Source organism: Anabrus simplex, chromosome 1, assembly GCF_040414725.1.
Source record: "Anabrus simplex isolate iqAnaSimp1 chromosome 1, ASM4041472v1, whole genome shotgun sequence".
Lineage (NCBI taxonomy): Eukaryota > Metazoa > Arthropoda > Insecta > Orthoptera > Tettigoniidae > Anabrus > Anabrus simplex.
In genome coordinates, this window is record NC_090265.1 from 800,142,957 (window position 1) to 800,215,045 (window position 72,089).

At 41.5% G+C, this 72,089-nt stretch overlaps 1 protein-coding gene across 1 annotated transcript; it reads left to right on the forward strand.

Moving 5' to 3' along the window:
• The first annotated feature begins 18,495 nt into the window (after nucleotides 1–18,495).
• On the forward strand, nucleotides 18,496–28,833 carry LOC136857551 (hexamerin). Its single transcript, XM_067136307.2, has 8 exons — nucleotides 18,496–18,645; nucleotides 21,145–21,908; nucleotides 23,977–24,135; nucleotides 24,227–24,400; nucleotides 24,520–24,648; nucleotides 26,149–26,464; nucleotides 28,146–28,282; nucleotides 28,367–28,833. The coding sequence occupies exons 1-8, from the start codon at nucleotides 18,561–18,563 to the stop codon at nucleotides 28,661–28,663; spliced, it is 2,061 nt and encodes a 686-aa protein (XP_066992408.2). The 5' UTR covers nucleotides 18,496–18,560; the 3' UTR covers nucleotides 28,664–28,833.
• Nucleotides 28,834–72,089: the final 43,256 nt, after the last annotated feature.

Consider the following 72,089-nt stretch of genomic DNA (forward strand, 5'->3'; position numbering starts at 1 on the left):
CGTTACCAACCTTACGTTTTTTGGTTCGTTTTGGCCTACTAGGGACCACGGGGCTCGTCTTAACTCTTCCTTTTCTTGGCCCAGTATGGTTTCATTTTCTGTCTGGTGGTCCCTGTACTCTTTTTGCTTGCGAGGGACAGTGGGAAGACTCCCTGTAGGATGGCCTGTCGGTACTGAGATTGGCTCTCTATGGTCTCTAAAGGGATTTGTAGTTCCTCTAGTTCTGATTTTACATCCCATTAATGGAATAGCTTGCGGGCACAAAATATTTGGGAAGATACTAGCTCGTTTCAGGCTTGTCCTTTTCACTCGTCTTCCACCCGTCCTACCAACCTAGTTCTGCTCAAGTTGTCATACAGAACGTTATCTCTACTATAGTGTTGACGTTTTAGTATATTTCCGTTCATTAATCGTTTTTCTGCTATTATGGAATTTATCGAGACGGGGAACGGTAAGCCGTGTGCTTCATTGCATAGTTATAGTTGCAGACAATTTAGAATTAGTATAAATGGCGTTACCACATGGATTTGTTTGAAGGAGAATACGAAGAAATGAAAGGAAAATTATTTACTAAAGAAGAAAAGGACACGCAGTCCGGTTGGCGCTAACAGTGAACCTTTACGCACTTTCACCAGCAATAAAACTACAATATAGGTGATTTATTTCATGAAGGCTTACCTGTAGGATCTGTAATTGAGTCACATCGAGAGTTTTATGGGGTGTCCACAATCGATACTGTCGGGAATAAAAACGAAGCCGAAAGCAGAAAACCTTAGAACGAGCTGGCACTCTTCCCAAACATTTTGTGTCCGCAATCGACACTGTCCGCAATCGAGACTGTTCGCAATGGCGACGACATCGGGTCATGTGCCCGTAGAAGGTCAGTCGTCTTTTCCTCATACACGTGACTATCTTCCTGATGTTCGTAGAGCTCGTTGTTACTAACCTTATATTATTAAAATAATATTTATTTAATAATCTAACTTTTTAGAATGCTCCTTGGTGGCACTAATCTCAATGTAGGTACAATTTCCAGCACTTTCTCCTGAATAGCTATAGGTTACTTATATCACTAATTTCGGCCGGAACAGAATTCTAAGAACGTATGGTCCCCGGTACAAATGAGACGTTGAACCTATTGTTTTGCTGTTTGTGTAATGAGGCAGATGATCATCTAGAAAAACAACAACAACAACAACGAGTGGGCTTATTCCTGAGTGCGTTCTGGTGATCTGGATCACCAGGCAATGGAGGCAGGGACACCCTCGCTGTTAACAACTGAGTCTCCTTGACCCCGACGATTCCTTTCTGAATGTCAAGGCGCATATACGTAAACCGATAAGTCTGTGATAGTATAGAAAAGAGTTACTCCCTGACCTTTATGTCGTGCAGTGCCAAGTATGTGGATTACAGAGAGTTCACTCACATCCCCGTTATCAGTGGGCCGACCTCTGACTCTATAGTGCCATGGTGGAGAGGTCTGTTCGGTCTGTTACTGTGCTATTCTAGTATCAATGCAAATGTTGTCTGTCTCGCTCAGGGTTGTCAGGTACCTGAAATAAAAATACGGGACAGATGTGCGATCAAGGAAATCAACGGTCTCGTATTCTGCAAGTTATAAACTTAGTTTCAAAATGATACGCAGCCAGTAGCCAGTATCCAGTATTCGGGAGATAGTAGGTTCGAACCCCATGTCGGCAGCCCTGCCGTGGTTTCCCATTTTCACACCAGGCAAATGCTGGGGCTGTACCTTAATTAAGGCCACGGCCGCTTCCTGCCCACTCCTAGCTCTTTCCTCTCCCATCGTCGCCATAAGACCTATCTGTGTCGGTGCGACCTAAAACAACTAGCCAAAAAAAAAAAAAATGATACGCTTGTTATTATGTTGACGTCATAATGCATTCCTGAACATTTATACACACCGAGCTCGATAGCTGCAGTCGATTAAGTGTGGCCAGTATCCGGTATTCGGGAGATAGTGGGTTCGAACCTCACTGTCGGCACCCCTGAAGATGGTTTTCCGTGGTTTCCCATTTTCACACCAGACAAATGCTGGGGCTGTACCTTAATTAAGCCACGGACGCTTTCTTCCCATTCCTAGCCCTCTCCTGTCCCATCGAAGCCGTAAGACGTATCTGTGTCGGTGTGACGTAAAGCAACTTGAAAAATAAATAAATAAATAAATAAATAAATAAATAAATAAATAAATAAATAAATAAATAAATAAATAAATAAATAAATAAATAAATAAATAAATAAATAAATAAATAAATAAATAAATTATACACAGACCGAAACTTATTGTACCGCTGTACCGAGCAAGCCGGCCGGGCTGTTTGGGTCATGTAGCTATGCAGTTGTATTCGGGAGACGATGGGTTCGAAGCCGACTGTCGACAGCCCTAAAGATGGTTGTACGTTGTTTCCCATTTTACACCGGTCAAATGCTGGGGCTGTAGCGTGTCTTAAGTCCACGGTCGATTCCATTCTTAGCCCTTTTCTGTCCTATCGTCACCGTAAGACATGCCTCTGTCGGTGCGACGTAAAACAAATAGGAAAAAACTTAGTTTATTTAATTATTCATGCCAGTTCTTCCAATTTCAATATATTTTCACTTCTCTGAAGTGCTGCTAACAGTTTTTTAAAAATTCTTAGCAATTTCATAAAAATCTCTGCATGATATTGAAGAAATATTTACAGAAATGAACAGCTCAGACCTAATCAAGTCAACAGAACATAATATTTCTCGCAGCTGACAATTTCACACGAACATGCGGTGGACTCGGACTACCTCAGGTAACCGTACGCTATGACGAGTCTCATTGGCCAGGATGGAAAACCCGAGCACGTCAAGGAAAAAAAATCAAAAACCTACGAACTCACACCAGATAAATAAATAAGGAGTGAAGAAATCTATCCTCTTTGATAGAAAGAAGAATAGCTCTCGGTGTTTATCAGAGGTGGAAACACTGGTGTATTTCTCTCGAGACTTAAAATACGGGACAATTGCCGGTACATTTAAGACAAATACGGTACTGTCCCGTAAAATCTGGGACATCTGGAAACCCTGGCCTGGCTAGATACTCAAAATAGCACCACCAAAGGAAAACCACACAAACCGATGACGGCACCGTTAGCCGAGTTCGGAAGTAACTGAGAAAAAGTAACCGAATTACTTGTAACGAATACTTTTTCAGTAACTGTTACTTGTAATCGTTCCTTTTCAAAAATGTCAATTTATTCTTCGAAATAAAATTGAATCGGTTATTTCTGAAACTCCGTAAGTCAAGAATTATAAATTTGTGGGAAAGTAATAAAACTGAATAATTAATTACGTAGATAACTTTTAGATGCTTTTATTGCTTCTAAAAATTAAACCTTGATTCAGTATGCCATGATGATACGTCCCCCGTCTGGAAAACTAACGAATGTGCAAATTGTCAAAAAATAGGAGAGCTGGAAGAAGTTGTGATTACTCATGTCAAATCAGTTTTTATATTTAATGACTGGTTTTATGTGTTAGCCATACAAGCGAGCTGTAGATGTGACTTTGTCAGAGGGTAGAAATTATATAAATAATAAAATCTAGACCAAAACTTTAGAGCCACAGGTTCCCTAGTTCGTCACTTCCGCTAGTTGCCATAGTGGGGACGATCATGTACGAGGGCAATTCAATAAGTATCTGCAATTTTGGTGTAATTGTCTGTAGATTGGCTCTGTGGCGTTGTGTGCTCACCAGCCGCTAAAGGCACCGTTGTGTACATCTATGGTAGGTTACAGCGTTATCAGATCAATACAGTTGGCGCTGTTGCGACGTAAACATGGCCGCGCCACTCTCTGTTTGCACCAAGGAAGAACAGCAGAACCATGGTTAGTGTGCATATGGTTTGCCACGTCATCAACAGTCACTCGTCTGTTATTCAGGATCATGTCTCGCACTTGTTCAATATTAGCATCAGTTACGGCTGCAGATGGACACCCGAATCTCTCCTCATCCTTCACGCTCGTGCAGCCGCTTTTGAACTGTTCAATCCACTGGTAAACACTTTGCTGTGGCAAAACATTGTTCCTGTATTGTGCTGAAAGTCGTCTATGAATTTACGCTCCTGGTAAACCCTCAGACCACGAAAAGCGGATTACGGAACGCTGTTTCGTTTCGCTGTTTCCCAAATTCGTACGTTCCTCACCACCAGATGTTCCATTCCTGGCTTCTGTCAGTGTCATATTTTCATAATGTGTGCACGTACACTTCTTATGTGATCCCCTCCCAGACTGACTCTGATGGTGTTCGCTTCGAATGCTAGAGCTGTACCACCTACGGTGAGCCATCTGGTGATGAATGAATTACCACTTACACTTCTATTACTAACGTGTAAATTAAAACTTTCATTCTTGGAGAAGTCTTCCTCGTGAAAAATCGAGATTTTCTTTTGAAAACGCAGAGCAAATTTATCTGCGTAACGTAAAGAATTTCACCGTATTTTCTGGACACGGCATAAGCCCAAAAAAGCCTATACCATGTCTATAAGTTAATATCTGTTTACAGATTATCTAAAAACCTGTTCTGCTGACCAAACTCCTGTCCAGTCTTTGATGTTGTCCAGCCGCGATATTCTCCTTCTTGCAGGTGTACAGCGACCACCCACCCGACCCTGGAGTATGATTCGCAGCAACGGGCATTTTTACGCAGCATATTTTGTTCTTAACATTTTTACGCCTTGTATTAGCTTTATTAATTGGAATCTTGTCAGCCCAGGATATTCAATTCTTCTGTACACCTACGTTTCAAATGGCTGTAGCCGACTAATTGTGTCAGACGTGACTGCCTATATTTCTACTCCATATAAAACCACGTGTAGTGATTAACCTTTCTACAGCGCAGCTTGAAGTTGAGGTTGTCATAAAAAGAAGTGACCTCATTTATAGAATGCAGACCAGACTATTTCAACTGTAATGGTGTTGACCAGATTCTTAAACTTGTTCACTCGTTCTGTTTCCCTCTCATGAACTTTTGGGGAGACATTGTCATGTTTCTGACAGCTGAAGACCATTCATCTGGGTTTTACTGCTGCTGATGCTGAGATCCACGACTGCTCCACTTGCGGAAACTTTATTCAAAAGCATGAGAGTCTATCTTAATATTGCCCGTTAATACGAGGGAGAATAAAAAATTAAGTTACACTAGCTCGCCGTGGTCAATGCGGAGCAAGCTACAATAACTGATGACAGGTCCGATAGGAAGTTTGGTGTGGTATCTCCTCGTGTTGTGTGTGCAGAGCGGGCTAGGCTGTGGTCACGGCTAGGCTCAATGCTGCGTAGACTGGATGTTCACTCCAAATTGTAGGTGCCTGCAACGATCAGATTTCCATGGGCTAAACGGCCCAATTGCACGGACATTCATCGCAAAATCACTGCTGTATATGGTGAGCATGACAGTTCTCGCCCAGGTATTGTAGGATGGTTTAAGCAATTTGACGCCGAAGCACGGATCTCACGGACGTATATCGCGAAGGCAGACCCGCAACGTCCAATACCGCTGCAAATGTTGACCGTGTGGATGGGATCATTAGAGAGAATCGGAGCATAACTCTGCAGGAAATTGCTAGCAAGCTGAACATTTCGGATGGCAGTCTGTTCTCGAGCCGTTGTCCACAAGGGGCAACGTTTCTAATCGTCACTAACATTTTTGCACGGTATTCTGTGGAGGCCAACGAGTTGTTGCGGCGAATCATCATAGGGGATGAAACGTGGGTCCACAACTTCATCCCCGAAACAAAGAGAACATCGATGGAATGGGTACACACCACATTACCTCCACGAAAGAAGGACAAGGTCCAATCTACAGCAGGAAAGGTAATGGCGACATTGTTCTTTGACATGGAGGGTGTGGTGCGCGTGGAATTTATGCCGAAAGGAACGACAATCAACTCGGTTGCGTAAGGCAATTAAAGAAAAGCGGTGGGGAAAATAGTGCGCCGGTGTGATTTTGTTGCACGATAACGCAATAACTCACACTACCCGCCAAACGTCCCAACTGCTTGCAGCGATTCAAGTGGGAGGTGTGACAACAACCTCCATATAGCCCAGACTTAGTGCCATGCGATTTTCATGTGTTCGGTAAGCTGAAAAAGGATATCAGTGGACGACTATTCTGGAACGATGAGGAGGTGAAAGCAGCTGTCTCCAGGTGGTTACATAGCGCTGGAGGTGATTTCTACGCATCCGGAATCGAAAAGTTGGTCGAGCGTTCCGAGAAATGTTTACATTCTCTTGGGGACTGTGTGGAAAAGTGAACTTACATTGTACTATATGTTGTCATAACTGTGTTGCCTATGTGTAGGTGGTTTCATAAATGGCCATAACTTGGAAATGTAACTTACTTTCTGATTCGCCCTCATAGATTGGTGAGAATAAAGGTTAAGACGTAGTTGGGAAAGAATACGGATTTCCCTCTGGGCTTCATTATACAAGGATATTAGTCTTCGAAATCGAATTTATTTGTTTAGTCTCCAGTAGAGGTTCCTGATTTTCCACGTCCTTACGGTCATTACTACTTGCCTGAGTTATATCAAACATTGTATTGTGTCTTATACAGCCAAATGCTTCCTTGCAATCTATAAAACATGTAAAACCATCTTTATGTATGTTATAGCGTTTCTGTAATAGAAAGTTTATACCAAAGAGGGCTTCCCGTGTCTCAAAACCTTTTCAGATTTATTGTTGCCTATAATTTTTATACGTCTACTTCTGATCCGTACTCTTATGTAGAGCCCTGAGCGGATGTACAAAATATTATCAGCAACCGCACTTCCTTCATCCAGACCTGCATCCGCATCCGCCAATGGTTATCCGCGGATATTGCAAATATTTGACTATATTACACCCAACATAGTGAGACGGATTGATCTGTTAACATAATACAATAGGCCTGATACCTCGCAACAGCCTCCTACAGTGACACGTTCTTACGACAACTACCGGTTCTTTTTCGGAACATTTGGTCTTTCTTTTCACTAATTGTGGGTAGAAGCTAGTTAGGCTTAAGCCAGATTTACGGTTTTATGGTCTCAAAGCTCTTTATATATATGACCATTTTCCCATACCATTATCAAGGGTCGCCTCACCACAAGCAAAAGTAACTACATGAAATGTATGAAAAACTAACTTTTCCAAATTTCTAGAGTACACCTGAGTGAAAATCAATAAACATAAATAAATAACAACTATTATATAAGTTACCAGCAAAATTATCCAAACTTCCATACAGTTTGCATCCGCGAAAGACACTAACTTCCGTGCAGAGCTCTACTTATATTATCTGCAAGAAGTATCTGAGAATGTGGCTCATGATACGTCTTCTTCGTAGCATTTTACCGATTACTTGCTGTCGTCACTATGTCTGGATTAAGCAAAGTTTTACGGAAGGATGTTTTTCCTGACATCAACCCTATGCGGAAGGATTTTATCAGTATTGCGTGTTTCTGTGGTGGATCGTAGAGTAGAATGTTGTAAGTAGGTGTTCATTCAGATGAACACAAACACCTAGCCCTGAGCTACAGAAAAATATTCAGACAAATTGAAAATCTCCGTCCTGGCCGGGAATCGAACACCGGGCCCTTTGAACCGATGGCCAGTAAGCTGATCATTCAGCTAAGGATATTCATCGTGCTAGCTCGTGATACTTCTAAGGTGAAAATTGCTGCACGCTTTCGGAGACTACGTATTTGGAATTGGAATGATGTATTTAAATCTATCTAAAGAATATCTACTGACGAATGTGTGTTTTGACAGCTTGATGATGAAGTCAACGCTTTCTTTCCTAATGAGTTCAAGTACTATATTTGGAATACCATCAGAGCCAGTAGTCTTTCCGTCAACTGGTACTGAGAATTCATGCATTATTTCAGGCTGAAGTCTAGGGTCCCTCAAGATCATTCTCATCTCTCATTTCGTCACTTCCTAAGTCACTTCTTCTTATTCTTCTTCTTCTTCTTAAGACGTCGTTTCCAAACGGAGGTGGACGATCCACACGGCTAGCTCCAATCTTGACGTTGCAGCCATGCCATGTGGATTTATTGGAATATCTCTCAGGATCTTTAATGCAGTGATTTCCCGTTGCCTTCTGCATCCTAATGCCGTTGACCAAACTGGTTCCTCCGCCTTTGGGAACAATTTCTTGTCCCCAGGATAGTAGAGTGCCCTTACCCATACCTGCTCATCCACTCTCAAAGAGACTGTTGTCACTTGGTATAGGGGACCTCTTTATACCGGGAGATAATCGGTCCCTTCATTCATTAGCCGCCTGCATATAAAATATTATTTTCATGTGGAGTCGTTGCGCCCTCTCTACCGCGGGGAGGTGATTGTCAGGATTTTACCGTCATCGAAACAAGGACCAAATGGCATTTCTTTGTTTATCTGGTTCTTTAGAGAGGTCCGAAGTCACTAAAGAGCTGTTATATATGGAATTCCCACGCTATCTTTAAATCTCGATTGTCAGTTAGAAATTTACTTGAGGAGTCTTGCATGGTCACAGGAACCTGTCTTTTGTGAATCCCTACTAGGCTACTCCTTTTACTTTTTTATGGACATTGAAGTGATAACGCCTCGCAGTTATTCGCACCCTTCATCATCTACAGTTTCTTGGCTCATCTGATTTTTTTAAAACTTCTTTAGTAACTCTCATGAAATTACTTACGGCTTTAAGAAAATGTTCTCTCTTTTCTTTCTTAATCCATTTACCGTCCAGGGTTGGTTTTTCCCTCGGACTCAGCGAGTGATCCCGCCTCTATCGCCTCAAGGACAGTGTCCTGGAGCGTGAAACTTTGGGTCGGGGATACAACTGGAGAGGAGGACCGGTATCTCGCCAAGGCGGCCTCACCAGCTAAGCTGAACAGGGGCCTTGCGGGGGATGCGAAGATTCAAAGAGATAGACAAGGAAGAGAGAAAGAAGTGGCCGTGGCCTTAAGCAAGGTACAGCACCACAATTTGCCTATTGTGAACCACGGAAAACCATATTCAGGGCTGCCGACAGTGGGGTTTGAACCCTCTATCTCCCGACTACAAACTCATAGTTGTATTCCTGTAAGCGCGCGGCCAACTTTCTCGGTGGATTATATTTAAATCGTAAGTTATAACAATAAATTATTTTTAATAGATGAACTCATTCGTAAAAAGCCTCCGCGGCTCAGGCGGCAGAGCTTCGGCCTCTGACGGTTGGGTTCCATGGTTCAAATCCCGGTCATTCCTTGTGAGATTTGTGCTGGACAAAGCGGAGGCGGGACAAGTTTTTCTCCGGGTACTCCGGTTTTCCCTGTCATCTTTCATTCCAGCAACACTCTCCACTATCATTTCATTTCATCTGTCAGTCATTAATCATTGTCCCAGAGGAGTACGACAGGCCTCGGCAGCCGGCACGATTCCTCTCCTCGCCGCAAGATGGAGGCTTCATTCCTTCCATTCCTGACCCGGTCACTGACTGGAAAACAGGTTGTATTCTTTTGGTATTCTTCCCTGTTTAACACACTCGTTGAATAGGCTGGTAAGGGGTTGAATGAGGAGGGGAGCCAAACTCTTCAAATGTTCATTATAAATCATGTCTGGCTCACAGGCTTTGTTATTTTTCAAATTTAAGAGTACCTCCTGTATCTCCTGCGCGCTGAACATATCTAGTGGTCCGTCATTTTCGGTGGTATCGTTGATTATGCGTGGTCTCGTGTCCTTAAATATCAAAACATGTGTGTAATGAGCCGTCCATGTACTCAGGGGAATATTCCGAGGAAATGTTGGTCGTTTCGGCTTGATAACCTCGTAAGGATTGTTTTCTGCCTCTTCTATCTGTCTTAGTGCTGTCTCTTCATAGTATTTCGCTTTAGTTTCCCTTATTAGCTTTTTGTACGCCCTTCTTTTCCAGGCGTACATTCTTTTTCTAACGTGTCTGAATCAATATGGAGGAGTTTGAATGTTTCATATCTGGCCCGGTAACATAACCTGTTGAACCATGGTTTTACTCTTCTATCGGCTTGACTATATTTTATAGCGGAATTTAGGATAATGTTTTGCAGTTTCGATACTGCACTATTAATACCACCATCTTGGACATGTAGGAACACCACATCTATTAGTGCATTAGACTCTGCTATTACCCGCAAGTTCATTTTCCTTGATACATCTGTAGTTTTAGTGACGACTCTGTTGTTGCCACTGGTAAGTGTTTCCTGGTTGCTGTGTGTAGAACTGTCTGGGAAATCATTTCGACGTCCTTCATATTGGAAAATAATAAATCTATAGTGCTACTTCCATTATAACATATATATGTCTTTTCACTTGGTTCGTTAATCAGACTTAACTCTTCTGTCTTGAGATATTCCAGAAGTACCTCTGCTTTAGAGTTGCGAATATCTATCCTGCAATTCAGGTCTCCCGTGAGTATTACAAGATCCTGTGGCTGTATTTTATTAAGCCCAGCGGTAATAATATCTACAATGTCTTCTGCCTTGTATCGTGGTGGAGGTATACGCCTATCAATGTGCATCGTTTTGTTTCGACTAATATCATCTCCGGTACTTTGTACAGCAATTTAAAGGGGGCCATTTTGGGTTTGAGAAGGCATAAGATTTCTTCCACTGGTCTACCAATTTGTTCTTGGGTGGTAAAAACATGCATCGTATAAAAAGTAGGGATATTCCACTCTTGAGTTAGAAATGTTTCTGTTAAAATCAAAGTCCACTATATCATCGTTTGATAACATATCGAATGCATTTACTGCACCTTCAGCGTTCCATGTTATCACTTTCAATTTACTTTTGTTTTTTCCTCAGTATCGACCATAAATTAAATAAATCACGGTCTTAATGTTAAATTTAGAAATCGCACACGTAAGCTGGTTAAACACATTACACTCATTCAACAGAAGACAGGTTCGCACTGATATAAAGACTAAAATACATGCGCATCACATAAACAGACGACTTCTCTGTAACAGTGATAAGCTGTCAACATTCGCATAGTAACGGATTACGCGTTACATGTACCAAAGCGATACAGAAGGAAAATGAAGGAATACAACGAAACGATGGCACTTCACGCCATTGTGTTTCCTCCCTGCGAATGTATTTGTAAAATAGAAAAGATTCAGTAGTTATTTTAATAACGCAGGTGCAAAAAATGCCTTATCCTTTTTTCTTTTATAATACAATATAAAGTACATTATAATATTCCTTAATCACGAGGTATTATGGGTGGTTCCTTGTAGGTCCAGAAGAGCAGTACCGTTTTCTTAACATGGAATGATCTATAGACTCCAAAACGCGTTGTGGAGTAAAACATTTAATAAAAATTGTGACTGGTGACAGTTTTAATTGTTCGTAATGAATTAGTTCACAGTCACGGACAAAGCCTACAAAACAACATGGTTATGTTGAAGGTTGAATCTATTTAGTTATGCTTTGTCACTTCGGCAAACCCGGTCTTTCAGATCAGATAAAGGATAAAAACCTGTGGGGAATACATTGACAAAGAATATACATACATCATTATTATCAGCTGTTATATCATGCAATGATCAGTCTGCACACCTTTGGTTTTGAGTTTTAAGGGGCAACACTGACAATGCCCGTGAAAGTATCGCTTATTTTTTCCACATGGTAAATATTAAATCTCAGAAGTGTTTTAATTTAATGTAATTAATTGTAATTTCCCCGTGGTGTAGGGGTAGCGTGCCTGCCTCTTACACGGAGGCGCGAGGGCTGAGCAGCGGTCGCTTGGTAGGCCAAGGCCCTTTAGGGCTGTAGTGCCATGGGATTAGGTTAGTTAGACTATTGTAATTTAGGTTGATTGATGATCATCACGATCAAACTGCGGAACAATTTCGCAGCATGTTTGAATAAGTGCACTGTATCTCTAGCGATGGATCCAGTAAACGTGAAGACATTGCTGTGATTGACAAGAACAAGTCCTCACACATTGGAGGAACTGAAGGAAAACATTACGAATGAAATCAGAAATATTACAGTGGCCGAACTCACTCGCGTCAGACAGAATGTGGTTACCAGATACAATACCTGTATAACCCAGGAAGGACGACACTTTCATAAGATAAGATTTCATATAAGATTGTATACACGCTTAAAGCAGGGCGGCCACGCGCGACATAAGTTCGGCTGAGGCAGCTGCTGTAGCGCAGAGCACAAACGCCGTGCGCTCGGTCTGAGTTTATAAGAGAGACCTTGCATATATATTTGTTAGAATCTGCTTTAAGTCGCACGGCCACAGATTGGTATTATGACGACGATGGGATAGGAAAGGGCTAGGAGTGGGAAGGAAGCGACTGTAGCATTAAGTAAGGTACAGCCCCAGAATCTGCCTGGTGTAGGAATGAGAAACGACTGAAAACTCCTTTCAGGGCTGCCGACAGTGTGGTTCGAATCCAGTATCTTCCGAATGCAAGCTCACAGCTGCTCGAAACTAAGCGCACGACCAATTCGCTCGATCATCAAGAGACTAGGCGGCACATAAGGTGATGTGGAAAAGGAGACTCGTAATCATACATAATCCGACTAATTCTCTTAGCATCATGGCCGAGTCGATTACTTTACTATTTAACCTATTCTCCTCCATTCGTCTCACATAACCCTACTTACGCGGCCGACTCATACGTCTAAGTTTACCCACCAAGTTCATTCATAATTTGATCATTTCGAGTGCCATCCTACCATTGTTACCCATGTTTGTACTAGCATTCATTCTCGTTACTTTTATAAGCATTACTTTCCACTTATGAATAAAATATCCTGAGTCAATACCGTTCAGCATAGACGATTTGAAAACAGAGCTATGTAAATATAATTCCGTCCGAGGCCTCCCAGGATACGGGTGATCGGAGCTGGGAGCTCACTTCATTAGCTTAACTGCATCTTAATGCGATTTCATTTATAATACCCTCATCCTGGGAGAACACACGCCCCAAGTACTTAACATTATCAACTTTTTCTAGTTTTATACTCCCTATCTAATATATGAACTTTTATATTCCTTTCCCACTTGCAATCATTATGGTAACTTTCATATCATTCCTTTTTAAGCTCCTAAACCTTAAACTGCAAGCGTTCGGCACAGTCTCACAGCAGAACCATGACGAATAGGATACAAAATGTGATCACTCCGCTCTCTTCACATTGTCGTTGGTGGCCCCGCCGGAGTGTGGCGCTGCAGTCGCAAAGCACCAGCTACAACACGTGCACCAAATTGTCGACAAAGGTAATAGCGAGCGTGCGTGAAGTCATGGTAACAGTTTTAACGCCTATCGACGGAATTTGTTTGCTTTGATATTTTCCGAAAATCTGTATAAATATCTGTTCAGTGCTTTGTGTGTCCAATCAAGTGGTTGTCTATTATTTCTGTTTCGTTCCTGGTTGTGGATCAGGTTACGGAAGGAAGCCCGATGGTAGACTATATTTTACACCACCAAAAGAAAACAATCTGTTTGCGAAGTGGACGAGAGTTATTCCGCGGAAATATAAGCAATTGTCGGCCAAAAGTAGAACATGTGACTTGCATTTTTCGGCATATTTAATTATAAAGGTGGACTGTTTATTTGTGAATGGTGTAAGCGCTGAACTTTCTCGTGTGAGGTTGAAAGTCAAACCAAGAGAGATGCCTCATATTTTCCCAAATTTACCGAAATACCTATCCAGTGAGGTAAAATCGCGAAAGGCACCAAGTAGGAAAAGGAATAAAGGACAGTATCAAAAAGATAAGGAATAAGAATGCGAGTGAAGCAGTGGTAGCAACAGTAAGTGGTGAAGATCAAGATCAGCCCAGTTGTCAAATTCGCGGCCATGAACTACTGATGCCCAAAAGCTAATAGTGTCTCTCATTGCGACTAAAGGATGCAAGTCGTACTTTAATGCCAGCTAAATGTCTCTTCCCACAGCCAAAGCCAGGATTAATTTCCTACATAGAATGTTCAATGTTTTATGTGCTGTGTTTAAGTCATTTTTAAGCATGTAAAGCACAATATTGCTTTCGCTTTTCGTCGTGACCCATTTTATATCGTGTGTTCTCTTATTAAAGTCCAAATATATTTCTTCGTGGGGACTGAGAATATTATTGACAACTCCCTGACAGTATTATTCATTAGTTGAAACAATTGGGTAATGTATTTGGTTGTTTGCGTATCAGTGTAACCTACACTAAAACAGCTGACCGTGTAGCGTTGGTGATTGGTTCCACTAGCGCCGTTCTGCGGGAGCGCGCTTGAACTCAGTGAATAATCTCACTAGGTACCGTATTCTATTTGTCATGGTAGACCAAGTCTCAGCATAGACCAAACTGCTTTGTATATTTCCACCCAACCTAATCTCTCACTGCCATTACATATCTTTCTATAAGTACTCCATGTGAAATACGGCAGTAAAAATATAAATGTGTAAATGATGTAATTAAGAAGGTGGTGTGTAGGAAGGTTGTCTCAAGATGAATATCGAGGCTTTCAGAGTATGTATGTATGCCCCAGCTCACAATAGTCTCATAGATTCATGGCAATTATTTTAGGAGATTCGTTTTTATGTATTTGAGATGTTGTAAATATGTATATATTAACGTTTCTAGATTTATTTTATACTTGGTAATTGTTTTAGGAAATTAACTTCGCTTGTTTAGTTATCCATCTAACGATAAGGGTGAAAGTGTTTGTGGACATAATTTAAAAAAAATACACACATACATGCATCTTCGTTATAGAAAGAAAAAGAGGATATATTCATCAACCATTCCATTTTACTTTAAAGTTAAAAACTTCATGATTGTTCCGTATTGAATAGAGAAATAAGAAGATGTACAATATTATAAGGAAGGATCCACCTTTCAATACTCCGTAGTAAGTTGAACTAAAAAGTAGTTACAACTTGTTTATTGGGACCGGTTTCAACACATTTCAAGTGTCATCATCAGCCAATTAGCGAAGATCTTAAAACAACTAATACAGGGCCTCTCAGGGTGCATGCGCGTGGTGCATGCACTGTGCACGGTGCAAAAGACGACTTGGCTTGGTTGACCAGAGTGCAGACCCCCACTCCTCGATTTGGAGCAATAGCGCTGTCTGTCTCTTTCCCCACGCCTGTCTCGCTCGCTCCGCCTGTCTCCCTCTCCCCCACTTGCGCCGTTGCGCTCCAAATCCTGGCTGAGTTGAGCCGAGTATAGCCGAGTAGAGCCGAGCATAGCCGAGTAGCCCAGAGACGAAGCGTTGATCCGAGCCATACCGAGCGGCACCGAGCGGCACCGATGCACAGTGCACGCAGCTCTTGCGCCTCGCTCTGCACGCGTGAGATTTTGGGCGTTTGAGAGGCCCTGAACTAATACATTGAACACAGGCAAAAAATTAACATTGTATCATATCGTAGCAATGTTAATTTTTTTGCCTGTGTTAAATGTATTAGTTGTTTTAAGATCTTCGCTAATTGGCTGATGATGACACTTGAAATGTGTTGAAACCGGTCCCAATAAACAGGTTGTAACTACTTTTTAGTTCAACTTACTACGGAGTATTGAAAGGTGGATCCTTCCCTATAATATTGTACATCTTCTCATTCCATTTTACCTCAATAAGTACAACCTTGAGGACATCGAGGTCACTTACGACGCTCTGGGTTACCGAATGAGACTATTGTGAGCTGGGGCATACATACATACTCTGAAAGCCTCGATATTCATCTTGAGACAACCTTCTTAATTACATCATTGGAAAGTATTTTTCTTTATATTTTATCTCTTTCTTCTTTATACGTTTGTCACTAAGGACTGTTTTCTCTACATTATCATTACATATTTTTGTTTCCACTTATCGGCGTTGAAGTCTAAACGGTCTGACACCGTGGTTAGCCGGTTCGATTCCCGTTGGTCGAAAAACTTTCAACATCAGAATGTCGGTCGGCAGGATATGGGAGGTGGTGGTATACAATTTCTACTCACTGGATTGCGCGCCAAAGCTGGATTAAATTCTAAACCTCTCCGCAGTGTTCATGACGCTGTTGATGGTGATTTGTCCGTCGGATGGGGACGTTAAACCTTGAGCAGACACCTTGGTGCTATTCGACAGGAGTAGGCTGTATGCCGGCACCGAGTTTCACCCTCTCCCTTCCTACTATCATGTATCACGTCATTCATTTCATCTCATTAACTCCTCTGATGAGGTTGACGTCAGAAAGGGCAGCCGGTCATAAAAACCCACCACGACAGATTCATCTCACCTCATACCCGACCCCGTAGAGAAACAGGACAAGGGTTGGACAAACAAACAAACAATCAAACATCATTAGCTATTATTGTTTATCTTTTACTCTAAATTTTAATTAGATCACTGAATTTGTATTGTGTGATATTCTCTGTCACTTTGGTAATCTCAATTGTTTGAGGAAGAATATATACATGTATATAATAAGAGTTTTGTCTGTGTATTGCTCAGAATTAAGAATGGCATTTCTATATCGGCCATGTCTACAGTAACAAGGAAATGCACTTTTTAATTTTCCGTCATGTCTGTCTGTCTGTATGTATGTACGCGCATCACGAATTAATGGTTGAAGAGAAGTGAATGAAAATCGGTATGTAAAGTCGGGGAATAAGGCAATAAGGCACTACAATCTAGGCTATAAATAATTGTATTCACGCTGACTGAAATGGTAGTTTAGCGGAAGAGCCTATGACCTTAGATGTTAGGCCCCTTTAAACAACAAGCATCATCATCAGGTTAGGGGAAGGCCTAAAATACAATTATTAAAAATCTATGTTATCAGTTTTCCTATCGATAAATACTACATAACTAAAGTCATATAGAATTAAATATCCGATCATGTATGTCTTATAAATTTTTACCGTATCAGGTATGATAATGTAATTTTTAAGTATTTATGTTGTTACGCATTTTAATTATGTCTTACCGGGCGAGTTGGCCATGCGGTTAGAGGCGCGCGGCTGTGAGCTTGCATGCGGGAGATAGTGGGTTATAATCTCACTGTCGGCAGCCCTGAAGATGGTTTTCCGTGGTTTCCCATTTTAACACAAGGCAAATGCTGGGACTGTACCTTAATTAAGGCCACGGCCGTTTCCTTCCAATTCCTAGGCCTTTCGTAGCCCATCGTTTTTTAACGAATTTCTCGAATAGATACGGTTTACAGGACCCCAGAATCAATCTCTTGGTAATCGCCACTTTACGTGGATTATTGTCAATTTTAAAATCACATCTGTATTTCCAGTAGTTCCATTTATATTTCCTAATAACCAATTCATTGTTCTTTAATATTTTTTTTTAATTTCCAAATATTGATGCTGTACGCTGTGTTATTAATCGTTCAAATTTAATTTTGATGCTTTTTCGAAGACTAAATTGATATCAGTAGGTAAGAACATCAACAGAATTGAATGTCAGATTGGTGATAACAAGTTGGAACAGGTAGATAATTTCAAGTGTTTAGGATGCGTTTTCTCCCACGATGGCAATATAGTAAGTGAGATTGAATTGAGGCGCAGTAAAGCTAATGCAGTGAGCTCGCAGTTACGATCAACAGTATTCTGTAAGAAGGAAGTCAGCTCCCAGACGAAACAATCTTAACATCGGTCTGTTTTCAGACCAACTTTGCTTTACGGGAGCGAAAGCTGGGTGGACTCAGGATATCTTATTCATAAGTTAGAAGTAACAGACATGAAATCAGCGAGAATGATTGCTGGTACAAACAGGTACTCGAAATGAGGAGATAAAGGCTAAGTTAGGAATAAACTCGATGGATGAAGCTGTACGCATAAACCGGCTTCAGTGGTGGGGTCACGTGAGGCGAATGGAGGAGGATAGGTTACCTAGGAGAATAATGGGCTCTGTTATGGAGGGTAAGAGAAATAGAGAGACCAAGACGACGATGGTTAGACTCGGTTTCTAACAATTTAAATATAAGAGGTATAAAACTAAATGAGGCCATAGCACTAGTTGCAAATCGAGGATTGTGGCGACGTTTAGTAAATTCAGAGAGGTTTGTAGACTTAACGTTGAAAGGCATAACGGTCTATAATGATGTATGTATGTATGTATGTATGTATGTATGTATGTATGTATGTATGTATGTATGTATGTATGTATGTATGTTTCATGTACTTAAACTTCATCCTTGAAGCAATTCAGAATGTCTGAAATATTGTTGAGTTTCTCAATAAGTACATAGGATTAGACTAATTAGATTAGATTAAAGTCAGGTTAGGGCCTAGGTAATATCAAGTAATAATTATTTGTAATTTCCCTTTGTATCTCAAAGAATGCTGCTGCAATTGGGATGAAAATCCTGTAGGAAGCAATAAATTAAATTAAATTAGAAAACAAATTTCTTTACATCAGTTTCTGTAAGCCATTTGTTTGCTAAACCAGCGTGCTAAAATCGCTGCTGTTAATCTCCCTAATGCAGCTGCAGATTGCAACCAGTTTTAGCTGGTGATTATCAGAGAACCTTTGAACATCTCAAACGGGTATATAAACCGCGGCCAGCACCGTTCAGTCTGTTCTTGTCGACAGACACAACCATGAGGACGGCAACCATTGTAGTACTGGCTCTTGTGGCAGCCCTAGCAGCAGGCTCCGTGATCCCACCCAGGGAGCGGAAAGTCGGTAAGTTGGTTACTCTTTCCTCAACCTCTTCAGAATTACAACTTTTCTAAGTTCGTATCATTTATTTAGTATTCTCATTAGCGGCCACGGCATTTGACTCTCATTTATAATATCCCACATTCATTGACCATTAAAAGGGCCGTGGTAGCCGAGTGACATCATCACTGCGTTCTCACTAAGGTGTCCGTGGTTTGAATCTCGGCAATGCATGTGGAATTTTTGAAATTAAAAGTGAATCGGATTGCACGTAAAATGGAAGTCACGATACCTTACTTACTCAGCATCTACTCTTCATTCTGAATCTCTTTAATCCAACATTCTCCCACTCCTATTCTGTCTAGCATTCTTTTCGCCTTGTTTTTCCAGTTATATCCATGTTTCATCCGATGTCGATACGCTAAATGAAATATTATTTCCCTCCGGTTTTCCCTCTTTAAGCTTAGCCAATATTACTTTCTTTTTAGCTATGCATAATTATATCTGCAGAGTTCTAATTCAAGCGTTAGCTGTGGATTCTAGTTACCATACTATTATTATTGTTATTAATATTAATATTATTATTAGACATAAATATGTCTTAGAACTGGAGGTCATCCAAAAATTTTTATAACGAAATAGTGTCACGTAACAGCACGTGTGATGGAAGCGTAAGCAAGCAACCGAGAAGGCTGTGATGTAAGGTATGGATGGATGGCCTGACATTATTACCTACCAACCGTACAGGCTGTGTCTTGTAGTTGGCAGTCATTTGAAATTAGCAAGCGTTGATGGACGGCCATCACCGAGAGACATGACATATTATTTTATTTATTTGTCTTTAGTAGTGGCGAAGTTAGGACTCATGGCCCTTTCTTACATTTAAATGAATTTATTTCTCCCATTGGGAAATCTGACAGCAATTTTTTGCAGAACTAGTTGATTATTACATGCAACTCTACTGCTTTCTTCAATGCTCAAAATTTCTTCCTCATACAGTGCTAGGAATTTTACTGTTTTCTACTTTACTGTAGCAGTTTATTTCTACATTTACGTAAGAAAACAAGCTCGCTCTGCTTTTCTCTGGCAGTTGTTGGTTTTGCTGTAGAAATGTTCCTTAACATGGGACGTAACATTGCCATCCTTTGCTTTAAGAATGGTGTTTGTTTCTCTTTCCAGGACGATACGAGGTCGATTCTTTCGATAAAAGATTTTGACTTTATCTAATGTTCGGCACTAGAGTCTGGTAGACATCTAGTAGTAAGTCCAATAGTAGTGCTAAGCACAGGAATAGAGATTTGAGATAAGGAACCGTTCCAATATTTTCCGTCAATGTCAGATGCCACTTAGACCAATTTCGAAATTCTCTCTCTCGGTCACAGGTCGTGCCACTGTTGTTCATTATAGTAGCGCTCCTAGTTGTCAGAATGAGGACTTTAATTACGTGAATTAGAATGGTGAGTTAATTTAGTCACTTGAACTCTTAGGGTTGATTAATACTATGGGTATGATCATGGTACGCTCTCATCACGGTGTATTCTTAAGTGTGGTTTTACCAAGTCGACATGAAAAACATCTTTTGCTATGGACATTCACATCTTGAAAATTCTGTCGACTGATCTGAGTGCGAATCGAACCCATGATCTGCGGTAAAAACCAACCACCTGACTACTGGCACCGTCGGTAATTTTCCTGAGTCAGTGTGGAACTATAAGCGGAACAACACACTGAGGAAAGCTCAAGGAGAGTCCGATAGGAGTTGGAAGAACGTTATAGTACATTTATTATAATAACGTTAGATTTAGGTATCACCTGAGTATTTAATACATGTAATTACTCTTTGAATTCTATTGGTATACTCACAAATATCCATTTGACATCTATAATAATAATAATAATAATAATAATAATAATAATAATAATAATAATAATAATAATAATAATAATAATAATAATAATAATAATGGCACACTGTCGACTGTGGATGAACACGATGAACTGGAGGAGGTTCGTAAACACCCATACTCAACTTGCTTGAGCAGAGAATTGATGATGATGTTGATGATGATGATGATGCCTACAATAAATACTTAAAAATGTGTCCCAAAACATATTTCATATTAAAATGCGCGTTCAAAAAGAAATAATCCTTTCCTTCAAAATAATTTAGTCAAAATACATCAGTTTTGGAAGTCTTACTTGTAGCTTTTAGGCAATTAAAGAAGTATACTGGGTTTGATTCATTTAGCTGTCAAGGTTCCTGATGAAAGTGTGTCTGAAGATTAAAATAAGTTACATTCGGAAGTGTATTGTTAGTTGCATCTTAAATATACGCACTTTTATTTCAGGAAGACACACATGTTATACATTTCTGGATTCAGTAAAAACTAAAATGTGAATTTTTGATTGTTTTTCATGTCCATGTACCCTTAAACTGAGGAATAAATCCCTAACTTCTTGAAATGCCCGTAACTTTGATTATTTTATTCTTAAAACTTACAGTATATCATTTTCTGTTTTCAGCTGATAAGGATTTTCTGACTAGACAGAAGAACATTATTCAACTTCTGATCCGCCCAAACCAACGTAATCTGTTCACGGAACAGGTTGAGATTGGAAATGCCTACGATTTGGAAGCCAACCTCAACAACTACCGAGATGCCCAGGAGGTGAAACGTTTCTTGAATCTTTACAAGCATCACGAACTGGTAGCCCGTGATGAGGTGTTCTCTATAGTGTACAGGGAACACATCTGGCAGGTGGAACGTCTGTTCAACATCTTCTTCCTGGCCAAGGACTACGACACCTTCTACAAGACTGCCTGCTGGGCCCGTGATCGTGTCAATGGGGCCATGTTCGTGTATGCTTTATCGGTAGCTGTGTTGCACCGTCCAGACACCCACGACATCATCCTCCCACCCCCCTATGAGGTGTACCCCGAGCTGTTCGTGGACACCACAGTCATCCAGAAAGCCTACGAAGCCCGTATGTCCCACCAATCAGGTTCCTACGTGATCCCCTACAACTACTCCAGCCACATCCACAACTACCTGGACCGCCTCAACTACTTCACTGAGGACGTCGGTCTAGGTACCTACCTCACCTACCTTAACTACGAGTACCCTGGTTGGCTGAACACCCGCAAGTACGGTCTGAAGTCACAGCACCGCGGAGAAGTCTTCTACTACACTCGCCAGCAGCTGTTGGCCCGCTACCAGCTGGAGCGTCTGTCCCGTGGATTCCCAGGCGTCGAGACCTTCGAAACCGACATCTACCACCCTGTGCAGGTATTTACATATTTCAGTGAATATTTTAGACCAAAGCTTTCGTGGATACGATTGTAGTATCAGACAAAATGGTCTTTTGGATTTATGCTCTGGAGCTGGTGCAAAACATAACGTGGGCTACTAAAAGACACGATGTGTTTTTCTCTTAAGATGCGAATTAACGTTCCTATACGATACGATTAAGGTATGTTATTTTGTGTGCTATCTTAAGACATCAAATCACAAATATTGTTAAGACTAGTTCGAATTGCCTCACGTAATCTAAAAGAAGTAATCTCCGTACAGGCAATGAAGACCTTTGGAGGGATGGAAGGTAAAGGCTTCCACTCTCCGTAACCTCGGCACTTGATGGGGTATAGAGATTAGTTCTACGCCCAGCTGCCTTTGCCGTCAGGAATTAACCTGGTACTCACTTTTGGTGCAGGCTGCGTGTACCTCAGGTCCATGTGCACTTCCGGAAGTGGAAATCTCGTTTCTTAAATCTTGCGACTTTGTGACGAGGATTCGAACTCACGTCCTTCCTGGCGAACCAAGCACACCTTTACCGTCTCGGCCAGGCACCCTCTAATAAAAAAAAAGCCAGTCACAAACAGAGTCTTCGACGTACACGACTCAACATTTTTAGTTCTGTATTGATATTGATGGCCGGCCCCGTGGTGTAGGGGTAGCATGCCTGCCTCTTACCCGAAGGCCCCGGGTTCGATTCCCGGCCAGGTCAGGGACTTTTACCTGGACCTGAGGGCTGGTTCGAGGTCCACTCAGCCTACGTGATTAGAATTGAGGAGCTATCTGACGATGAGATAGCGGCCCCGGTCCAGAAAGCCAAGAATAACGGCCGAGAGGATTCGTCGTGCAGACCACATGACACCTCGTAATCTGCAGGCCTTCGGGCTGAGCAGCGGTTGCTTGGTAGGCCAAGGCCCTTCAAGGGCTGTAGTGCCATGGGGTTTGGTTTTTTATTGATATTGGTGCAGTCCAGAATAAAGCTCCGAATGTACAAGTAAATCCTATGGTTATATGCTAATTATAAAACAAGTTCGTGGAGATAGGACAAATTTTGGCAATAGCTAGAATCTCTTTGACCAAACTTAGCAAAACAATGGAAGATTCTGAGTTCACTAACAACACTAACATCTAAGTAATAGCGAGCCTGACTTTTCCGGTAGTAACCTAAGCTGTTGAGACGTAGACTTCCAAGAAAGGAAGTAGACTTTTTAGAAACGTCATGGATCTTACAGCAGCTACGCGCATCGGATATTCGGTACGTTTTGATTAAGACTTTTTATAAAGTATCTGAACAGTCACATACTACGCGAATGAAGGATATAGAACGATATATCCCTATACTTCTTGGAAAGATAAATGGCCAAGAGGGCAGGAACCTACAGACTGGTAGTATCAAATAGGTCACTAGGAGTCTTGGCATATATAAAGCTGAGGACAAAAGGTCTCGACTAAAAAATTGATGCTGAGGCAGTGATAAAACACTGTACTCTTTCGAATGTGAATAGGATACACTTTTATTTATATTTTCTGTTAGTTTAACTTGTGGGTTTGATACTTTTAATACGAGAAATTTCAGGAGGAGGACTATTAGCTCCAAGAAATGTAGCCATGTATAATATTTGTCTGGAACTATATGATATTCAGAATGAATTATAACGAGAGTCATATTTTAAAGGATTCTTCAGTGGGATGTGTTTTAATTGGGTGTAAAGTCTGAAACGACTGGTGAAGAACTCCTGATGTAACTTAGTATAATTTAAGAAAACATTGCACTTCAGCAGAATATGTGTTACAATCTGATATATCGGGCTGTGTAGCACGTCATAAGAAGAAATATTAATCACTTTTACACCATTTTTAAAACCTGGAACCTTTTATCGAATATTTATATGTCCCTGAACTATTGAATAAGAGTGGTTTACTTTAGACGTTTTGTTTAAAGTGAGGCAAGGTTCGTACTCCGACAACGTAATACTAAACGTATTACCTTTTGTTGTGTGTAAGGTGAAGTGTATTTATTGGGGAATATTTCTGAAAGATATCCACTGCTTTATTTTGTCAGGTTGGTTTCAACCCCCACCTCCACTACCCCAATGGACAGCCAATTCCTGCTCGTCCTGACGGCATCAGGGTGCACGACAATGATCTCGTCGATGTCGACTACGTGAAGAACATTGAATGGAGAATCAGGGATGCCATTGACAGCCACACCTTCATCGCTGTAAGTTGAGGATGACCTGTTATGGTTTGTTTACTTTGAGAGCGAAACGGGAAAAGCAGGGCGCAAAATAACGTGCTATTTTCCTTTCCAGAACGACGCTGATGGTTACAGGAGGTTTTTCATCAATGAAACTGATGGCATTGAAGTTCTTGGAAACATCATCCAGGGTAACGCCGATTCCGTCAACAGACGGTACTTCAAGTCTTACTTCGGAATGCTGCTTTCCCTGTACGGACACAGCGTGGATCCCGAGCACAAACTAGGAGTAAGTGTTCCAATAGTTCAAACTGATCGTCGAGATTTTAAAGGAAGAAATTAGCTAATTATTGTGATTATTATACTTATTTTCTGGTAACGAGAAATGAGGTTATGATTTCTGTGCAGGTTGCTCCCTCTGCTTTGGAACATACTGAGACTGCCCTCAGGGATCCCCTATACTACAACATTCTGAAGAAGACCGTCGATCTGTTCCGGCAATACCAGAACCAGTTCCCCAGCTACACTCGTGACGAGGTGAGATCTCATCCATAACCTTATGAAATACGGTATACCTATTTCACCCTCCAAATGATTATGACATAAGAGCAGGAAATAAGGATTATTAAAACTTTTGGATAACAGTAAGCAGTTGAGAAATTAGTTTAAATATTGATAGGAAAAGTTTGGATAAGGATTAGAAATTGAATTAGAAATCGATTGCAAAATTGCACTAATGCTTAGCTCGAATGTAGATTATCTACAACTATATATTAAAAGGGTTTATTAAAACAGCTTTGGCAAATCCGTCCATCAGTTCTACAGGACCGATTTGCTTCATTTCTGTTTTAATCTCTCCGGAATTACCTGCCAGTGAATCATGAGACATTGATATGTCTCTAAATTCAGCCAAATTTGAGTAATCATAAAATCAAATCATTAAATGAAAACTCCAATAATTCCAGGCGAAGGCTTACTCTAACCCGCAATACATTCTGTACTTAGCAGGTTGCTAAGCGACAAACACTTTCATTTATATTCTGATACCTGTGATTTTTATCCTTAGTAATGTCAATGCATGCAGCCATGTTCGATTGCTACCTGTCAAGCTAGAGAGTATACACTTCCTCTGATCACAGAAGAATACTCTTCCCTGCTAAATACACTTTGATTCTCTATCTTTTCCCAGCTTTCAAATATATTCAACAGATGACAGAGTGTTCCTTATGACGTATATGCAGATAGAGAAAAAGTCTACGTACAAACAGAACCCATTAGAACATACTCCTTAGATATTATCTGGGAGCACCTATCTTTTTTTTTTTTACAACTTGCTTTACGTCGCACCGAGACAGATAGGTCTTATGGCGACGATAGGATAGGAAAGGCCTAGGAGCGGGAAGGAATCGGTCGTGGCATAATTATGGTACTGCCCCAGCATTTGCCTGGTGTGAAATGGGAAACCACCAAAAACCATCTCTAGGGCTGTCGACAGTGGAGCTCGAACCCACTATATCCCGTATGCAAGCTCACAGCTGCGCGCCCCTAACCGCATGACCAACTCACTCGGTAAGGAACACCTATCAAAGGATAACCTACCTACACTAGAAAGAGTAAAGGCCATGTACCTTAAAAAAAAAATTATCTGCCTGGAAAAAAACAAAAACAAAAAAATAACCGCTCCTTCGAGACTAACCTGTGAGCTCACAAGACAATCGTCCTGTATAGAAGAACTGTGATTAAAGATACCGTTGTCTTCTACGACACAAAATAAGCTTTACTTCAAAAACTGGAGGAAAAAAAGAAAAGCGAATATATGGATAGATTTTTACCATACACACGGAATGATGACGTCAAAATGGAAGAATTCTTACAACGAAGTGCGGCTTCTTATTAAATGTTCATAAAACCATTGAAAAGGGTATGGAAAACAATACGAGAGGCATGTCAAGACGAGTGACCTATGTATAACGAATGTTGCTGAGCAGCACGGGTCCTCTAGATTACTGTTATTTACTGACTCTTCTATTGTTATAGCTTACTGTTCCTGGAGTGAAGATCGAGTCAGTCGATGTGGACAAGCTCATCACCTACTACGATGACTTCTTCTTCAACCTCAACAACGCCGTAGAGATCGAGAAGGTCGAAGAGGCCGACAGTCTGGACATCCGCGTCCGTCAGCAGCGTATCAACCACAAGCCATTCACCGTGCGCGTCAATGTAAAGAGTGACAAGGCTGCTAAGGTGATGGTCCGCTTCTACCTGGCTCCCAAGTTCGACTACCTGGGCCGTGAACTCACACTCAACCAGAAGAGGAAATACGCCGTCGAGCTCGACCGCTTCCCCTACGAGAGTGAGTATTTTCATATATATTATGTTCCTGAGTGACTCTGGGTCCCATTCACACAAGTGCTTATAATATTTAAAAAAATTGTTTTACGTCGCACCGACACAGATAGGTCTTACGGCGACGATTTGTGCTTATAATTAGTAAGACGTGTCCCAGAGGAGTCTAAATTAATTCCCACTTGTTCGTGGCAGTCTTCTCCTAACATCTTCTTCGTCCCAAAATCCTTCACTATTCATTCTCGTGCGACCACGGTGGTACACAGTTTGTGAAGCTTATGTTTTCTTTTCTCAACTCTTATGCCCCTTAACTTTCTGTAACCGATTTTCGTATTCTTCGAGGGTTAATAATGCTCACAATTTCTCCTTTACCCGCAGTTAAAACCCATCACAACTGTAGCAGTAACTTCTCTGGAACTATTCCCCCGTTTTCTTGAATTCATACAATTTGAACATGATCGGATATACACAATGACCTTCACATTAAAACAATTTAAAAAATCACCACCACAACCATAACAATGACTTCTTCGTAATTATTCCCACTTCTCCCCTGACTGGGCTCATAATTACATACATAATCTTTAACTCCTTTGATGAGGTCAACGTCAGGAAGGGCATCCGGTCGTAACAACTCGCTACGAAGATTCATCTCACTTCATACCCAACTCCATAGAGAAACGAGACGAGGGTTGGACACACACATACATACACACACAATTGCATTGATTTAAAAAACAACAATAATTACTACCACCATTACTACAACAGTGACCATAACGGTTTTTAGTTACAACATCGGAGCAACTTCAACCGCACTCTGCGTGACCGTCCTTAGCGCTTATTCCGAAATATAGACTCTTGACCTTTTATATTCGCTACCGCCATTGCGGGTGGAAAAGTAGTTTTATGATATGGTCGTAATGCATGTGGTTTGAACAGACACAATTCAAACAATTCAAATTTCTAACCGAATTAATAATAGTTGTCCGCCTCCGTGGTGTAATGGTTAGCGTGATTAGCTGCCACCCCCAGAGGCCTGGGTTCGATTCCGGCTCTGCCACGAAATTTGGAAAAGTGGTACGAGGGTTGGAACGGGATCCACCCAGCCTCGGGAGGTCAACTGAGTAGAGGTGGGTTCGATTCCCACCTCAGCCATCCTGGAAGTGGTTTTCCGTGGTTTCGCCACTTCTCCTCCAGGCAAATGCTGAGATGGTACCTAACTTAAGGCCGCGGCCGCTTCTTTCCCTCTTCCTTGCCTGTCCCATCCAATCTTCCATCCCTCCACAAGGCCCCTGTTCAGCATAGCAGGTGAGGCCGGCTGGGCGAGGTACTGGTCATTCTCCGCAGTTGTATCCCCCGATCCAAAGTCTGAAGCTCCAGGACATTGCCCTTGAGGCGGTAGAGGTGGATCCCTCGCTGAGTCCGAGAGAAAACCGACCCTGGAGGGTAAACAGATTAATAATAATAATAATATTAATAATAATAATAATAATAATAATAAAAATAATAATAATAATAATAATAATATAGTTTTCATTTTTAAGAACCTTTTGTGTGTTCTAGTATTGAGTTTGAGTATTCGCATGTTTTTTATACCATTTGTTAAATAACTTTTTTAACCACGGCTCTATAAACAAATTGTATAATGGCACGGTTCTTCAAGTGTTTGTTGCTTTTGCCCACAGTTGTTGCCGGTGACAATAAGATTGAGCGCAGCTCTCGCGACTCCAACGCCATCGTCCACGACCAGCTGACCACTAACATTCTGCTGAAGAAGGTGAACCAGGCTCTGGAGGGCAAGGACCCCCTCTACATTGGCTCTGTAAGTTCCCGACTGTAGGTTTATATGGCTATTGTTTCTTAAGTTTCAAGCTGCATGTCACTTATTCTCTGTTCTTCCTTTTAGTCATTCCGTCACTGCGGCTTCCCCGAGCGTCTGCTCATCCCCCGTGGTAGGAAGTCTGGTCTGCCTCTCAACTTCTTCGTGGTGATCTCACCCTACAACGGGCAGGACCTCAACACCCACCCATCAGTCGTCTCCTGCGGAGCCGGTTTGAACTACGAGGACGTAGACACCACTCCCATGGGTTACCCCTTCGACCGCAACATCTGGGATCCCACCAACTTCTTAGTGCCCAACATCTACCAGAAGGACGTGATCATCTACCACAAGACCCAGGAAGAAATCAACAACCCACAATAAAATCTTTGACAAGACAGAACATATACTTTATACACCAGTCCTATGGATCTGGATACGGCTGTAAATCAGAAAAGACTTTTGAAAAACAGTTGTTACCTCTTAGCTTGAAGCTAAGGACCTTGTACTTCTGATCTGAACTGAACGCAATGAAGACTGAGTCTTTTTGATAATTTTGTGTTTTTTATCTGTACATAATACCTTTTCCTTACTTTCTCCTCTGTGTTTCCCAACCTGTCACATAGCGCCATTTATCATCAGTAGACCACTAGCAACAGCGGAACAACTCAAGATTATTTATCGGACATTCATCTACCGGTATAAACGAATTTATAATTTTGTCTATACACTTCAAATCCTTACCTCATACTTCACATTTATCTCGACCTAGGTACCTCATATAAAGGTTGAATCGCGAAGCTGTGAGCTTGCATTAGGGAGATGGTAAGTTCAAATCCCACCGATGGCAGCCATGAAGGTAGTTTTCTTCGGTTTACAATTTTCACACCAGGCAAATGCCGGGGCTGTACCACAATTAAGGTCACGGCCGCTTCCTGCCTTTCCCTTCCCTGCGTCGTCGAAAATCTTTGATGTATTAGAAAAAAATGAAGGAAGTGATGGGATAATCGGATACAAAATAATCGCTTATTCGATTATTTCATTGTATTAGATTATATTTTCCATTCAAATTTTTCGATTATTCATTCGAATGAATGAGACAATCGAATAGTTAATACTTTTTCCATTCGATTATTTTTCGATTATTTTTTATATTATCCATCCGAAACTCCATTAGAATCAATGAGGCAAACGAATAGTTACATTTTCAACCGATTATTTTTTCGATTATTTATTCGGAACTGCATTCGAATTAATGAGGCAATTGAATAGTGAATGCTTTCGAAATTATCGCATGAAAAGTGATGTTATTCTGGTAACTTACTAATTTTTTCAACATTTGGAGATACGTTTGGAAAATGGCGCAGTTCTATTTTTCATAAGAGTTCGTCTATTCGCTTATTTCAATCCGACACACTTAAACCGAAAAATTCATTCATGACGCATCCGAATATTCTATGCGATACAACTGACTGCTATTTGAAATTCATTCGATTATTTCATTCGATTATTTATTCGATTATGTAAATAATCGGATGGAGGTTATTCGAAAATTAAAATTATTCGATTATGCCCCCACTACACCTGAATGATATTTGAAACCCATTCGATTATTTTATTCGATTATTTATTTGATTATTTAAATAATCGAATGGAGGTTATTCGATTGTCAAAAGTATTCGATTACTGAAGTAAATTCAGTTCAGTTTTTGCCAGTCAGTTTGTTTGTGTTGATAATACGGGGAAGCAGATAAACAGAATTTCTCTAAACTCAATATTTTGCCTATACATTATTTTGAATAGCTCACAGTGGCGTAGCTATGTCAAGGGAGTCCAGGCATAAAATGCCAAATTTCTCCGTTAATAGTAGCTGTACTTTACGAACAACTGTTCTAGCAATAACATATTCAGCAGCTGAATATTGCTCCTCTGTATGGATCAATAGCTTCCACACTTGTACGATTGATGTCCAACTGCACAACACAATGAGAATTATATCTGGAACATTGCGCCCCAGTCCTATTCAAAAGTTACCGTTACTGAGCGACATTCAGACTCCTCACATCAGACGGCAAAGCGCCCTTGTTACCCTGTCGACCAGGATGTTGAAGAGCAGTTACTTCCCAATATATCGGGATACAGATGAAAATGCCGCAACGAGAATGAAATCACGGAAACCTGCCTGGAGGAGGGCAAAGGCATTAGTCAATTCAGGGTAGGGGAGGTGGTGGTATACAATTTCTAATCACTAGATTGCGTACTAAAAGCCTGGATTAAATTCCAAAGCTCTCCGCAGTGCTCATATGGAGTGAGGGCATACGACACAGTTGATGATGATTCGTCCGTCGGATAGCAACGTTAAGCCCTGAGCAGACCCCTTGGTGCTATTCGACAGGAGAAGGCTATGTGCCAGCACAGGGTTTCACCCTCTCCCTTCCTACTGTCATATATCACGTCATTCATATCATCTCATTATGTCCTCTGACGAAGTTGACGTCAGGGAGGATATCCGGTCATAAAAACCCGCCACGACAGATTCAACTTACTTCATACCTGACACCATAGAGAAACGGGACAAGGGTTGGGCAAACAAACAAACAAACAAACAAACAAACAAACAAACAAACAAACAAACAAACAAACAAACAAACAAACAAACAAACAAACAAACAAACAAACAAACAAACAAACAAACAAACAAACAAACAAACAAACAATTTAAACCTGATTAAACATGGAAACATAAATGGTCTCAATCACACCCCCACCGAGCTCGATAGCTGCAGTCGCTTAATTGCGGTTAGTATCCAGTATTCGGGAGATAGTAGGTTCGAACCCCACTGTCGGCAGCCCTGAAAATGGTTTTCCATGATTTTCCATTTTCACACCAGGCAAATGGGGCTGTACCTTAATTAAAGCCACGGCCGCTTCCTTCCTACTCCTAGCCCTTTCCTGTCCCATCGTCGCCGTAAGACCTATCGGTGTCGGTGCGACGTAAAACAACTAGCAAAAAAAAAAAAAATCACACCCCCATGGCATTGTCAACATCAGGGATCCTACTACATAGTTCTGAGTTCAACCTTTCTCGCTCCACCTGGACCGCACTTAACAGGATACACCGCGGAGTTGGAAGAAGTGCTTCTGCTCTACATCAATGGGGCTGGAAAGACTCTGCAGCTTGTGACTGTGGTGCTGAAGTGCAAACCATCGTGCACATTCTGAAGGACCGCCCTCTGCGAGCTTTCGCTGGTTCCATCCAGGACATACATCGTGTTGACCGCTGAGGCACATTCTAGGTTGGAAGAGCTGGACATTCGTCTGTGAGTGACTGAAAGCCCTCCACATTAAACTTTTAGAGTCAATTTTGTATCTATTATATTTTTGTGTCAAGAACGTGTACATTGAGTCGATTGTCAACTGCAGCATCATACGCTAAATAAATAAATAAATAAATAAATAAATAAATAAATAAATAAATAAATAAATAAATAAATAAATAGTAAAGCTGTACTAACAAACATAACATAGTTATGTCAAATATAATTTCCGATCTGTTATGTGTCACGCATTTTTACAGTGATAGCAATCATAACGGTGATAATGGTGATTGTTAGATTTTTCACTAACGTTAAATTATATCAATGCGGACCGGCTCCATGGCTAAAGGGTTAGCGTGCTGGCCTGTGGTCACAGGGGCCCCGGGTTCGATTCCCGGCAGGGTAGGGAATGTTAACCATCATTGGTTAATTTCGCTGGTACGGGGGCTGGGTGTATGTGTCGTCTTCATCACGCGCAGGTCGCCTACGGGAGTCAAATCAAAAGACCTGCATCTGGCGAGCCGAACTTGTCCTCGGACACTCCCGGCACTAAAAGCCATACGCCATTTCTTTTTTATATCAGTGCCAATAGTAGCTCTATGTATAAAGGTTAAAAACAGTAATTATTGTAGTAAATCTAATTTTGAACCATCTACAGTTTATCTGATGCATTTTTCTCGTAATTCATTACTAAGACTATCAACAACGAGCATCGCCGACGTGGAGATATTGCTCTGTCATCATAGTAACGAATTGACTAGCGATGGAGGTGATGGTTTCTATAAGCTGCAAAGTAGTAGTGGTGATGATGATGGTGATTACTGTTTTAAGTACAACTAGGCAACCGTCCTCTAAAAAGACCAATCAGAGAGAGAAAATATAAGGGATCCGACACTTCGAAAAATGAAAGTATCAGCCAGTTAAAGACAAGGAGCACGAATGGTGTGAAAATGAAGGACTCCCTAGGTCTGCATACGTAATAGCGTCGCGGTCGGAAAGGAACAAGTGTTGACCAAGGGAGGTCTGATAGAATAGCTGAAAGTGAGGAGCCTGGGGAAAGTAAGTGGAAGCCATGCCAGGACTCAGACAAAGGCCCCGTGGTCGCCAATCCACGCTCGCACTTTAAGAGCCCCTGGGTTCTCTTTTAGTCTCTTCTTACGACAGGCATGGGATACCGTGGGTGTTATTCTACCGCCCCCACTCACAGAGGGAGATAGGCTGTAAAAAGCGTGGTTATATTTGACGAAGATAAATGAAGTTAATTATCGAAATTAGAAGGAAAATGAGAAGGAACTATCAGTTAGAGGAATAAGGGGAAAATGCTCTGGCCTTCCAACCCCGACTTGACAGGTTCGATCCTGGCTCAGTCCGATGATATTTGAAGGTGTTCAAATATGTTAGCCTCGTATCGGTAGATTTACTGGCACGTAAAAGAACTCCTACGGGACAAAATTCCGGCTCTTTCGGCGTCTCTGAAAAGCGTCAAAAGTAGTTAGTGAGACGTAAAAACATTATTATTATTATTATTATTATTATTATTATTATTATTGGTCTTTGCTGGCGGGACCTAAGTCTTCTGGTATAGGCTAGAACAATTTTGTTACTTTCATTGATCTGTCTCTGTCTTATCCTTGGCTTTGACAGTATGAAAGTGACTGAGGTATGAGCTAGTCCCTGCTATAAATAGTGTGAAAATGTTGCTCATAGGATCGGTTGGTGCATGCATTTCAGTGGGCTTGGCAGACTGATATGTAATAGCAACTTCTGGCTCGTTGAGGAAAGCAAAGATAAACTACCTCACTTCTCATTCCCTAGTACGCCTCTTCAGTGATGGCTGGGCCATCTAAGACAGCCGATGGCGGAGTTGTTGAGGATCCAACCAGCCTTCGGGCTGAGGACGGAACATATAATAATATAATTATTATTATTATTATTATTAGTATTATTATTATTATTTCTCTTGGTTGTAAACGGTAATCAGCAGCAATACGTAGCTGTAGTTTAGAAGTAGCGAGGCTTCCACTTTCCTGGAGGCCTTGGATTCGATTCCTAGCCAGGTCAGGGATTGTTCCTGGGACTGACGACTAGTTCGAGGTTCACTCGGTCTACGTAAGAACACCTGAGGAGCTATCTGATGGTCAGATAATGGCCACGGTTTAGAAGGCCAAGAATGACGACCGAGAGGAATCATCGCGCTGACTACGCGTTACATCGAAATTTACAGGTATTCGAGTTGAACAGCAGACGCTCATCCCCTGCATGGCCGTACAACTCCAGCCCAGAGACTGAAGTGACCGAGCTCGATAGCTGCAGTCGCTTAAGTGCGACCTGTATCCAGTATTCGGGAGATAGTAGGTTCGAACCCCACTGTCGGCAGCCCTGAAAATGGTTTTCCGTGGTTTCCAATTTTCACATCAGGCAAATGCTGGGGCTGTACCTTAATTAAGGCCACGGCCGCTTCCTTCCCACTCCAAGCCCTTTCCTGTCCCATCGTCGCCATAAGACCTATATGTGTCGGTGCGTCGTAAAGCAAAAAAAAAAAAAAAAAAAAAAAGAGATTGAAGTCAAGAAAAAATTTCCTACGAATGTCTGAGGAACTAACTGGATCACCTGACACTGCAAGCCAAGCTCCCCGTTATCACAGGGCAGATGACAGTTGCACAACGTTTGCCACTTCGATGTCATGAAGACTGATCTGTCTGGAAGTCCTTGAACAGACTGAGGACAGGAGTGGGCAGATCCAAAGTCAACCTAGCGAGATGGTGCTATACGCTAGCAACATCGAATGTGACTGCGGCGAAGAAGAAACTATGCAGCATATGCTCCAGTCTTCCTGCAATGAAGATGATCTGTTGCTAGGTTCTAGTCGAGATCGGTGTGAAGTGCTTTGATTTTTATATGTGTTATAGTTTGTTATGTAGTTTAGTATGAATTGAACTAAGTAAATGATATTTCTGATGTAATAATAATAATAATAATAATAATAATAATAATAATAATAATAATAATAATAATAATAATAATCTCTCATAAAATCTAATTCGCGACCTCCTGACCTATTTGGCCGAATGTTGTATCTATTTGTATTCGGAATCCATAAGGCCACAAGCTCCAATACTCTGTCATTTAATATGATAAGGTAACAATATCTCTGTTCAGTTCAGGATAACAGACACAATTTCTAATGCCGACATCCCTACTTCATTATCACTAACACCACCACCACCACCAAACTCAGACATGAAGATCGCCCATGGGTGTCATATAGAAAGACCTGCACCAGGCGAGCCAAACATGTCCTCGGACACTCCCAGCACTAAAAGCCATACGATAAATAAATACATCTTCCACAACTGATTACTTCTACGAAGTTATAAATGCGACCCAGATTTGATTTTTTTGGCTAGTGGCTTTACGTCGAACCGACACAGATAGGTCTTATGGCGAAGATGGGATAGGAAAGGCCTAGGAGTTGGAAGGAAGCGCCCGTGGCCTTAATTAAAGGTACAACCCCAGCATTTGCCTGGTGTGAAAATGGGAAACAACGGAAAACCATTTTCAGGGCTGCCGACAGTGGGATTCGAACCCACTATCTCCCGGACGCAAGCTCACAGCTGTGCACCCCTAACCGCACGGCCAACTCACCCGGTGTTAACAAAAGTTAATATCCTAGAGCATAATTGGAAAACATAAGCTGCGTCTATGGATCAGTGGTAGAGTGTCGGCCTCTGGATCCCACGATAAGGGGTTCAAACCCGGCAAAGGCAGTCGGATTTTTGAAGGGTGGAACAAAGCCCATTCGACTCTCCATGTCGTAAGATGTCGGCATGTAAAAGATCTCTGGTGACACATTTGGTGTTTGTCCGACAAAATTAATTAAATCTCACCCATAGACCCAAGAGAGTTTTGGTTTACTCGGTCTGCCATCTAGTAGGCCTAGAGCAGGGCCTCTCAAACGCCCAAAATCTCACGCGTGCAAACTGCGGCGCAGAGTTCCTGTGCACAATGCATCGGTCCCACTCGGCTCGGCTCGGACCAGCGCTTCGTCTCTGGGCTACTCGGCTAAGCCCGGCTCAACTCGGCTCGGATTTGGAGCACTACGGAGCAAGTGAGGAAGAGGGAGACAGGGGGAGCGAGCGAGACAGGCGTGGGGAAAGAGAGAGATGGCGCTATTGCTCCAAATCGAAGAGTGGGGGTCTGCACTCTGTTCAACCAAGCGAAGTCGTATTTTGCACCGTGCACAGTGCATGCACCCTGAGAGGCCCTGGCCTAGAGTAAAACGGAACGTCGAAATTGACGAGAAGAGCCGGATGGCGTCAAACTGAAATGACTGCACACGGTAGCTGAGCCCATACGATTATTATTATTATTATTATTATTATTATTATTATTATTATTATTATTATTATTATTATTATTATTATTATTATTATTTTCATCGATGACATTAAATTGTTCAACAAAGATGTGCAGACATTGAACGAGCTGAGCCAGTGGACGAATCAATGTCTCAACAACATGGGTTTTACAATCAATCAGCAAAAGTCAGCGAACAATATCAATTCGAACCATATCTTTGGAGAGAAGGTAAATGACGCGGAAGGATACAAATACCTAGGAATATTAGAAGACTCGAGAAATGTAATTAAACCCGAGAATAAAGTTATCATAGCCAACAAGATCGAATCACGTGTAACAAATGTATGCCAAACAAAGTTGAACGCGAGAAACCTGTTTGCAGCAATAAATGAGTATGCGTTATCAACTATTAACTATTATATTGGCCTGATCCCGTACGAGCACGAAGAATTTAACAACATTGATCTGAAGGTGAGAGGAATCTTGAGAGAGCATAATATCGTCAGAACAGCAGGTAATATGGAACGACTGTACCTGAAAAGACATGAGTTAGGAAGAGGACTACAAAATATTTCTGAGAAGGCCGAATTGATTTTACTAGAACTATGTAAATATTTGGCAACAAACACAAGAACGAAGTTTATCGCAGAAAGTGAAAGAAGAAATGCAACCCATCTTGGACTGATTGAAGAACATTTGAAACGGAAGTACCTAATTGAGGAAGGAAACGATGTCACGGTAAAAGTAGTTAAGCAGAAACAAAAACAGATGCGAATGGATCGAATCATGGCTAAGTCAATGCATTCCACATTGTTCCGTGAACAACAGGAGAAATTTGTTGACGTAAAACAGTCATCGTTATGGCTAATGAGGGGGAATATATCTCCACAGGAAGAAGGAATGTTCTGTAAGATACAAGACAGAAACATCTTCTTTAGTCATGGGAGTATATTCCAGAGGTGCCCACACTGCAACCAGGGCAATAAGACACTAGATCACCTGGCAACACAATGTGGACGAATGCTTAATTTGGACTACAATAAACGCCACAATGATGTTGTCAGATGCTTGCATTTCATGTTCACCAAAAAGTATGGGCTGAATAATTCTAAGAAAATAAAGAACTATAAAGTTGAAAATGTCATATCCAATCAGCGAATTAGAATAAAGTCAGACGTCATCATACAGACTGAGCTTCGCATTGAACACAATAAACCGGATCTGATGATACGTGACCTTGTAAAGAATGAAATCCTATTAACTGAAGTTGGAATCACAAACAAAAATATACTAAAACAGACTGAAACCACTAAAGGAAGAAAGTACGAGATGCTAGCCAACGAACTCTCACTTATGTACAATGGGGCCAAGGTGACGATGGTCCCTGTGGTAATAACATGGGACGGGCTAGTTACCAACTTGTTCAAGAAGCACATGGACAAATTGGAAGTGAGCAAACAGCTACAGGCCTACCTACAGACCATTGTACTAAAAAGAACATGTGGGAGTGTGCTAATCGACTTCAGACGAGGCAACTTGGATAACGAGTTGTGGACGGAGGACTTGCAAACAATGATGGACCAGATGGAGGCGGTCCTGGTACCGTAAATGGTGTGCAAGAAGTGTGTATACAAATGCGTAGAATCATTGGATGTAACATGGACTTAAAAACTAATTGAATAAATTAATTATTATTATTATCATTATTATTATTATTATTATTATTATTATTATTATTATTATTATTATTATTATTATTGGAAAACATGCAGCAAAAGCACAAACAAAGAGCAAGGTGTCCGAAAAATATCATTAACCCAGATTTAACATTAGTTTGTTAGTGGTTTAGAAATTAAACAGAGAAAAATTGGCCTGAAAACAGCGTCAGAAACAGTAAGAAATGAAAATTCTCGGACATGTTATAGCGGTCCACCAGATACTCCGAAAAAGTGGCCCCTCCAATGATATCACCGCAGTAGTCATTCTCAGTCCCTCCTTACCTTGTCCGACTCCTGAAATGAATATTAATATTGACTGTCAAAAGGTATACAGACCAATTAGACTACGATGATAAATGAATTATATGCTATTACTATAATCTTTTTCCTTTCTTTCTTTCTTTCTTTCTTTCATTCATTCTTTCTTTCTTTTTCTTTCTTTATCCGTTTACCCTCCAGGGTCGGATTTTCCCTCACATTCAGAGTCTCAAGGGCAGTGTCGTGGGGTTGTGGGACTACAACCGGGGTGGAGGACCAACTTCACATTAACGTCCTCATCTATTATGCTGAGCAAGGGCCTTGTTGGGGGGATGGAAGATCGAAACTGATGGGCAAGAAAGTGGGAAGGAAGCGGCCGGGCCTTAAGTAAGGAACCATCCCGGCATTTACCCGGAGGAGAAGTGGGAACCACGGGAAACCACTAAGAGGATGCCTGAAGTGTGAATCAAGATCCCCTCTACTCAGTTAACCTCCCGAGACTGAGTGGATCCCGTTCCAGCTCTCGCACCATTTCTCAATTTTTTTTGGAAGAGCGAGGAATCGAACCCGGGCCTCCGGAGGTGGCAGCTAATCACATTAACCACTACACCACAGAGGCGGACATTAACTATAATCTACGTACCTAATTGCTCTAGACTTCAACGGAGTTATATTGTCTAGGTTGGCTTGGGCACAATTCTGTTCTACCGAGCTCGATAGCTGCAGTCGTTTAAGTGTGGTCAGTATACAGTATTCACGAGATAGTGGGTTTGAACCCCACTGTCGGCAGCCCCGCAGTGGTTTTCCGTGGTTTCCCATTTTCACACCAGGCACATTAATGAATGGCGGTAAATGGGGTTACACAAAAATAAAGCATACAGACACAACAGAGCTGAAAATAAATGTTTACTATGTTCCAAAGAAATCCACTCAGTCTCGGGAGGTCACCTGAGTTGACGGGGTCTTGATTCGCACCTCAGGCATCCTGATAGTGGTTTTCCGTGGTTTCCCCACTTCTCCTCCAGGCGAATGCCGGGATGGTACCTAACTTAAGGCCACGGCCGCTTCCTTCCCTCTTCCTCGCCTATCCCTTCCAATCTTCCCATCCCTCCACAAGGCCCCTGTTCAGCATAGCAGGTGAGGCCGCCTGGGCGAGGTACTGGTCATACTCCCCAGTTGTATCCCCCGACCAAGAGTCTGAAGATCCAGGACACTGCCCTTGAGGCGGTAGAGGTGGGATCCCTCGCTAAGTCCGAGGGAAAAACCGAACCTGGAGGGTAAACAGATGATGATGATGATGATGATGATGATGACGAACAATATCTCCCTCTAGATTTGCACCGAGATGAGAGTCCCATCATTATTTTGGCAAATAATGGAGAATAATATGTATTGAGGCTATTCAGGAATATCTGTCTCCTGTCGATCTTTTTAATTAGTTGGCACACTCATCGAGAGAAGGGGCTACCTGGCAGAGGCGGTAAAGGCGTGCTCGGTTCGCCCGGAAGGACGTGGGTTCGAATCCCCGTCAGGAAGTCGTAAAAATTAAGAAACGAGATTTCCACTTCCGGAGGTGCACATGGCCCTGAGGTTCACTCAGCCTACACCAAAAATGAGTACCAGGTTAATTCCTAGGGGCAAAGGTGGCCGGGCGTAGAGCTAACCACTCAACCCCATCAAGTGCCGAGGTTACGGATAGTGGAAGCCTTTACCTTCCACCCCTCGAGGGGTCTTCATGGCCTGTACGGAGTTGACTTTGCTTTGCTTTTCTTACTCATCGAGAGAAAAGTGATTCTGAGAATGTACACACAACCAACTCTTACGCTGTTAATTCCGTCCACTTTACGGGAGACTTCCACCTAAAGACTGTTCAGTAATCCTTAAAAATTAGCACCTCAGGGTTTTTCAATTTGGCATTGTTGGATGGTGACCACAGATCCTTTAGCTGAGTTTGACATTGCTTCCACATACTGTGCCTTAATTCTCATTTTAAAATCTCGTATTCGATCACCTTTGGCCAATTCTCGATGTCTTCTGACCCGATGGTAGGTTTGGGAGGCCTAGGGAGTATTCCTTTCTGGCTCTTCGAATTCTTTTGACCATACTCTCTTACTTCGAAGGTTGACACTTTTCAATTTTCTCTTCCAATTAGTGTTAAGAGGGTATGATATTATCGTTGTATTCCTCATAAATCAATAATTATTGGAAATGAAAGTCGACTGCCGGTTTTCAGTGTCAGAATGATTGAAACCACCATCTATCAGCGAGGATAGGAACTATGCCGGCTCCAATGATTATTGACTGACAGATGAAATGAAATGATATTGGAGAGTGTTGCTGGAATAAAAGATCACAAGGAAAACCGGAGGACTCGGATAAAATTCTGTCCCGCCTCCTCTTTGTCCAGCACAAATCTCACATGGAGTGACCAGGAGTTGAACCACGGAACTCAGCGGTCAGAGGCCGGCGCGCCATGTCTTGCTTCAAATCTCTTTTCTGGATACCTATAACCCTGGAATATATCAAGCCCACTACACACAAATCTCAGCCACTCTCCTCATTTACTGCAGATGAAACGATTAATCCCTCAAGGATTATTTTCTGAAAGCCTAGTCTTTCTTTCTTGTTGATTTATGAACGGAACATTTTCATGTCTGCATGTCTCGAGTTTCCTGTCAACTTTCCTTCCGGTTTCTCGGCTATTAATTGCTGTAATCCACAGATGCATTAATTTCTCTTGAATTAGATTTGCGATCCGAAGTGAAATGGCGAAGTACTCGACATGGTTCACGATGGGTTATCGGCCATTTATCTCACACGTCAGAGTTCATGCTCTCAGACTGAACACCCTTTGATCTCCTGTCTAGAATTCTACATAAGTGGAGACTTCTAGACGTTTAAAGTGAGAACCTGGTTTCGTAATCGCATTAACCCTTAGACAGCAGTTAATACGACAGGGTTCTCACCAGTGTAAAGTAGAATATATTATTATTTTCTTTCCATGAGATTAGTCACGACCCTGTTAACCGTCCTGTATTTTCCTGTACAACAATCCGTAATAATGTGACACATTTGTTACTATACTTACAGGCAGTGGCGGCGCGTGGATAAAGCGTCTGGGGGTTCACTGCTGTCGGAAATAACGTGTTGAGATTTATTGTTACTTGATGTTTACATAGATGTAAAGTAGCGACATTGCTTGATTAGAAACGCGATTTTTCTTTGAAGAGACACGGCTACAGCTCGAAGAAGTTACCAAAATAATGAGGATGAAGGACAGAGAATATGATGTGCAATTACTTAAAGCGGATCCAATTTCCTCTGATTTTGGAGACGTTGCTTGTGTACAAATAACTTCTTCAAGAACGTGTTAGGCAGACTACTGTTCTTTATGTATTGACGTATTTTGCTGCTTACTTTTATAAAACAGGTATTGCTAATGAAAAGCTCCAGGAGCTCTCAACTTGGGAGCGTGGGTTGGCGACCACGGGGCCCTTAGCAAGGTCCTAGCATTACTTCCACTTACTTGCACCAGGATCCTTACTTTCATCTACCCTATCTGACCTCTCTTGATCAAGTCTTGTTCTTTTCCGATCCCGACAGGATTAGAGCACTCGAGGCTCAGGGAGTGTTTCATTTTCACGCCCTTCGCGGCCTTTGTCTTTTTTTGGCCGACACCTTCATTTTCAAAGTGTAGGATCCCTTCATTTTTTTCTTTATGATTAGTGTTATACAGAGGACTAGCTGATTAACCCGTGCTTCGCTGCGGAATTCTAGTTTAGGTAGTGTACACGTTGTGAGTAAGATTCTATTAAATTGCATAGTTCTTAACATTATTCCAGAAACGCGACGGGGAAGTCACCATACGTCTTTTCTCGTGTGAAGACTGGTTTAGGGAATTTTCATGTTAATGGTAGGCCCTGTTGCCTACCATCAGTCACAATCAAGTTGTAGAATTTTCATTATAATGGCAGACACTCACTCTCCACATGCCTTTTTACAACATCAGAAAGAGTGGTTTTCCCAACTGAAATCAGCACAGGTCATTATAATGACGTCAGTAGGAATGTTACGATTAAATGAAAAACCACACATTTTCTCACTTTTAACGAACTGTACTACGCTTCCACTCTGTTATTATTCTGTTAAGTTTGCACACTGAGCATTCCAATCAGCGCCTCAGAGTAGGGGTCGAATAGCTAGAATACTGTGATAAACCAGTGTGTTACGTACCAGCAGTATCAGAAAATGTATGAACCAGAGGAATGGCACGCTAAAGAAGAAAGTTATCCACCTCCTTAGCTACTTCCCGCCAATATTCAAACAGGCTGTCATACTCGGTACGCAGTAGTAGCCCCATCTATCGAAGATGAGTGGCAGCATAAACGACAAAGAACATCACAACAAACAATGCTCCATGTAATGTTATTCTTGATCGATTTTATGAGCTTTCGATATTGTAGGCCTTCAGATTTAGTTTCCTTCCAACTCTGAAATACTACTATTATCATAGTCAGTACGGTAAAACTGAATAAAACATAAATGATCGGAAATGGCATTCTTTATAACTTCTTTACGTAGTACTTTTCGATACGACAAAGAACATACAAAAAATTACATTTTAGGCGCCTTCCCCTAAACTACCATTTCGTCCAGGGTGAATAAAATTATTTATAGCCTAGACTGTAGTTTCTTATTCCCCGACTCTACAGACCGATTTTCATTAAATTCTGTTTACCCATTATCTCGTGACTCGGCGGTGATATGGACTTAGCAACAAAATTACAAATTAACGAATATCTGTGTTATCATATGCGATACGGCAAGAATGTATAAGACATAAATGATCGGAAATTTAATTCTATATAACTTTAGGTATGTAGTAATTATCGATAGGACCGCTAATAGCATACATATTTGAGAATTAAATTTTAGGCCTTCCCATAAACTACCATTTCACTCAGCGTTAATAAAATTATTTACGGCCTAGATTGTAGTGACTTATTCCAAGCCTTCACATACCGATTTTCATTAAATTCTCTTCAGCAGTTTTCTCATGAAGCGTGTACATACATACATACAGACAGACAGAAATTACGGAAAACGAAAAAGTGCATTTCCTCGTTACTGTGGACACGACCGATACAGAAATACAATTATTTTTAAATTCTCAGCTATGTATGGACAAAACTCTTATTTTATATATAGATGGTTGCCTAGTTGTATTTCCTCTTAAAACAATAATCGCCATCACCACTTACTAATGAAACGACTCATTAATTACATAAACACAGGCTACGAATGCCTATTGATTCTATACAAAACGTAGTTACCAAAATATTCGGGCTCATTGTGGTTAATTACATCAGAATTGCAAAATCGTCAAATTAAAACCCCTCAAAAACCTGCCACATACGAGAAACTTTAACCGCGCGCTCTAACAGTGCTTCGGCTAATTTCGGAACTGCTCGATGTAACTCGTGTCTATCGCTGGTCCAGTCGCTAGCGATTCCTGGGCTATGTTTTCCCTGCTCCTCACAGCCCCTCGCCTTGTGAACCCTCCTTACGTCTCACTGCCCCGCGACCGTAGTCCTGAAATTGAACCTCTTCTCTGGTTCCGAAGAGGAACAGAGTGTTGATGTCAAAAATATTGCTACGCGCGTGGATATACAGAGCTTATTAAAGGAATAGGCTGCAATAAACCATTTTACATAGACTTATTAATTTCTAGGGGGTTCACTGAACCACTGAACATATAGCACGCACCGCCATTGCTTACAGGTAATTAATATTAAGAACAAAGGGTGTGATAGTCAAGTGGCACCGTCACTGGATTCTCAAACGTCCTTGTGGTTCGGATTCCGGGTTAAATTAGAGGTCCCGTGACCGTGGTCAAGATATAAACAGCCACACAAAACTTCAAAACTTGTTCCTTGCTGTTTTCGTTGTGAGACGTCACTTGTGTTCGGCATTGCTTCCACTTCTAACAGATTCCACTTTTTTTTTTTTTTTTTCGGGGGGGCCCCCGAAGCCCGCTCCCCCCGCGTGACCATCGACTCAATCTACATGGCCTCCGACATGCTATTAGTTCTAAGAAGAAAAGGATAGCAGGGAGGAGTGGAAGTGTGATACTACAGGAGTATCTGCCTGTCCCCATGCTCAGCATGCTACCAGGCCAGATGTGGTGGTGGGTATAAATAGTGGTGTAATCAGGTAGTAAGGGTCAGGACAAAACCACATAGGCGGAAATAGAAAGGTGCCTACATGTAAAACCTGACATTTTGTAGATAGCACATGCAAGGATGTGGTTCTGGAGAGGTCCAGGTAATTGTGTTAGTTGGGAATAGGTATCATGCACCGTCATAAGCCTATTCCTCGCCGTTCCAGTTATTCAGGGGATCAGTCCTTCTGGGCACTGCTGTGACTAGCGCGGGCCATGCCGGTTGCCGAGCCATGCGGCAATAGCCACTAGTGCCTGCCGCACCGCCCGACCCCCTTGAGGTCCCTCGTACCCAGTCTCCAATCCTGGAGAATGAGGCCAAGCCCGCCGAGGCGGGGACCTGTTGGATGGTTGTGGGACATGGCGCCGGGCCTCCTTCCTCTCTGCCCGCGCCATGGCCCGGTATACAGGGCAACTGCGATGGGAGGCCGGGTGGGCCCCCGCACAGTTGGCGCACACCGGCGCCTCCCTAAGTGTAGCGCAGGCCGTGTAATGGTGATCACCACCACAACGGTTGCACCTTACTTGGAGCCCACAGCTGACCTGTCGGTGGCCCCACCTCAAACAGCGGAAACACTGCAAGAGCTGTTGAGGGGGACGTTCTGTTCTCACCTGACTGCCGCTACCTGCTGAGGTCCTCTCCTGATTGGCTCCTCGGCTGACTGCTGTCCTGGGAGCAGTCCTGCGTTGCAGCTGGGCAGTCCTCTCGTGGTGGGCCGGCGTCGCCTTCTGCTTCCTGGTCCGGCGTCGTCGTCTTCTTCTTCCCTGGGGTTTCTTCTCGGCGGGGGAAGAGGCCTCGTCCTGGTGGCCCTCCTCCCGGCCTGGTGACCCCGGGGTGACTGGTGGCTCCGCTGCGTCGCCGTCTTCTTCCTTCTCCTGGCTGGCGGCGGCGGCGTCGGTCGGTGCTACCACTCGACTGCGTTCCCGGTCCTGGAGGGCGCACATCGAGGTCTGCAGCTCGACAGACACGATGGCAGGCTGGGCCTGGGTAGCAGTCTCCGAACGCCATGGGGCGTCCTTTTCCACTGCTGTGCTGCCATCCGCCATCAGGGGCGCCTTCCTAGATTGCGCCCGGGTGACAGGCCCTTCCTGGTAGGCCCGGGTCTGTGACCACTTCGTGGAGGTGGCCCTTGGAGGAGCGGTCTGCGTCCACTTCGCAGTTCTGAGTCGCTCAGCCTGGGTCGCACAGTCGCGGCGCCAGGGGGCGGCATGCTCCACCTCCGTAGTGGCGTCGGTGGTCTCCGGCTGGGTGGCTTGGACTAGGTCGGTGTTAACCGCCCTATGCCTTAACCTCCTCGGCGTCTGGGTGATGGCCTCCTTGGTCTCCGGCTCAGCACTCCTCCTGAGGGCGCCGGCGTTCGTCCCTGGCACGCCGTCCCTCCCAGGTAGACGGACGACCTGAAACAGATTAGAGAGCTCCATCTCCACGTCGTGCATCCGCTCCTGGTCGTGATGCCTTATGATGAGGCCTCCTGGTAGAAAGCTCTCCACGGACATGGTCGTCGGTAGCCTCCTGCCTCCCTGGACGGGGCGCCGCACTCTGTCCAGGACTAGGGCCCGTTCTGAATGAACAGGGCGACCTGGCCTGTAGTAGACGAGCAGCGCCTCGTACTCCGGATCGGTGTAGCCCTCAGAGAAGAAAAAGCCTGCAGGGGGTTCGCACCCGTCCCTGTGCGGCTCCGTCTCCACCTCGGTCTGCGACGCGTCCTGCTCCTTCGGTGAGGGCGGTGTCTTCGGTTCGGGGTGGTCCTCCATCCATTGCCGCGTTGGGTAGAAGCGGCCTCCCCTGTAGATAACTCCTTTCGCCAACGCCATGCCATTGGGACCGTCCCTGAAGTTCGTCGTGGCCATCCTGAAATAAAATCCTGAAAGAGAGAAGCGAGCACTGAGAAGTGCTCAGCTTAGACAAAGCCCTTCGAAGATGTACTAACAAGTACAGCTGCCTGACTAGTACTGGGAAAGTACAGAGCGCCTGGCAAGGAGAGAGAGAGCGAGCGGGAGGAACACGTCCTTCCACTACGGCTGTCGAACTCGTCCTGGTGTATTCCACTTTTCAGTACTAACTGTCCAACCTCTGCTGACCAACTTCCCTACTTTTCCAACCATGTCAGTGCAAACTTCAGGAGGCCCAGAACAGTCTTCTATTTTTACGCCTTCTCTAGTTCCCCACTTTCTTTTTACCCATATGTAGTTAGTCACCATAAATACTATCATGGAGTTATCAGTAAAATGAAACAAGATGCTGAGAGACATTTCAATATCCTAATAAACCAGTTACATGAATCTGTAATGAACACAAATCATACATCATTTTTAGTCTTTGCGGCAACTCATCATTTGTGTTACGCAACGCATCAACAGGAAATTCCACTGCTGCCTGGAAGGGAGCACTTCAAACTGGCAATATTTCAAAGTTGTCTCTTGTTGTAAGCCATGCCTTGAAACACAGACAGTTTGGAGTCACGAGTGTTTAGAACAGGGCCTCTCAGGGCGCATGCGCGTGGTGCATGCACTGTGCACGGTGCAAAAGACGACTTCGCTTGGTTGACCAGAGTGCAGACCCCTCTATTCCTCTCTCCCTACACCTGTCTCACCCGTTCGGCCTGTCTCCGCGTTCCTCACCTTCACTGCTGTTTCTCCCCCACTGCGAAATGTTTACGCGTGGTGAGCGGAGACGTTCAGTTGTATGGGACAAGGTTACCAGTGTTATTAAAAAAATTTAAAAAAGTGAATTAGAAATACACATACATGTTTGAGAGGAATGTAAACATAATTTAAAAAAATGCAGAACCCGTAACCACAATGAAAATGCTACAGTACTGGAACAAACCTCATTTGTGGATATAGAATGCTCTTCTTCAAGATGTTTCAACTACCTTAATTCTTTCTCTCTGACGTTTCCTATGATTTCACAATAATTTTCCGAATGTAGTCTGTTGTAGTGTCTTTCAGCAGACGATTTTCTTACGCACGTAATTATCGTCCCTATCGTCCCACAGATTAAGCATTTGGCGTTATCGTCACGACAGAGAGAAAAAAAAAAGTAAGTTCCTAGTTCGATTGAAATGGACTTTCGGAAGTCTTTGCTTTCTTCGAAACAGGTTGCTCCATTATTATGTTGTTGTCGTGCGCTTATCTATTTCACTGATAAACACGTCGTCTACCACCAAACGCTTCGTCGCTCTCAGCACACTACACCATCCGAGTGAAGCCGAGTTGAGGCGAAGCGTACCGATGCACAGTGCACAGAGCCTATGCACCTCGCTCTGCACGCGTGAGAGTTTGGGCGTTTGAGAGGCCCTGGTTTAGAAGATTACGCGTTATGCAGCAAATGTGCTTCCAACTAATGGTTTTCATTAATGAAAAGATTTTCTCTGTCGAAAACGCTTTCAGAGTTCAAAATAACGGGGTATAGGCCACAAATTTATGAGAAACTGACAATAAGGCTCCAAGAGCTCAAAGGGAGCTGTAGTGCAATAAGATTTTGTTTGGTTTACTGGTTCAGCTTAAAAGGAGGGGCTCAATTGTACAACCTTACTCTTCCTCCCCTGTTAATACTGAAGGTATAGTTATTTTTTAAGTGTTGGGTTCGATTCAGTGTCGCTAACCATAGCTACAGTTTAGGGACCCTACTTGCCGATATGACGTATTACAGTTACTGTTAATCTAGCACGTTGGCACTGTACACTCATGCTTTATTTCGTGAGTTGCTGAGCAAGTTGGCCGTGCGGCTAGGGGCGCGTGGCTGTGAGCTTGCATCCGGAAGATAGTTGGTTCGAATCCCACTGTCGGCAGCCCCGAAGATGGTTTCCCGTGGTTTCTCATTTTCATACCAGGCAAATGCTGGGGCTGTACCTTAATTAAGGTCACGGCCGCTTCCTTCCCACTCCTAGGCCTTTCCTATCCCATCGTCGCCATAAGACCTATCTGTGTCAGTGCGACGTAAAGCCACTAGCAAAAAAAAATCGTGAGTTACATTTACGTATTGCCACTGGCACATTGTTAAAATCACCAGTGTTACATTTGCGGGTATAAGTAAAGCATACTTTTTCTTTTTCTGTGAGATTATAAATTATAAGTAGAATTGTGGCATGTTCGAATAAAGAATTTACTGACGTAGTTGCTGTTAAATGACGAACGCAGCGTTTTATTAATACACTCTTATTTCGTCCAACTCGTATATAAAGAATTCAGTTAGGATGTATAAGAAGCAAGAAAAATCTGCAAGAACTCCTCCGAAAAGGGAAACAACGTTACCTCCTCTTTAAAGACCAGTTTAGTTTGAAATGGAAATAAATTTCGTTATCAACCTAACCTAACCTGTCTTGTCAATGTAGCTAAGTAGGCGTACGATGGAGGGTTCAGTTGTAAATTACTTTGTCCTAGGAATTAGATTATTTCTTAATAGTGTGACAGACAGTGTGTTTTGGTTACTATGGGCCCTAATTGGAATACGCATTGCTTATATATGTGTTCGTACCATATACGTTTATTATTTCAATTCCTTCGGATTTGAAAACTAAATTATTATTATTATTATTATTATTATTATTATTATTATTATTATTATTATTATTATTATTATTAGTTTATTAGTATCAATTTAGGAAGGCTCGGCTTGTGCCGGTAACATAATGGGCTGACTCGGCCTAAGCAAGGAGTCACCCTCTTGATTATAAAACTACAGGTACATATATGTACAAATATTTACAACAGAAATAATTACAACATATACATTTATACAATAAATACAAAACAACTTCAAACAACTTCTTATCTCCCCGTTTTGGGAATCTGTTCTTCAGTATTACTGGAACTGCGGCCTGGAACTTCATGCTGTTTGGCGTAAGTCAGAGGAAAAGTCGTTCCTAGGAACTTTCTCACAATGTGGCAGGTGCTCAGGAGGGTGGCTCTCTGTAGTTCTACGTATGTGTGATGATGCAGGTTTAATGCGGCCAGAGAGCGGTGCAAGCATTTTGGAATAATACCGGTACATGATATTACTATTGGAACTGTGGTGACTGATTCTAGTTTCCACAGGCGTTGTATTTCTATTGCCAGTTCTGTGTATTTTGATACCTTTGTGGCTATTGTTGTTTGCAGATTGGAGGGATGCGGATCTTTTTGATTTATCGATTAGAATGATATCTGGCCTATTGTTGCTGAGCGTGACATCGGTTATGATTTCTCGGTCCCATAGTAGTTTGTATGAAGAGTTTTCGAGAATGGGTGGAGGTGTATATTTGCAATATGCAGTTGATGACTGAAGAAATCCACATTTTACAGAAAGTTTAAAGTGAATGATTTTTGCTACCTGATCATGTCGGTGCTTATAATCGGTGTTGGCCATGTGTGGGCAGCCAGAGATGACGTGCTGTATGCTCTCTGTAGTTCTGGAACAACGGCGGCAGTTGTCTGAGACAACTGTTGGATCATTCGTGATAAATCTACGGTAGTTCCGGGTAGCAATTACTTGATTTTGGATGGCCAGAACAAATCCTTCTGATTCTGGGAAAAGACCGGAGTAGGTCAGCCAAGCGTGCGAAGCAGGTTTGTCGATATGAGGCTGATACAGTTCATGGGGGTATTTCCCATGAAGAAGTTTTTGCTTCCACGTGGCCATATTCATCTCTTTTGTAGGTGGGGTAAAAACAGGTATTTCTCGCGACGACAGATTGAGAGGTGTATAGTTTATATCAGGCCTGCAAACAGCATGATGAAGACACGATGTATCAGCTCCCGAGTGGAAATATTTTCTTAGACTTGATATCAGATTGCTGTGTAAATTGACAATGGATAAGAAGCCCCTACCACCTTCTGATCTTGGGAGTGTAAGACGTTCGGTTGCAGATTTAGGATGGTGCATATGGTACCAGGTGAGTGAAACTGCTGTTTTCGTTTGTAACTGCTGAAGTTCTGTTTGGGTCCATTTTATGATACCAAAGGAGTATCTGAGCAGTGGTACGGCGTACGTATTGACTGCTTTGGTAAGATGTTTAGCTGTCAGTTTTGATGATAGTACCTTGTTGAGGCGTGTTATATATTGCTGCGTGACATTTCTCTTGATGTCGGCATGTTTCATACGAGTGCTCTGATGAAAACCGAGATATTTGTACATTTCTTCTTCCTCCAGCTGTTGTATGGATTCATCGCTTAAACTAGAAGATGCCCCTCGTGCTGAGTAGGATCCTCTGATGACAGTTTGGGTTCTGCATTTGTCCAATTCAAACCGCATGCCTATATCTGAAGAAAACGTCTTGGTAAGTGAGAAGAGATATTGGAGATGGGGTTTGGTAGAGGCATACAGCTTAATGTCATCCATATAGAGTAGCTGGCTGGTTTTGAATACCTCTTCTCGCTTATTTAATGCTAAATCCATACCCACTTGCGTTCAGTAGGTAGTATAGTGGATTTAATGCCATGCAGAACCATAACGGACTCAGTGAGTCCCCTTGGAAGATCCCTCGTCGTATTGGTGTGGGTCTTGTTGCAACACTGCAGTTTCTTAGAGAAACGTGAAGTGATGTGTTACAGTCTGCCATGACCGTCTTCAGGAAGTGAATGATTGAGGGGTCAACTTTATATAGTTCCAGAACATGTATGAGCCAAGTGTGTGGTACTGAATCAAAGGCCTTTTAATAGTCAATGAAGCACGTGTATAGGTTCCTGGATTTATGGTGTGCTTGTTCCAAGACCATAGTGTCGATAATCAGTTGCTACTTGCACTCCTTGGTATTGTTCTTGCAACCCTTTTGCTCCTCGGCAATGATGTGGTTTTCTTCGCAGTGTTTCAGAATTCTGTTGGCTCTTATAGATGTAAATATCTTATGTAGAGTAGATGGACATGTTATAGGCCGATACTTCGCTGGATTTTGCAGATTTTCATCCTTAGGTTTCAGATATGTGATGCCAGTGCACAGGAAAGCTGGGCATGTTGCCGGGTTGTTTAAACATTTCTGGAAATGTTGAGTCAGAAGGAAATGAGTACTTGTAAATTTCTTTTAGTAATAATTGTGTATACGATCAATGCCTGGGGCCTTCCAGTTCTGCAGTTTCTTGATGCTCTGTTGTATTTTTCCGATCTCAACAGCCTTGGTTGCCACATGCTTCACTTCATTAGTTCTATCTTTCAGTTCACTTATTACTATTATCGTTTCGTCGTTGTTGTTCACTGTAATAATATACAACCCTGTACTACGAAATAAACTTGTAGCTTTCCTTATCGGGAAACGAAGGACCCATTTTCATTTAATCCGGGGGGGGGGGGGCGGAGGGCGAGGTTCTTAGCACCACTAGTGGTATCTACATTGAGAAAAATGAAACTAAGAAGTACCCTCAAAAGTTAGATAATTAAGTCAATGTTATGTAAATGTAAGGTTAGTAACATTATAGTTTAAATTTTCCAAGATGCAGTTTTAATCATAGTAAATACTGTACATTCATTTAATAATTTTAAAATGAAATTTATGTAATTAAATTTTAGTCAAATTACATTTTACGCCATCTTTAAATACAATTTACGTTTAAAGTTAAGTACTTATAATGCTCATTGTATTATGTTAATGCAGGTGTATTTATTATTTATTTAGCGTATGGCTAACAGAGCACATTACATATAAATACAATAGTAATACAGAATATTTACAGTTTAAAGTATTTACCGGTTCAAATTACAGTATTTACATAGTCAACACACAAGGGTGAGAGCAGAAAAAAGTCTCTTGGGTTTCCCTGGTAGATAGTATGAGGACACTGCTCCACTCTGTGCCGAACTGTACGCTTCACAGCACCACAACTGCACGCTGCCGAATTAAGTATTCCCCTTTTATGGAGGGAGTCGGCACATCTGCCATGGCCAGTGCGAATCCTGTTGATAGTTGTCCAGGTCTTCCGTGGAAGATCAAAACTCTCTGGTTTGTGTTTCAGCCATGGTAGATAGTGATATATTGTGATGGAGCACTGGATATCCATACTTGCTTCAAGGCCTGAAGCAGATTAAAGTTAGCGTCTGCTAGGTTTCTGGCTGTTCTAACAGGTGGGTGTATAATTATATGGTTTTGGCATAATAGCAAGCTTCATAGCCTGAGTCCCGCCATGTGCTTATCAAGAAAACTTAAAATAAAGCACTACAACACAGTAGTGAAACCAGAATGCCTTTATGGCAGCGAATGTCTAGCACTGAACTACAAGCTTGATAAATTAGAAATATTAGAAAGAAGAATTATAAGGAAAATATTAGGTCCTCTAAGAATTGCAGAGTTTTGGAAATTAAGAAGTAACAATGAAATTTACCAGAACGTAGAAAACATATCAGAAACAATAAGGAAAAGGAGATTGCTATTTCTTGGACACATTTACAGAATGAATGACAATAGACTAACTAAACGAATCTTCAAGTACCTTTGGGAAAAGAAATCAACTACCACCTGGATTCAAGAAGTCAAGAAAGACCTGGAAAGGAATAACATACGAGAAGAAGAATTATTGGAAAGAAAGATTTTTAGGAAGAGAGTCTTACAAATGGAAGGATTCCAAGGGAGGAAGGAAAAGAAAACAGGCACAAAGTGGACTGAAGACAGGAAAAAGAAACACAGTGAAACAATGAAAGAATACTGGAAGGAAAGGAAAGAACAAATAAGGAGGAACAATTGAAATTGTAACGTGGTCCTTAGAAGGCCGGAACGCAAGAAGAAATAAATAAATAAATAAATAAATAAATAAATAAATAAATAAATAAATAAATAAATAAATAAATGGGGTAGAGTTGTTGTTCGCTCTAAGCCCGGTCGCCTTTGGTGTAAACTGAAGAAACCTCAGGGGCATACGCACCTCGGGAAATGGAAATTTCGTATCTTAAACATTAAGACTTCCTGACGGGGAATTGAACTCACGTCCTTTCGTGTGAACCGATCACGACACTACCCTTTAACTATACAATACTGAAGAAGGAATAGAAGATAGCTTTTTTTTACGTCGCACCGACACAGATAGGTCTTATGGTGACGATAGAATAGGAAAGGGCTAGGAGGGGGAAGGAAGCGGCCGTGGCCTTAATTAAGGCACGGTCTGGTATGGAAATAGGAAAGCATGGAAAATCATCTTCAGGGCTGCTGACAATGGGGTTCGAAGATATATTTCTAAACCATCATTCGCACGAAAAGTGGTGATCAGACGTTTTATATATTTGCTCTAGCAGTCCATAACAAAAGACGAAATGAACGCGCACATCTTCCCTCGTGTTATTGGAGTTAGGGTTTCCTTTAATTTGGCAGCACTATAATGAAAATACGAAGACCGAGCTCGATTGCTGAAGTCGCTTAAGTGCGGCCAGTCTCCAGTATTCGGGAGATAGTAGGTTCGAACCCCACTGTCGGCAGCCCTGAAAATGGTTTTCCGTGGTTTCCCATTTTCACACCAGGCAAATGCTGGGGCTGTACCTTAATTAAGGCCACGGTCGCTTCCTTCCCACCCCTAGGCCTCTTCTGTCCCATCGTCGCCGTAAGGCCTATCTGTGTCCATGCGACGTAAAGCAACTTGCGTAGTAGTAGTAAAATATGAAGTGACGATTCTTTTTTTTTTTCAAATTGAGCCAATGAGAGTGCCAGATCAGCAGCATACAGTTCCTACTTCTGTGTTAGCAATATTAAATCCTTTATTCTATCAACATATTTTCTTTTCCCTCAGGGGTTCACAGTTCCCTCATGTCAGTCTTCCATCCGTTGTCTGTCTGTCTGTTAGGTCATCAGCCCAGAGGCTGGTTGGATCCTCAAATAGCACCACCAAAAGTTATGCGATTATAAGGAAACCGCAAAAACCAATGGCAGCACCAAAAATGAGGCGTACTAGGCAAGACGAGGAGTGAGGTAGTTTGCCATTGCTTTCCTCACTGGTAAAGAAAGTGCTATTGCAACACGACCGACCCTATGAGCAACACCTTTCATAACACTCAGATGCACTAGTCGTGCTCTGAATGTCATTACTCAGCACCACCCATACCCCAGCAGCTTCCGTATTGTCACAGCCATGGATGAGACTGGGACTTCGGTGAAAGCTACACTTTATTGTGGCCTGTGCTAAGAGACGGATACAAAAGTACTGTATCCATCAAGAAATGGCAGCAGGCAAATCCGTTGTCTATCCTGCCCTATTTCTCTAGATGAACTTTTATTCGTTTCCGACTTCAAACAAACCCCATGGTCCTACATCACTTATGAAACTTGACCTACCAATCGACCGCTGCCCGAAGGCTTGCAGATTATGAGGTGATGCTAGGTCAGCCGTACGAGTCCCCTCGGCCGTTATGCCTGACCTTCTAGAACGGGGCCGCTATCTCACCGTCATATAGCTCCTCAATTTACCTAACGTAGGCTGAGTGGACCTCGAACCAACCATCAGATTCAGGGTAAAAATCGGTGACCTAGTTGGGAATGGGGACGCTGTCGAGTTGGGCCCACAGCCCAAACATTCCCCTGCGAATTACTGTCGATCCTCAAAGGGTCGAGGTCTAGTTGCGCCCCTGTTCAGTGGGGTAAGTTTCTACTTTTGTCAATATTCGGCTGCTCGTTTAATTTGTATATCCTTCTTGATATTAACAGGTATCAAATCACAATTTAATATCAGTTAAAGATAGTTTTTGAAATTATTACATCCGTTCGGCGTAGAAGAAGTTGACGGTCCAGTCGACTGACTTCCCTCCCGGTGACTGGGCCAACGTACCCGACACCCCTACGCTTTTCTCTGCCGGGGACGTCAGTATCGTTGTACCCACGTGCCGATGGTGCACAGCCTGGCCCTATCCATCATGCAACGCTGGTTCGCCGCAGTGCAGGAGCTTCTCTCCCAGGAGTTCGGCGTCCAGATGGTCCCTTATCTGGACGACTTGCTCATCCACAGTCCAGATCTAACAGCCAATCTGATGCTCCAGATCGAGCTCTACTTGACAGAGATCCTTGGTATCACCCTGAACTACCCTAAGTCAGTCCTGCACCTGACAATTGATATTCAAGACCAAGAGATCGTCATGCACAACGCCACCCAGCAGCGTGCCCTCTCTCTCGAGCACGCGCTGTCACAGCTCACTCCTTATCAATTCCAACCTCTCATGGCTCGGGTGGGTCATGGGATGGCCCATTTTCCTCTCGAAGCATGTCCTCGCAGGCGAGTTTTTCTGGGTACGGCGTCTTCTCACCCAGTCATCGTGGCCACCCGGCGTCGGATGCAGCCCAGCGTCCACGAGGTCGTCCTCTACGCTGATGCGACGCCCTGGTCCATCGCCTCAGTGTACCCCGATTCCAGCAGGCATGGGCCCAAGCCTTCCAGGATAGGATCCGCATTAATGTCGTAGAGACTGCCGCTGCGACTGTTGTTGCCACTCATCACTTCCTTAATGATTTCCAATTTATACCTTGTACATCCCTATTGTTATTATTGGGGAACAAGGTGGTGTAACGTCTTAGCTGCTTGCCTGTCATCCCGGCAACCCTAGTTTGATTCCTTGTGTTAGTGAGAAGTCACGTGGTGTAAGAAAGGACATGTTACATTAAATCCCCCGCCACGACTCTCATGCCTCAATGCGTGCACTGACACTGAACAAGCGGGATAAGCTGTGGAGGAGGATGATGATTTTAATATTATTTGCCATCCAGCAGTAATAATTTGTTATTTATAGTACAATCGCAATATAGTCGTGTTTCGGAGGTACGAGGGTAAAACAATTCCATTTTGGGGGTACGCCAACCAAAAACTTTGAATGCCACTGAACTAGGGGAATTCTGGCGGTAAGAGCTAGGTGACTGTCATCCGCTTTAGAAGGCTCCTCCATAAACCCGTGAGCTTGAAACAATCCCAATTCATCTCATCGTAAGCAGAAAAAGCCCTTGGGTAAAGTCAAGATGAGGACTAGAGAACTTACAGACAAAAGTCAGTACGTTTTCATATTGGCACGAATTCATTAAATTTATTGAAATGGCAACTTCGCCAGTTAAGCAGCTCTTACACTCAGCTATGTCCTCATTAGCAATAAAGAGTCATATGTTTGATTTAACTACAAGCGAATGCACTTTCCGAATTGTTCCGCTCCTATCAATAACACGAACTGGAAGTGCGTTGATGTGTTCTCATCACATTATCCACTCTTGCATCTAATAAACTAAAGCGCATACTGACACCATTACAGAGGACATACGAAGTTTTATGAAGGATCAGTTCGCCAACCCTCCTTAATATCTGAAAATGCCTGCTGGGGTACTTAAAAGTGAAGGTAAGTCTATTGTGAGGTATATTTTATTTGCTAGTGGCTTTACGTCGCACCGACACAGATAGGTCTTATGGCGACGATGGGATAGGAAAGGCCTAGGAGTTGGAAGGAAGCGGCCGTGGCCTTAATTAGGTACAGCTCCAGCATTTGCCTGGCGTTAAAATGGGAAACCAAGGAAAATCATCTTCAGGGCTGCCGACAATGGGATTCGAACCCGCTATCTCCCGGATGCAAACTCACAGCCGCACGCCCCTAACCGCACAGCCAACTCGCCCGGTATTACGAAGTATAAGAGTGATAAAATGGGCATATTATTATTATTATTATTATTATTATTATTATTATTATTATTATTATTATTATTATTATTATTATTATTATTACGAGGGGACCAAATATAAACGGGATTATATTATTTATTTAAATTCATTTATTGAAAAACACAAGGCAGTGATAATTTGTTTTTCCACATAGTTTCCTGCTTTGGAAATGCATTGTCCCAGCTATGTGCGGCTTTTTTATGCCCTCATCGTAAAAAGAACAGGGTCGTGTCACCAGCCAGTTGCGCTCCAAGTCTTCCACACTCTCATCATCTTCAAATCGTTGCCCTCCTAGAGCTTCTTTAAGATGTCCGAACAAATGGATATCGCAGGGCGATAAGTCCGGGCTGTAAGGAGGATGATCAAGTGTAGTCCAGAGCATTTCCTGTAGCTTGGAGACAGTTTCGGTCAAAAGGCGAAGGACCCATTGGAATACACTTTACGGAACTGTAGGTCGTTTGTGATGATTGCTTGACGGCTCCCATAATTGATTCCGACTTGTTTTGCAATTTCTGATACTCTCGCCTGGCGATCGCCGACAATAATGTCTCTAAACGCACGAATGTTTTCGTCTGTAATGCTGGTCCGAGGAAGGCGATCGTGTTACTGATTTTCCACGCGTTCTCGTCCTTCCTCGAACTTTTTATGCCCGGCAAACACACGCGTGCTTGACAATGTTTGACCACCGAACTGTGCAGTCAATCTCTGGTAAATTGCCGCCGCTGTAACTCTTTCACGAACAAGAAATTTTATAATTATGCGTTGCGCAGTGGAAGTGTGCACCTGTTGCTCCGACATCGTGAGCGTTACTGACAGCGAAAATATCTAACAGAACGCTCTCTCTACTCTTAACGGTTCCGCCTAAGCATAGCAGAAGCGTGGGGCCAGTCCTACCAATTGTTGATGTTCAGGAACAAAAATCCTGTTTATATTTGATCGACCTTCGTATTATTATTTTCTTCACCTTATCGTAGGTGTTTCTTTTTGGTGGGGTAGGGTGGTAGCGGCGAGTGTTGAACACATCCCAGCGTCTTTATTGGGTGTTTGCTATGGATTTATGGCCAGATCCTCTTCCTGATGCCGCATGAGTTTTCAGGTGAAAATTCCAACCTGCCATCCACCGAATTCGAACCTCAACTGTCAAGGTAAAAAGCTAGCAGCTACATCGCTGTGCTTTATTATTATTATTATTATTATTATTATTATTATTATTATTATTATTATTATTATTATTATTATTATTCCAAACATTGAACAAGAGGGACTTTAACACACAACATTAATTGATTTGTCTCAATGAGAAGGAAAATATTCATCTTAAGTTGTTCCTTTACAGTAATGAGGCAGCGTTAGTAATTCTTTTCTGTCTGTCTGTCTGTCTGTCTGTCTGTCTGTCTGTCTGTTGAGTCTTCAACCTGGAGGCTGGCTGGAGACGCAAAATGCACCACCAAAAAGGGAAATCGAAAAAAACCGATGGTGGCGCAATTATGAGCTGTGTAAAGCATGGTGTGGAGTGAAGTAGTTTGCCATTGCTTTCGTTACTGCGCCAGAAAATGCTGTTGCAGCACGTCCTGAGCCTTCGTTGGAAACAACACTTTGATCTTGCTTGTGCCAAAAAACTTCATCTATCACATAATAGCAAAAGGGTTCGTTATCCACAGGATTTTCCTCTACCTCACCCTGAATGTACTCGCACATAGTACCTGAGTAATCCTACGTTCATTGGATGCTTGTAAATATTGTACCAAGTGATTTATCCTTCGCGAGACCGCGTCACGATCTCTGCGGTTCTTGTCATACACGTCTCGTTGTCACGCTTGAAAGCCGGCTTTTGAGACGGAGCAGAGGAGGTTAGCACGGCTTGAACATGACTGTGAGTAACTTCGTCAACGAGTGTTTTCAAGAGGAGCGAACAAGTTTAGTTTACCCTTCCCCTTTCCCTCATGCTGTGGGATTGCGGAGACTATATTTACTCTGATTAAGGAGGTTTTTAATGTCTGCAGAGGGAAAACAACCGGGTCGGAGGTGAGAGAGTTCGAACAGTTAAAACTCCGGCGGTTATTAGGCCATATTAGAGGATTTCCATGTCGTGGATTTGATAACCCTGCGAAACTTTACTACAACAATGGGCCCCGTGAAGGGAAAACAGTTGAAGCCGAAGGCAGTAAGAAGAAAATGATTGCGGTGAAAGTTAAGAAGGAAATAGTCAAGAAGTAGACTATGAACAAGGTGACCGTGTGCCAGATATCGCGAGATTTTGCGTGAAGTCTACATCAACTAATTAAACATTAAAAAGCTAAAGGGTCTGGATACATCAAAAGAAGTCAGGAGAGTATCAAGGCAACAGCCACGTGCTCTAGAAAATGTAGGATAGTTGCTTCTCGTGTCGATCATTTTATATCAATACATATTTTTGGGTTGTGGAACGAATCATCTGCGTTTCAGTTGCTTCTTATGAGAAAATTCGCTTTGATATGCGAGTACTTTGGCTTACAAGCACGTTTATAGAATGAATTATGTTCGCAATCTGAGTCTCTACTGTACTATAAACCTCTATGATTTAACTCTAGGACCATACGCAGGTGTTCTTGTTCTTGTGTGTTTATTAAGTGTTCATTAGGTGGCAGTATATTACGTGTTAATTAGGCGTAATACAGTGTTTCAATTACGTACGATATAACTCTACGCAGAGTACCAACTGAGCATTGTGATGTCTGAGAAATCCGCGTTATACTCTTATATTTGGAGTTCAAGTAAGTTGTGTTCCTAATTTTAGGAGTAAGTGATGGTCTAGATAAGATTAATTCAATATTAGTGGCATTCAGTAGGGGCTACGGTCCTAGGATATTCTTATAGATACGGGTTTTCTTAAGTGAATTTCACAATAACTTGCAGGGTAATCAGTAATCACATTTTTGAAGCTTGTTCCTAAAATGTACCAAATAATTGAAGACCTCCTGGAATGAGGAAGGAACCAACAAATTTTTGAAAAGTGAAATTTCAGTGGAAATAGGGTACATCATCACTCCTCTATGCTGTGGTGTCATCTTATGTCTTTGATTTGAACTTCAAGCTGGTTTACAGCCGGCAGGACTTTCCGTGGTGTAATTATGGAACATCAGTCAAGATGGTGGACAGTGCTTCTGTAGGTTCATCATCAGGTGTAATAGATCATTTAAATGAAAGGCCATAGACAAAATCACAATTTATGCTTTTAAATATCCTCTTGGCATTTTAATTGTTATTGTTGTTATTTTTATTATTTTGTGATATTATTTGATATAATTTGTATTCCAAGTGCACGTACATTATTTTTCCTCTGTTATATACAGATGTAAGACATACTTGCAGATTAATTTTCATGGTATCACTTTCAATTCATAGGCCTATATTATTTTTGAAACGTAAAGTTATAACAATAAAATATTGTTATTAATAGATGAATTCATTTGAACTCTTGCATATGCAGTCGATTCAAGTAGTGGATACACTAAAATATCATCATAGGTTTTTCTGCCATCCGGCAGGTCCAATCATGGTTATGACATTCATATCTCTTGATCCTGTGTCCTTTTCTTCACTTATGCATGATCTTCCTTTCTTTTTATAATGATGTCTAATAACCGATATCGTCTCCTTTCCCTTCCTCGTTTTCCTTTCTTCATCCCTTCCATTGCTACTCGTAGTAAAGTATTAGGTCTTAGATTATGCCCCATCCAATTTTTCTTCCTTTTCTGGATTACCGTCGCATGATCTGCACTTCTCCCACTCTCTTCAGAACTTCTTAATTTTATATTCTGTCTTCCAAGATTACTTCTTCAGTTCTTCTCCAGATCCACATCACAAATTCCTCTGTTCTTCTCTGTCCTTCCTTGCTTAATATCCATGCTTCAGCGCCATGTACAGCTATACTCCACACGTAACACCTTGCAAGTCTCTTCCTCAGATCATTCTCTAGCGGGCCACAAAACAGTTTTTTCTTCTTGTTGAAGCTTTCCTTGGCTAAGGCCATTCAAGCTTTTATGTCTGCTATGGAGTGAAGGTCTTCAGTCACTATACTTCCAAGATACTTAAACTTATTCACCTGTTCAATAATTTCTCCCCTATCTTGATTGTCGCTTTCTCACCTTTATCTCCAAGTATTGTGAATTTGGTTTTCTTTTCGTTTATGTTCATTCCATACTCTTCACACTTTTTGTTTAATTCTCTTAGCATTTTGCGGAGTTCCTTCACATTTTCAGCTGTTACGGCCATATCACCAGCAAATCTTTTGCATTCAATTCTCTTACTTCCAATTTTGACACCTCTTTTACCATCCAAACATTCACAAATAATTTCCGTCAAGTAAATTTTAAACAAAAGTTGGTGATAAGCGGCCACCCAGTCTAACACCTCTCCCCAGTCTGATTTCTTCTGTTAATTCTCCTCTTATTCTCAATCTTGCTGTTTGGTTGTAATATAATTCCGTGATCAGTCTTCTCCATGTCCATTCCATCGCATGTCTTTTTAAGTATCTTCATGAGCTGTTCCACCTCACTTTGTCAAATGCCTTCTCTAAGTCTACAGTCCGACTTGTTGGCTGAATGGTCAGCGTACTGGCCTTCGTTTAGAGGGTCCCGGGTTCGATTCCCTGCCTGGTCGGGGATTTTAACCTTCATTGGTTAATTCCAATGGCCCGGGGGCTAGGTGTTTGTGCTATCCCCAACATCCCTATAACTCACACACAGCACACATAACACTATCCTCCACCACTAAGACGCAGTTACCTACACATGGCAGAAGCCGCCCATCCTCATTGGAGGGTCTGCCTTACAAGGGCTATACTCCGCTAGAAATAGCCACACAAATTATTATATATACCTAAGACTACAAAGACTGTATAACTTTTCTATGTACCTTTCTCCTATGACTTTCAGTAAACCAGTGACATCCCTTATGCCTACTGCGTGCATAAATCCATATTGTTCTTCATCAGCATAAATCTCCATTCGTCTGTAAATCCTTCTGTTTATTGCTATTAATGGTATTTTAGCTGCATGAGAAATCATTAAACTTAGTGTCCTGTGTTCTTCATATTTCTTACTATTTTTCCTTTTTTTCTATTGGTATTATTCTATTTTCCAGAAAATCTTTTGGCCATTTCCCTTGTATGTATATTTCTTGAGAACGTTTTATTTTACAAATATATCCTTTCCCCTGCAGTACGTTGAGAAGTTCAATTGGTATTTCATCTACACCAACTGCCTTACCATTCTTCATTATTCCCTAACAGTTGCCTCTATTTCCTCTTCTAATATACTGAAACAATATGATCTTCATTTATTTAGTTTTCCTTCTATAAATTTATACTACTCTCATCTGCTCTGCTGTTCCAATCATATCATTCTATGCGCTCTTTCCATCGTTCCTTAACTTTTCCAGGCTCACTTCCATTCCTTTAACTCCATAGCTTCTTTGTACATCATGTCATATTTACCTTCACATTCCACCTGTTCTATTTTGCTGCAGGTTTCTCTGAACCACTTTTCTTTAGCACATTCAGTCTTCCTTCTTATTTCATTATTTAATTTTCTATACATCTTTCTTCCATGTTGAGTGTTTACGTTTCTCCATTTTCTCCTTTCTTCCCTTTTGTACAGAATTTCTTCAGTTACCCATTCTTTTCTTATTTTTCTCCTTCATTTTGTTTCCAGAACTTCTTTTGCTGCCTGTTTAAGATTGTTCCTAAATCCATCCCATTTTTTCATGAACACAGTTAACCTCATTCTCAGTTTGTAATCTTTCAACAAGCCTCTCTTCCAACTCTACAACATTTTTTGTTTTCTTTCAAATTTTCAAGGCATATCACTTCATTGCTCTTACTTATCCTTACTCTTTTTAATGTAATGCACTGTTCTGCAACAACTAGTTTGTGATCAGAACATATTATGTCTGCTTCTGGAAAACTTTTTGCATTTTTTAAGCTATTCCTATATATTTGTTGTATTATAATATAGAGTATTTGGTAACTTTCATTATTAATTCTTGATGTCCGCATATTACTGTTTTCAAACAATGTATTGCCAATAGCAATGTTGTTTCTTTTACAGAATGACCTCTGCCATTTCTAATTCCGAGCCCATATTTCCTAACTATTTTGTCTTCATATACTTCTCCAACAACGGCATTCCAATCTCCCATTATCACCACACATGCATTCTCTATTTGCTCGTAACATTACTCTACCTCCTCTTCTGGGTGTTAACTAGTTGGCATATACACTTGAATTACCGTATTACTAAATATTTCTGATCGCCTTTCAATGTTAACAGAATTATTCTACTATTTACATATCCTACGTATCTTCAACACTTTAGGCTTTATATCTTTTTTAATTAGAATCCATACTCCATGTTGTCCACTACGCTCAGCGCCTCCACTATCCAGTTCTCCACTGCCTCCCCATCTCACTTCACTCATGCCTAGTATGTCAAGTTTGCTTTTAACCATTTCTTGCTTAACTTTTTCCTATTTTCCTATCTGTATTAGAGTAGGTACATTTAGAGTAGGTACATACATGTACCTCTCCTAAAAATCTGTTTCTTTTCTTTGAGGGCTTTTACTCATCCTTTCTTCATCTCCATGAGAAAACTTCGATGTATTCCCCTCCAGGGGACCCGATTGTGGACAAGTTTTGCCTCCGGAGTCTTTCATACAGAGGTCCATTGCCATGAACTTCTTGGGGTGATTTCAATGGTGGTTTCCCTTTGCCTTCCATTGACCTCCAAAACCTGTCTGCTCACCGACACAGTATCCCGCTGGGGTTGGTTACCCAACCCTCCACTGAGTTGCTCGGCTTAACAGGGGCACCACGTGTACTGTAGTGTTGGCTACTGAATGCATGATTCGAAGCAGTGTATCGATTCATTCAAGTGTCCGAGTGAATCGATTCACAGGAACGTCGAGCTCACGGCACACGATTCAGCTTACTCTCAGCGGACAGTGTTGAGTGGCGCACTCACTGGACGTTGACGGGGAGCAGAGCTTCCGCTGCAGCGAGACATTGAATCATGGCACATCGAAAGAATCGTGAACGAGCGCGGCTCAGTGAGACACATGATACACACGGCTCCTTATCGGCTCACTGGACACGCGGAGAGCCGAGCTTCCGCTGCAGCGAGACATACAGTGAGCCATGGCACATAGAAAGAATCGTGAACGAGCCGGCTCAGTGAGACACAAGATACGCACGGCTCCTTATCGGCTCACTGCAGCGAGACATACAGTGAGCTATGCTATACTGAAAGAATCGTATGCTATAATGGACTCTCGAGCTCAGCTCATTTGAAAATAATACCCATTTGCATTCACTGTCCTCTCCTTACAGGGAGGTTTAAATAATAGATGGATTTATTTGCAGTGTTAAAAAGGTAGTCACAACATAATTCTGAAGTAGCTAGTAAGTAGGTAGGCTATTAGGGTACACTATTTATTAGTTTAATGAATCTTAGTATTATAACTTAGTTGACATTTGACAATTAAACTCGACTCTAGCCTGCCCTATGACTATGAGTCATGCTCATGACCACTCAAAAGTACCTGTTTTATATTGGGAAGAAAGGCTCAGTATTTTCTCAGTTCATATGTCACATCGTTGCACAAGACTTCAATCATATGTGGACAGACTCAATAACAGTATGTTGAATCAGAAAACCAGCGAGCTACTGTACATTTCGGGTAGCCTATACAAAATATGACGATTAAAAAAAATCCTCAGCTGATAGAAAAATACATATTTTCAAAAATGACTGAGCGAGTTGTCGTGGCTATCGCTATGCGCTTGCATTCGGGGGATGGGGGGTTCGAATCCCACCGTCGGCAGCCGTTAAGATGGTTTTCCGTAGTTTCCCCATTTTCACACCAGGAAATGCTGGGACTGTACCTTAATTCAGGCCATGGCTGCTACCTTCCTAATCCTAATCTTTCCCACCCTGCGTCGCCGGAAACCTTCGATGTATTAGAGTAACTAGCATTTTTTCTAAGAAAGGAGTTCATAGTATGAAGACCAGATGGCAGCTACGAGCACTGAATGCTGTTGCTGCTGTCTTAGGCTGATTCTCCACGAGCAGGTAAAACGCCGCTGTTCGCCCGCCTGAACGCTCAAATTTTTTTACCAGCACATACTACACAGATGCAGTAGGAGCGGTGACCAATGAGCCGTGAATCGGATCACTGTATCGATTCAGTAACGTGAACGGAATCAAATGAATCGATTCAGTAAAATGAATCGAATGTCCCATCACTAGTGTACTGTAGGCAGGAAGTTGGAGAATTGAGGTGGCACAGGCTAAGAGAACTCTCTTGCTGAGTTCTTATTATCGCATGAAAATGAAAACCTACAACCTGTTTTCCAGTCATTGACCGGGTCAGGAATGGAATGAATGAAGCAGATATAGGCTATTAGTATGATGGGGTCGCCACTACCAAAGTGATTTATCAATGATAGATGTTATGAAATGAGAATGAAGAGTGTTGCTGGAATGAAAGATGACAGGGAAAACCGGAGTACCCGGAGAAAAACTGTCCCGCCTCCGCTTTGTCCAGCATAAATATCACATGGAGTGACCGGGATTTGAACCACGGTATCCAGCGATGAGAGGCCGACGCGCTGCCGTCTGAGCCACGAAGGCTCCTTATAATCGCATATCACCCCCATTTTTTTTTTTTTTGCCGGAGTCTCAAGGTGTTGGTTACATCCTTATTCTGGGGAAGTCTTCAATTTAAAAAGAGTTGTAGGTGGAAGCACTTTTTTCACCAGCTTTATAATGTACTAGCAAGATACCCGTGCTGCGCTACGGTATTATACTGAAATTTATAATTGAATGCTTATTGTTTTAGATATATAATCCGCCGAAATTCGCAATCTGACTCGTTTTCTGCAAGAATCGACCAAAATTCCCGATCTGACTCGTTTTCTAATATTTTACGGTACGTTTCCTCCATTTTTCAATCTTCCTTTCCAGTAATCGATTTCGTACCTCCCGGGCTAGGCTCAGGTATTCCTCCCGGTCAGTTGGGTCCGTAAATCTTTGCCATCTTTTCCTATAATCATTTTTAACATGGATAAAATCCTTCAGGAGATCCGGCGTGGTGTTATATTGGGTGCCTTGGCGGCACTGAACCCGCGGGCGGACTGCATTCTTAGTCATTACCCGTCCAGGAGCCGTTTCCAGCGCGGTCCGCCCATTTGACGACGGTCCGGAACATTATTATTATTATTATTATTATTATTATGTGTTGCTGGAATGGCTGATGACAGGGAAAACCGGAGTATCCGGAGAAAAACATGTCCCGCCTCCGTTTTGTCCAGCACGAATGTCACATGGAGTGACCGGGATTTGAACCACGGATCCCAGCTGTGAGAGGCCGGCGCGCTGCCGCCTGAGCAACGGAGGATCCTTATAAGTACATTAATAACAGTAAAATCAATTGGTCTCACCTCCTTCTAAACCCCACCGCCGTTAAGTTTATTTACCGACAACCCCCCCCCCCCCCACAAAAAATTAAAAGAAGGCTTGTTTCTTAATGTTTAAGGGAGATTCCAAACACCAATGTTCACGTCTATTACCTTCAGTTTTGAGATATAAGTATTCCCATAAAAATAATTTACTTTTTTCACTTCATTCACACTAACCCCGCCCCCCAAGTGAATTTTCCCGCAAAAAATACTTGTTTCTTTAATAGTAAAGGATCTTCTAAATACCAATTATCACGACTCTAACTTCTTCATTTTTTGATTTATGTGTCCTCATGAAAGGAATTCAACTCCTTTACACTCCCGCCCTCCAAGATGGGTCCCCCCCAAAACGCGTTTTTCTTTGTTTTTAAAGGAGATCCAAATACGAATTTTCACGTCTGTAACAACTTTAGTTTTTATTAGATGTATTCTCATACAATTAAATCAATTAATTTTTCAATTCTTTCACCCCCCCCCCCTTCATTGGATTTTCTGAGAATACGTGTTTCTTTACTTTTAAAGCAGATTGCAAATATCAAATTTCACGTCTGTAACATCTTCATTTTTGAGATATCAGTAGCCTAATTAAAAGAATTCAACACCATTTTCAGTCACTTTTACCCCCCTCCCCCTCCAACCCAAGTGGTATTTCCGAAAACTAAAAATGCACGTTTCTTTATGTTTAATAGAGATAAAAAGTACCATTTTACACTTCTGTAATATGTTCAGTTTTTTAGATATACTGTAAAAATCCTCATTTTAAAATTTCACCCCTTTTGAGTTCCCCTTAAGTGGAGTTTCCAAAAACAAATCACCTATGTTTCTTTACATTTACAGGAGATTACAAACACCCACTTTTTACGTCTGTAACATTTTACGTTTCTAAGATATTCTGTAGATATAGTCTTTCAAAAAATTCACCCCAATTTGTCACTCCTGTTTAACCGCCATTAATTGGATTTTCCTATTGAGATTTACAGGAAACAAAAAAATACGTGTTCCTTTCTTTTTAGAGGAGATTCTAACTACCAATTTTTACATCTGTAAATTTTAAAGTTTTAAGATGTAGACACACTCATTTTAAAAAAATTCACCCCCCTTTTCACCCCCCAATATTTGGATTTTCCAAAAACGAAAAAAATCGTGTTTCTTTATTTTTAAAGAAGATCCCAAACACCAATTTTCAGGTCTGTAATATCTTCAGTTTCTGAGATATAAGTAGCCTCATTAAAGGCATTCAACCCATTATTCACCCTTTTACACCCCTCCTATTGGGATTTTTCGAAAACTAAAGAATACGTGTTTCTTTATTTTTAAAGGAGATTCTAACTACCAACTTTTACATCTGTAAATTTTAAAGTTTTAAGATGTAGATACACTCATTTTAAAAAATCACCCCCTTTTCACTACCCCCCACTAATTGGATTTTCCAAAAACAAAAAAATACGTATTTCTGTATTTTTAAAGGAGATCCCAATCACCAATTTTCAGGTCTGTAATATCTTCAGTTTCTGAGATATAAGTAGCCTCCTTAAAGGCATTCAAACCTTCTTTCACCCTTTTACACCCTTCCTATTGGGATTTTCCGAAAACTAAGGAATACGTGTTTCTTTATTTTTAAAGGAGATTCTAAATACCAATTTTTACATCTATAAACTTTAAAAGTTTTGAGATATAGATACACTCATTTTAAAAAATCACCCCCTTTTCACTGCCCCCACCCATTAATTGGATTTTCCATAAGCAAAAAAAATACATGTTTCTTTATTTTTAAAGGAGATCCCAAACACCAATTTTCAGGTCTGTAATATCTTCGGTTTCTGAGATATAAGTAGCCTCATTAAAGGCATTCAACCCTTTTTTCACCCCTTTTCACTCCTCCTATTGCGATTTTCCGAAAACAAAAAAATACGTGTTTCTTTATTTTTAATGAAGATTCTAAATACCAATTTTTACACTTGCAAACTTTAAAAGTTTGGAGATATAGATTCACTCATTTTAAAATTTCACCCCCTTTTCACCCTCCCATTAATTGGATTTTTTAAAAACAAAAAAATACGTGTTTCTTTATTTTTAAAAGAGATCAAAAGTACCAATTTTCAGGTCTGTAGTATCTTCAGTTTCTGTGATATAAGTATCGGAATCCTGATTAAAGGCATTCAACCCATTTTAACCCATTTTCACCCTTTTTCACCCCTCCTATTGGGATTTTCTGAAAACAAAAAAATACGCGTTTGCTTTTTTTAAAAAGAAGATTCTAAATACCAATTTTTACATCTGAAAACCTTTAAAGTTTTGAGATATAGATACATTCATTTTAAAATTTCACCCCCCTTTTCACCCCCTTAGCGACGGAATATCCAAAAATGCTCTCTTAGCGAGCACCTACATCTTGATATGAATATATTCCCAAAATTTCATTTCTTTATGTCCAGTAGTTTTGGCTCGGCGATGATGAATCAGTCAGTCAGTCAGTCAGTCAGTCAGTCAGGACATGTTATTTTATATATATAGGTGAATATATCCCCAAAATTTCATTTCTTTATGTCCAGTAGTTTTGGCTCGGCGATGATGAATCAGTCAGTCAGTCAGTCAGTCAGTCAGGACATGTTATTTTATATATATATGTAGATTATCGGTGTACCAAATACCAAATCCAGCGAGTGTTTAATAGCAAAAGGTACACAATCATGATTGAATCCCCACTGTGGAGTTTCGAAGCCATATTGCTATGTCACATGGTATTCTGCACTCTCATTGAGGGAGAGGTGTCACCTGCTTGGGTTTTTATATAATGGCTGCCGTGATATAATACCTTTCAAGTTTTGTATATTAGACAAAAGTTCAGGAGAATCAACACTAATTCCTGAGAAGTATGATGCAGTATTTGGCACTGTTGGATCTGTCTGAAGGGAGTAGCACAATATTCAGTTTCATCCACAAAAATGGTCAAAATTGGTGAATATAAAAGATTGATAGATGAGGAAATATCATGTTTGGTTGGGCTTCATGCTTTCTATATGATTGAACATGTCGGTCAGCACAAAATGATAACGTGAAGGTTGAGGAATTATCTTGTGGTAAAAATATTAAGGAGGTGGAATGTAAGAGTCAACGGGCGAGTGACATTTTTATCAGCCGTGGGATATAAAGGAATAAATTAATTGCCATTTTACAGAAACATTAAAGAGGATGATACACATTTTATATATAAAAATAATGTTTGTTTGTTTGTTTGTTTGTTTGTTTGATCGTATTCTATAGACACAAAAACTACTGCACCGATTTCGCTGAAGATTTCATACATTGTTTTTATTACTCCTGAGAGTGTTATGGATGTCTCTTGACATCTTAAGTTCTCACCATTCCATATATTTAGGCCCGTTGGCACGTCACAATAGGCAAATACATGAGAGGTATCAAATCTGTCATACAAGGACGAGACAAAGCTCATTTCAAGCATCGCGATGCGAGGAAGAAAACTCCAGTTCCCCATTCGACTTGTATTCTCAATGACCATCCACAAGGCACAAGGTCAAGCACTTCAAGTGTGCAGGTTGAACCTAGACAATCTATGTTCCTCACATGGCCAGCCGTATGTTGGATGTTCACGAGCCGGACAGCCAACAAATTTATTTGTTTTTGATGATGATGGAAAAAAACGAAAAATATCTATCCTAAATCACTTCAATAATAAAGTCAAGAAAATAGAATAAATACAATTTATTTTTCTCCTATATACATATCGTTCAATTTCAATAAATAGGTTCACTGGCGAGAAAGAAGTAAATATCCTTCTTTCTATCATTCCTAATTAAACAAGATAACTATTTCAAATTTCAAAGGATATTTCCGAAATTATTTCTTCTGCGGCAGCAATGCGCCGGGTAATACAGATAGTGGACAATAATAATAATAATAATAATAATAATAATAATAATAATAATAATAATAATAATAATAATAATAATAATAATAATAATAATAATAATAATAATAATAATTGTGTTTCATACGACGCAAGTTCAAATCTTGCGCCAATTGAAACTTCTCTACTGGAGAAACCCGGAACTTTAACAACTGAACTAACTCGACTCTTTATCAGAAGATGTCACTGTGTGTTTTTGATTTGCTTTTGTTTTTCAGTGATCAAGAAGTGTGGACATTCTCTAACAGATGTCTCTACCAAAAACTATGGTAATACGCTCTGGTGCAATGGAATGAACTCTCTTGAAGAAATTTTGTATTCATAAGTTTGGTCTTTACTAAATTTTGTTCTGTCATTGGTGAGTTGGCAATATCAAGTTTTCTTTCCGCCTGTTTTGAATTTAACCAATCCTAAATTTCTGTAATTAATTTCCAACCAATAAGGTGTTTCTTCATTGCCTTGTGTATAAGTTTTTGCTGTCAACCAATAAAATTGAGTGGGTGTGTCTACTCATTCCTGAAAGGTCTCGAATTTTCCACGAGGGTATAAAAACTGCTGATTTTATTGTCTCCGCGCCACTTCAGTAACATCTAGCTTAGTGTGTGGATATGAAGCAGGGAGCAGGAAGCGCCCCGTTCTTCAGGCAGCAGCTCTTCATCAAGGTAATGGCCTCTTAACATCTTTATTTCTTGCCAGCTCAGCAGTTTAACTCCCGGGGAAGGTTCGAAACCTTTAATATGTAACCTATATCTTTAAAAATGTAAGCCTTTTCAATCCTAAAAAAGAAAAAACCTTCACATAACTTGAACTGTAATTTGGGGATAGAGAGTGCTTTACCCTCTCGAGCTCCCCTTCATTTTGAAGTTGAGGTGACTACGCTTTCATATCTGTTTCTTCTCTTCCTTAATGTATTAAAGTTTTCTCCTACGAGTCACCTCCCTAGCTTGGGATTAGCCCCTGTGTATCGGCCTAGAGCCACTTAGGTTTTAAAATGTATATTTAGGAGTGCAAGTTCACGCCTCCAGTCCTTTCTGTACTTTGGGCCAGTAACTTAACCTGATTTTTTTTTCTCTCCTTCATGCGAAGGCCCTGTAGGTTGCGTACATAATACCCCTGTTTCTTTTGTGTGCCTTGAGGGCAGTTAGAAGTAAAGTTTGTTGTGGCCTTTGATAGGCTTGTAAAATTGAGAGCAGGTCAGCTCTTTCTGGTATTTTGGAAGGTGCCTTTAGGAGGCTTGACATTACTAAGCGGAAGCAAGAGCTCCATGTAATTAAGGGTTTTCTGCCCTTTGGTATTTGTGGTTGTGAGCTGAGAGCTTAGACTTTGGGGCTCGTAGCCCAGAATTTGTAAAGTTGCATTGTACATGATTTCCTTTGTTATTTCCCCTAGTGGAAACTGGTTAAATTTTCCTCTAATTTTGGACTTCTTGATCGTGTACCTGATTTAACTGGTTGTTATTTGTTGTACGCTCAAAATTCTATGTCACCCTTGTTAAGTTTTGAAAATATAACCTTTGTTGAAATTTAATTCTTCTTTCGAACTTGTAGTTAGACCCATTCCAGCCCGCACCTTCTTTCACCTCTAACTTCCACGGATAAATCCGTAATAATAATAATAATAATAATAATAATAATAATAATAATAATAATAATACTAATAATAATAATAATAATAATTCAGTCCTTTATGAAGGCTGAATATTGTGTCGTTCGTGTAAAAAAAAATCAGAGAACTAAAATGACCAACTTGTTGATCGTGCATAAAAATGTGTGAACAGAAATTGTAAACTTAAACGAAACAATGCATGTGTAATGGGAATAATCCCTCTTAAATACCATAGCAACAATTTCATTTCAACTTGTTTTTTAGTGGAATAGTATTTCTACATACAGTATTTCTACTGCAAGTGTTCGAAACTGAACTTTGATTTCAGAATGT

Bases quoted from the DNA above. Each gene is read 5' to 3' on its own strand.
- LOC136857551 (XM_067136307.2), top strand. From the start codon at position 18,561: ATGAGGACGGCAACCATTGTAGTACTGGCTCTTGTGGCAGCCCTAGCA. The intron at 18,646-21,144 runs GTAAGTTGGTTA...TTCTGTTTTCAG, and splicing joins ACCCAGGGAGCGGAAAGTCG to CTGATAAGGATTTTCTGACT. The intron at 24,136-24,226 runs GTAAGTTGAGGA...TTTCCTTTCCAG, and splicing joins ACAGCCACACCTTCATCGCT to AACGACGCTGATGGTTACAG.